The sequence below is a fragment of the Solanum dulcamara genome, chromosome 10 (assembly GCF_947179165.1).
Source record: "Solanum dulcamara chromosome 10, daSolDulc1.2, whole genome shotgun sequence".
Classification (NCBI taxonomy): domain Eukaryota; kingdom Viridiplantae; phylum Streptophyta; class Magnoliopsida; order Solanales; family Solanaceae; genus Solanum; species Solanum dulcamara.
Window position 1 is genome coordinate 20,621,251 of NC_077246.1, and position 72,089 is coordinate 20,693,339.

The 72,089-nt window shown below is 36.9% G+C and overlaps 2 protein-coding genes and 1 non-coding gene across 3 annotated transcripts; all 3 read right to left on the reverse strand.

The window, feature by feature from the left end:
• Window positions 1-1,487: 1,487 nt before the first annotated feature.
• On the reverse strand, window positions 1,488-1,594 carry LOC129871845 (small nucleolar RNA R71). The gene has a single exon (XR_008762316.1). It is a non-coding gene; the product is annotated as a small nucleolar RNA R71 (small nucleolar RNA).
• A 15,555-nt stretch (window positions 1,595-17,149) lies between these two features.
• On the reverse strand, window positions 17,150-17,503 carry LOC129869707 (uncharacterized). The gene has a single exon (XM_055944347.1). The coding sequence runs from the start codon at window positions 17,501-17,503 to the stop codon at window positions 17,150-17,152; it is 354 nt and encodes a 117-aa protein (XP_055800322.1).
• Window positions 17,504-32,733: 15,230 nt separating this feature from the next.
• On the reverse strand, window positions 32,734-55,868 carry LOC129870192 (DNA gyrase subunit B, chloroplastic/mitochondrial). The gene is made up of 21 exons (XM_055944851.1): window positions 55,632-55,868; window positions 55,015-55,159; window positions 52,263-52,343; window positions 52,033-52,146; window positions 51,569-51,625; window positions 46,890-46,991; window positions 45,659-45,809; window positions 45,344-45,420; window positions 44,895-45,005; window positions 43,303-43,373; window positions 42,958-43,099; window positions 41,531-41,629; window positions 41,277-41,405; window positions 41,039-41,153; window positions 36,154-36,221; window positions 35,739-35,852; window positions 35,543-35,659; window positions 35,345-35,398; window positions 35,156-35,261; window positions 33,475-33,605; window positions 32,734-33,299 (listed from the first exon to the last, which is right to left on the reverse strand). Exons 1-21 carry the CDS (start codon window positions 55,766-55,768, stop codon window positions 33,231-33,233), a joined length of 2,190 nt encoding a protein of 729 aa, XP_055800826.1. The 5' UTR covers window positions 55,769-55,868; the 3' UTR covers window positions 32,734-33,230.
• Between the last annotated feature and the right edge of the window lie 16,221 nt (window positions 55,869-72,089).

Consider the following 72,089-nt stretch of genomic DNA (forward strand, 5'->3'; position numbering starts at 1 on the left):
TTGGTGTATTGATGAATGTGTTGGGATTTTGATTGTCGTTCTTATGATTGAACTTGTTATGGGAGTTTGAATTAAATTCCAACCTTGTTCATTATTTTATTTATTCCAAGGAGAAATATCTTAGTGAATATTGTTTCATAGTTTTGTGAATTGAATCAATATATCTCTTCTAAGTAGTTAAAAGAGCTTGTTGACAGTTATTGATTGAATCCCAAGAAAAATAGTTGAAAGACATTACTTCCTCAAGAATAATCCATAACATGTTTTTGCTTACTTGGATCACTAGGTTATAATTAGTCTATTATTTACTTGAGATTTACTCGGAAGAGAAATTTGAATCTTAATGATACTCTAATCAACTATCAAAATCGAGAGAATCGAGAGAATTTTAGAGGTGATCAATGAACATGGTCAAATCTCAACTATAATTATGCACTTGTTTCGTCTAGAACCCTATCTTTGATTATTGATATTAACCTTGATAGTTATCAATTATTTTTAAATCATCATTAATTATACTACAAACGTGGTTCATAACCACAACTAACTCTCTTCTTTTGATCACCTGAAGAATAGTTAGCAATATTAGATTATTTGTGCTACAACCTGTGGAGACGATCTTTATACTATACTATCTTTGACTAGCGAAGCACTAAACTTATATTGTGTTTGTGCTCATTAAATTTTAACGCCGTTGCTAGGGATTGACAACAAGTAGCTTTCAATAGAATTTTGTGCATTAATTCAGTTTTTTCTTTTATTTTTTTTAGTTAACATCTCAGGTTCCTATTATCGCAGGCAACAGGTTTTAACCACAATTTTGGTGTATGAAACAATCTTTCTCAAAAGAAATCATCGAATACAATCTAGAGTTGGAAAGATCTTTACAATTTCTTAAACGAGAACTTGCAGAGAGGATGTCAAGGCCATCTCAAAGTCATAATACAATGGCTAATAATGTTGGTAATGTGTCCTTAAATGACCTAATCAACCCCATTAACCTAAATCAGCCACCTGAGGTCGATGATAATGTTAAACATATGGGGGTTGTTAATTGAGGAAATCATTGCCCTCATATTGAAGTAGAAGATCAAATGGATCAAAATAATGATAGGGCAGGGAGATTGCTAGGAGAATAGGCTAAGTCAAATTATAATGGGATGCAGTTTAGTGTGAGATGTCCTCCTGTTGTGGCGAACAATTTTGAGATTAATCACAATGTTCTCCAAGCAATACAAAATAATTGTATATTCACATGAAAGCATAATGAGGATCCAACTAGTCATTTGATGGATTTTGATGAAATCATAAACATTTTTCATTACAATGGGGCATCAGACGATGCAATATATCTGAGAGAATTCTCATTTTCTCTGAAACATGATGAAAAAATATCGTTGAGAAGCTTACCATCAGGATCGATCAGAACTTGGAAAGAGATGACAATAAATTTCCTGGATAAGTTCTTTTCACTGGCTAAGACAACAAGGATGCGGAAGGAAATTAGTAATTTCACACAGTTAGATGTGGAGACAGTATTTGAAGCATGGGAAAGGTTCAAAGAATTGTTGAGAAAATGTTCACATAATGGAATATAGCCATGATTGCAATTGACTAACTTCTGCAATGGATTGACACCAACATCACAAAGAATATTGAATAATGCAGTTGGGGGTCCAATTATAAAAAAACCTTGAAGAGGCTAGTGAAATTCTGAATTAGTTGGCGGAGGATGCAAATCAGTGGGCTGTAGTCACTTCAGAAAGAAGAAAGATTGTCGGGGTACATCAAGTTGATTCTTACATTATATTGCAGGCTCAAATCACAATTATTGCTAAATATGTGGGACAATTGACCATATCACAAGCTTAATAACACCACCAACTATATGTAACTTTTGTGGACATCCAACTCATGAATGTCAGCTAGGGACAATTGTAAAAGAAGAAGTAAATGCAATTGATAATTATAACAGTGAAAACTATCAAGGAGTCAACAACTTTAATTTTATGGGTCAAAAACATCCTAGATTTTTATGGAGTTCATCAAATGGTAGTTTGAATACATGGCAGCAAAATAACTCTAGATGTCAAGGTAAAATACCTCAGGGGTTCCAGAATCAACAAAAACAACAAAGGAACCAATCAAGTGTGAATGATCTCATGAAGATATTCATCACAAAGATTGAAGAGAGGTTTGAAATTCAAGGTCCGAAATTTAGAAAAACAGGTTGGACAAATTGCTAATCAAATATCTGAGAGACCATCAGGAAATCTTTCAAGTGACATAATGAGTAACCCTTAGGAGCTAAAGGTTGTAACATTACGTACAGGGACGATGTTGAATGATAATTGCAAAAGTCCAAAAGATAAAGCACAAAGAGCCAATATGAGTTATAAGTAAGTCAAAAAATTGTAGGGGAGTCCAGCAAAATTCAAAAAGGAAAGGAGAATTCAGAACTTGAAGTTGATTCTAAATACATGTCTGCATTGCATTTTCCTCAAAGATGAACCGAGAGAATCTTGACAAGTGTTTTGGTAAGTTCTTAGAGATATTGAAGCAACTTCATGTGAATATTCCTTTCACCAAGGTAATCATTCAAATGCCCGCGTATGCTAAATTTTTGAAAGAAATTTTGTCCAGCAAAAAAAATTAGAGAAAACATCGGTGGTCAATCTAATGCTCATTGCAGTGCTATTCTTCAAAATAAACTACCTCAAAAATGTGATGATCCGAGTAGTTTCACTATTCCATATGCAATAGGGACGGTTAGACTTGAGAAATTTTTGTGTGACTCAAAAGCTTCTATAAATCTCATGTCGTTGTCAATTTTTAAACAATTAGAGAGAGATCTTAGAATTATTAAGTCTATTCATGTGTCTTTATAGGTGGCAGACCAATCCATCATTATTCTTGAAGGGATAGTTGAAGATTTTCTAGTCAGGGTGGACACGTTTGTGTTTCCAGTAGATTTTATTGTGGTGGACATGAAAGAAAATAATTAGGTTCCATTAATTCTTTGGAGACCATTTCTAGCTACTGGCAGAGCAATACTCGATGTGTATGAAGAAAAACTGATGCTCAGAGTTGGAGAGGATAAGGTACTCTTCAATATGAATAAGATGGATGAGCTAAAAATTTAAGACAGCCAAGTCGAATAGAAAGATCACGGTATGATTGCGTGCCCTTGGCCAAGCCTGCACAATGGACCCAGGCGCTGTTTCCAACACCAACTAAAGAGTGTCAGGGAATTTTCCTTTACCTTTGTATTTTATTTATGCCACAAAGACATGTCATAGCTTAAGTGTGGGGATGTAGGAATTGTAAATATAATCCTTAAAAAAAGTTTTCTTTTAGTGTTTTTTTCTTTCCTAGGGTAACTTCTTTGTTATAATTCTATGGGTTTCTTGTCTAATTCTTTTACCATTATCGTATTACTTTTGAATCAGACATTTCTAGGATACTAGTCATATCATAATTATTGAATAAGTGCTAGAGGTAGAAATTGACTGATTTCTATCTAGAGGGTGTGTTGCTCACTTATTTTAAATATCCACATTTATTGGCATTTGAAGTTGAGGCATTATCAAACCTTGAACATTGTGTGGTGAGAATATCTTGATGTGTACTAATGTTTGAAAGAATCTAGAACTTGGCATGGTAGTTTTTTGAGGCAAAATTTTAGGACTTTTTGAGGAAGGTCATGATTTTGGGCTCTTTTGATTACTCCTTTTTGGCATAAATTCAATGACCCATGATTATAAGTATCCCTAGTCAGCCATTTTGAGTCTTATCATGATCCATTTTCTTTGATTAACCAATACAACCCTCAAGTCTAACCCCTGTGAGTTACTCTCTGAATTGAAATTATATACAAAAAGGGCTACTGACTTGTCTTTAGAAAATAATGAAAGTTGTCGGATGTGAGCTAGAAAAAAAGAAGAAGAAAGTTGATATAAGAATGTTGAAAAGGTTCTTTGGCAAAGGATGCAAATAATAATAATAAAAAGTAAACAAAATGGGGGAGGGGGGGGCGGATGTGATTAATTATTTTAGTTTCTACCAACACCCTTACCATAATATTCACCTGTGCAAGTCCTACATGATCCTAACTTCAGAAGGCCTACATTAGTGGAGAATTACTCGATTGCCAAGCTTATGGTATTCTAAAAAAATATGACTTATTTCTTTGTGAGAGTGAGTGAAATGAGAGTATTATGTCTGTGATTCATGATAATAAGTTTTTTTGAGATAAAATTGCATCTTCTTTATGGTAAGACAGTTCATGAATTGATTTTTGCTTAAATTTCATTGTCAAGAAGTAGTCATTTAACGATGAATATTGCATGTGCCTATAGAGATGATTGAAGTTGATTACTGTTTTTGGTGACTTGAGCTTCAAAGTCTAAAGGGGATCAATTTTGTCTAATGTGCTCGGGACGAGCAAAGACTCAAGTGTGGAGGGTATTTTATGGACAATGAAATGAGATAATTTTGTACAAGTTTTAAATGTTAATTTTGCAACTAATGTTTACTTTTTATATGTATAGGGATGCAAAATCAAGTGTTGAACATGATTAGTAAAAAAGGCCAACCAAGATGCTTTAAAAAAAGAATTAAAAAAATGATATTTTCATGCTTTTGTGTATTTTTACTATTTTACCCTTTCCTATAGCTTCTTTATAGCTCGCATGTGATGTTGAGATGGGTGGCATGCTCTCTGAGGTGGTTGGATGAACTTGGTGAGTTTTTCCCTTTTTTGAGGTTTAAAATAAAAAGAGTTGACCTTAGTCAACATCCATAGATTTGATCGTCGTATGGGAATTCCGACGGTTCCATCAGCTCCGGAAGGTCCTTTCTGATTGAAGTAAGGTTGGTTTGAGTTTTGAAGTCTTCATTTTGAGTTTCTATGGTTGTATCGTTTTAATTTATGTTTTGGCCAAGATTGACTTCAGTCAATATTTTGAGAAAATGCACTCAAATAAAAATTATGTCAGTGGAGTTAGCTCCGAAACGTCGAGTTTGGTCCAGCATGATCTTTGGTTTGGTTCTCGAGGTGCTTGGATTGAATTTTTTGCGGTTAGAGTGTTTTATGATTTTCCTTTGAAAGTATTGATTTTGGTCAACATTTCAATGAGACGGCCTCTGTTAGTCATTTTACCGATTCCATTGAGAGCAAAATATCATTTCTGGTAAGGTAGCATAGTCCATTTTCATTCATGGGGTTCCGAATGAATTCCAGACCCCCAATGGAGAAATCACATTCCTTTAAAATTCAGCACCAGCTGAACTGCTTGTGCTCGATCGTGGGGATGAGTGACGCGATCGTGAAGGGTAATTTGATCATTGTCTACGATCTCGGACCAGGGTCCCTCGATTGTGAAGAGAAATTTTGTTATTTTTAGTGATATTTAAGACCCATTTTTGGCCATCTGTTTCTCATTTCCAACATATCAAAATTCATTTTTTTAGAGCAATTCTTGGTCATTTTCATTAATTCTTATTGCATTGTGTTGGAAATTTTTGCGGGAACATTGCAGACCTTTTCTTATCCTAGAAACCTTGTAAGTTCCACATATTTTGTTAAATTATTTCATTTTTGACCCTCTTAGGGCTTGAAATTTATAGGGGGGGTGAGCCCTTTTAGTGCTCGAAATGTGCCTATTTTTGGGGCACAAATTCCATGAGCTATTTGGTACCTTGTAAGGAAGTTGGTTTTTCAATTTCATGCGCGGGTTCTAATGTCAAATTTTGACCCAATTTTAGTTCCGCTTTTAATTATAGTAATATGGGTATCGGAGGCGGCCCGAAAAGGAAAAGCTCCAATTTAGCATATCGTGTGCGGTTTCGGCCTTTAGGTACTATGTTTTCTTCTTGTTAGACTTTGTTTGGTTAGAATTGATATATTATGAGTAGTATTGTATGACTAGGTTGGTTCGAGGTGTTGGTAACCCTTTTGAGAAAATTAGGAGGTGATGACAATCGTTGGTAGCTAGTTTGGATTTTAGTCATTGGACCCTTAGATTAGGTGTTTTCTTGTCTTTTTTGCATCTCTTAGAATCCTTAGAACTTGCTTCCTGGTGAATTGAACTTAAGATGTTGCTTGTTTGATTTGTTTGGTTTCAGTTACCCATTTTGTTGTGATTTCATCTTTTGGTTATGATAATGAAATGTTGGGCCCGAGGTCGTGCTCTTGGTACACTGGAGTCTCAGGTTAGTGAGTTAGTACCTTTGGCGGGGTTTTACTCGAATTTGAGTGATATATGATTTTGACATGCTACTTACCTTGATTTGCTCGCCGATGTTTAAAAATCATGTTAATGGGAGAATAAATGATGGAACTAAGATTTTAGTTAATGGGTAAGTTTAATGAATTGAAGAAAATACTGGTGATATCTAGCTTATGGTATTTTATGATTTGATGAACTCGAGGTATGATTCAGGGTAGCCCTTTTATTGGATTTGGGCTACATTATTATATCCATTAGTGATAAGCTCAAGGTGTGAATTTCAGGTGGCCCATTGATACATATTCTCGATTATTCCTTCGATATTGATGAGCTCGAGGGTTATCAGGGTGCTCTATAATAATTTTGGGGTTATTGTTATAGTTGTGCCTTGTTATATATATACATGCTCTTCCAGTATTCTGTGAGTTGAGGCTTTTGTTATGGTTACCTATTGTAGTTGGGTTTACATGGCCTTGTATGTCCTCCCCATACCCCGACGCACTTGTAGTTGTAGTTTGTGGTTCACTTGTATATTTATTAGTATCATCGTGCTGCTTATATACATATTTATTTTTTCTGAGCTCGGTCGGCCTATGATGCCTACTGGTACCCCGTGTTTTGGTACTCATACTGCACTTCAACATCTTTTTTATGCAGCTCCCAGTTTGAGCCACCCCAGTGCGCTTCTGATTATCCGTAGCTTGTCCAGATTTGGATTTTGGTGAGCTCCCAACGCTCAGAGACTTGCTACCTTCCTTCCATGTAGTCACTTCTATTTTGTATTTTGGACAGTCAATTATGTATTTGTATATATATATAGGAGCCTTGGAGTAACTGGTAAAGTTATTGTCATGTGAACAGGAGGTCACGGGTTCAAGCTTTGGAAACAGCCTCTAGCAGAAATGCAAGGTAAGGCTGCGTATAATAAACCCTTATGGTCGGGCCCTTCCCCGAACCCTGTGCATAGCGAGAGATATAGTACACAAGGCTGCCCTTTATATATATTAATATATATATATATATATATAAAGCGAGAGAGAGAGAACTTTTGTACTTAGTGGCTCCTATATAGGTGACACCAAGTCCGGGGTGTGGTCTAGCGTTAGTTCATCATTTTTGGTCACCTTTGGGCCATTTTTATAGTTTGTATCGTATTTACATATATGTACCTTATCCCGACCTTTCTTTTGTTATATTCTTCTTGCTTCTGTCTTCTTATGTTATTATTTATTTATTTAAATTTAAGGTTTGACTTTCGCTTGAGTTAGATTTGGCTTGCCTACTTGGGGTTATAGTAGGCGCCATCATGGCTCAAATTTGGGTCGTGATAGAGTGTTATCAGAGCTTAGGTTCACTGGTCTCACCAGTATAGGAGCAAGTTTCTAGTAGAGTCCTGCGTATCGGTACGATGACGTCTATATCTAATCTTTGGGAAGCTATAGGGTATTATTAGGAATTAAGTTACTATTCCTATTTCTGATCATGAGCTAATAATGATGAATACCTATAAATCCTATTTGTTTCACTCTTTCTCAGATGGCGAGGATGAGAATTACTCAGGACGGACGAGGACCTCCTGCGTCAGTAGATAGATCCCCAACTTGGGGTAGAGGTAGAGGTCGAACAGAGGCTGGGGTAGAGCCCAGGATGCAATACTAGTGTCGGATCCAGACATAGAGGTCGAGCAATTTGAGCATCAGCCGGTAGATATGGATCCAGCACAACCCCCAGACGGATTTATAGACACACTAGTGTTAATAGATACTCTAGTGCGGATCCTCAGCTTCATGGAGGGTATGTCTCAAGCAGGGACACTGCCTAGCACTTCAGTTGGACCTCAGGTCTGAGAGGAGGCTTAGACTTCAGAATAGGCAGCAACACATTATAATCAGACCCCAGTCCTATAGCCTACTACTACAGCTCCCCATCCGGTGATTCATCCTATTTCTATAGTTGTTCAGCACATGATAGCTAGGTCGGTTATGAGTGCGGAGGAGCAGATGATATTGGGGAGGTTTATCAGATATGCCCCTCCCAAGTTCTCAAGTGTCGCGGGCGAGGATGTCCATGAGTTTTTGGTTAGTTTCCAAGAGAGGTTGCATAACCTTGGGTTGGTAGATTCCCAAGGAGTTTATTAAAGTGCTTTTCAGCTGGATGGACTAGAGAAGCAGTGGTGGAGATCTTATCTTAGTTGTAGACCCGTGGGATTTTTGCTGATGTCATGGACTCAATTCTTTGAGGCTTTTTTGGAGAAGTATGTATCTCACAGTTTAAGGGAGAGGTTGAGGTATTAGTTCATAACTCTGGTATAGATGATGGTCACAGAGTATGAGTATCAATTCTATGAGCTCTCCAGGCATGCTACCATGATTAAGTTGATAGAGGAGGAGTGGGTACGCAGGTTTGTCAAAGAATTATCTGTTGCTTGGAGGTTGGCTAAAGAGTAGATGGTTACATTGGGTTGTTCATTCTTGTAGATAGTAAATTATGCCCGTACTATTAAGACTATATGTCATGAGGCCTACGAAGGTAGAGACAAGAGGTCTCACCGTTAGGGCATCTTCAGCAGACGCAGTCACATAGTAAGGGTTCTTTCGGTAGAGGTTATCCATAGCAGTAACCACCTAGTAGACCCATTCAGGCAGCCTTATAGCTTACTAATGGTGGATCAACGGGTGTCGATGGTAAGAACGGCTAGACTTAGGGCCAGTGAGTATGGTGTGATAGGTCACTTCGCTAGGGAGTGTCTTACTATTAGCCATCGCAGACTCCAGAGTCAGCAGAGTCTACAGGGTTAGTAGGTTCAGGCCCCCAAGGCCCTAGTTCAGCCGCCCAGAGAGGGTGAACAGGGTAGCAGAGGTGTTTCTCAGGGTACTAGGGGTGGTCCCCAGGCAGGTCGGAAAGGTGGTAGAGGTGGACGCAGCCACATGTATGCTTTCCTAGGTAGGCCCAAGGCAGAGGCATCAGATGTCGTCATCATAGGTACAATCTCCTTTTCTCATTAGCCTGCCTTTACTTTATTTGATTCGGAGTCTACTTACTCATACGTTTCTGCTCGTTATGCTAATTGATGGGATGTTTTATGTGAGCCATTATTTGTGCCTATGCGTGTAGCTACCCCGTAGGTGATTCTTTAGTAGTGGATTGAGTGTGGTGATCCTATGTGGTGACCATTTTGGGGTATGATACTAGAAAGGACTTTATTGTGCTAGATATGGTAGACTTTGACTTGATTCTAGGCATGGATTGGTTGTCTACTCATTATGCAGTTTTGGATTGCTTCTCCATGACTATTACCTTGTGTATGCCCGGTATTTCTTCAATCGCGTAGGCAGGTGCAGCTAGTCATGTGTCGTGAGGTGTGATCTCCTTCCTCGGGGCTCAACGGTTAGTAGGAAAGGGGTTTCTAGACAATCTTACTTGTATTCATTGATGACATCCTATTCTACTTCGGGAGCAGAGAGCAGCATCTGAGGATAGTACTTCAAACCTTGCGAGATTAACAATTGTGTGCCAAATTCAATAAGTGTGAGATTTGCCTTGAGTCTGTGGAATTCTTGGGACACGTGGTGTCCAAGGAAGAGATTATGGTAGATTTAGGAAGATAGCAACAGTTTGCGATTGGGCTAGGCCCACTTCTCCTACCGAGGTTCGTAGTTTTATCGAATTGGCATGATATTACAAGTGGTTTGTGAAGGGGTTCTCTTCTATTATGGTTCCATTGACCAAATTGATATATAAGAATGTTCCTTTTCATTGGCCTGACGAGTGTGAGGTGAGGTTCTTAAAGCTTAAGGCCTTGTTGACTTCAACTCTGATTCTTACTCTTCCCGTTAAGGTCTAGAGATTTATAGTGTATTTTGATGCTTTAGGTGTTGTCTTGGGTTGCTTTCTAATGTAGTGATAATGTTCAATTATACTTCTCAAAATAAATATAGACAATTATTAGTAGTATATTTTACCCAACTAAGAGTTGGGGTCGATCCTACAAGAAATAGGTTGAAACGGATCTATTAGTATGCACTTTTCAGTTGTAGTTTCAACTTCCCAAAAACAAATATGCATAAAGTAAAATGAGGGGTTTTGCTATTTAATTAGTAACACTTAACGATTTTTTAGAAAAGCAGTTAACAATTAAGTTGTGAACAATATGAGAATTTAGCTAGGAATGTGTTCCATATGACCTTTAACTCAGTAGACTAATCGTGTTAGTGGTAACTTTTTAATGCATTGCATATAAAATCTACCGAGTTATATAATATATAATTTTCCTCCCGATCCTTCTTAGATGCAGATCATTCATCTCATCCTGGTCTTAGAATGTTTGTTTTACTAACTCTCGCTCTGGATCTCAGAGTACTATCCCCTCCCGTGCTCAAGTAACTTAGATGAATTTTTGTTCCTCTGAATTACTATTGTGATAATCTTTTCCTAATAACTATCTCCTTCTCGGGCAAGCAATAAATATGGGCAAGTTCTAAATGCGTGCACTCATCAAGAAAGACTTATAATCAAAGAAAATCACAATACATGCAAGATAAATCACGATAATCACTTTACACGTTTACCTGCTTAGTTATTTTATCTTGGTTCCCACAACCCTAGTTATGGACTTAGCTACTCATAATTGTAAGTAAGAGCGCAAGAATTTGTGTAGAATTCATGAATTAATACCTACGTGAATGAAGAAGTAAACCTTGAATCCCACACTCGAACCATAAATTAAGAGTCAAAACCGAAATTGTATTTCAAGAATCAATCTCAAAAAGTATTAGAATGTATCTTCAATGTGTTCACAATAATAACCAACAATATAATAATTGCATAACCCTAAAAATAAAATAAATTTGGGTATTTATAAAAATACAAAACCTAATACTAAACCAACTAGGAAAACTTAAGTCAGCGCAATTCACACTCACTCACCACCGTACTGAACTTCACGGTCCGTGGTCCTCCTCCGTGGTATCTAACTTGGCTCTATGATATGTGGTCTTCATATCTTCAAGGGCAATCATCATGCCTCATGGTGCTGAATACGATACGTATTAGATTTTGTGGTGATAGCCTTTATCAATTCTCTAATTTATTCCATCAGCTACGATCAGTCACTATAGTCTGTAGTGGGCTCCACAGCCCATGACGGGTTCCGTACAGTTACACTTGGCCAAAATTTCAGCATCAGCCTCTTCCCAAGGTCAGTATTACAGCAGCCACCACGGCCCGTGCAAGGTAATACGGTCTGTGGTGGGTTCCGTAGAGCTATACTTCAAAGTTTCAGCATCAACTTCCTTCTCTCATCAGCACTATGCCTACCACCACGGCCAGCGCAAGGCAGTATGGTCCGTAGTGAGGTTCGTGGTCCTCAGTCCTCAGCAAAACAATAACTCAGACCCAAAAATTCATCCAAACTCATACGCGACTTAGTTTTCCTGCAAAATAGACAAAACACACATCATATCTACAGAAACATGCTTGCAACACACACTAATTCACCATTTTGAGCATTGAAAGTGTCGTAAGTATGCAACACATCAACACCCTCAACTTAGAACCATTGTTTGTCCACAAGCAATGACATAAAGCAAAACAATATGATGCACAAACACAAACGGCTATAAAGAGATATAGAGGATCCTAACACATCAACCATGACCATTTTATTCAATTTACTCGACTATGCAATACACTGGCAGTCCAACTAACTCACAAGGATTGATTTATGACATCACACTACTCACAGTCAACCAAACAAATGCAAATGATATTGTACTAGTCAATATAGCAACTCAAAAATATAATTATAATGCCCCCACAACAAAGAAGTCTCTGGCACAGTATGCAAAAATAGAATAGAGACTGAGATGAACTCACTCACACTCACAAAAAGAGTTTAATCAATGCACATGTACAGACCATAGGCTTGCCTTTATTTTCTACAATGCGCTTTTGAATAGCTCTTTTAGGATCACATTAGGACTTCTTTTGCTTGTAACATAGGCTCGGGCTTGGGTAGAATATATTTAGGATAAAAGTGACTACTTTGCCCCTCCGGACGCTACTTTGACTTAGCTACTTGTTTTCCAATCCCCAACTATTTCATCCCCTTGTTTATTTCTCTATTCTCGCCTGGATGTAGTTTCTGCCTTTGTTCCTTTCTTCTTATTCTTTTTTCTAAGTGTGTTTTCTTATTGAAATTTTGAATTTCATGATGCATCACACTTGTTCTTTTATTTCATCAAAGGCCACATCCCCATGCTTATTATTTTTTCTCTCATCACATAACTCTTTTCATACCCCACTATTTTCACTATCTCTTTATAGCAGCCAAGTGCACATTATCCTATGAGGTACCAGGGCCAAGATAAAGGTCTATAATTAGACAGGAAAGGTGATTTGTGTTATGCCAAAGAAAAGGTCTTTTTCAGGCTCAAACTATTGGTTCAAAGGTATGCTTTCATTTGGTCGGTTATTTTTAGGCTAAGTGACTCATTTTCAACAATAGCCTATGATCCTATCCTAATCAAGTTTATTCAATCATTTTAGTGAGACAAATTAGGCAAGTTCTAGCTTAAAGATGCATTGATCGAACTAAGTAATTAAGCTCACACACACATGGAATAAATGTTATACTATTCATCACTAATCAAGCCATTCATGTCCTAGCTAGCAATTGATCGACAAGTCAATATGTACAATGTCCTATAAAGATCATAGCAAGTCAATTTTCACAAGCCAGACCAATCACATAGTATTTCAAAAAAAATCAGTTGGGAGTCATTTTTGTTCACTTCAACTCTTATTTTCAGAATCTACTATATACTTTTATAGACTCTTGTATTTACACAGAAACAATCTAAATATGCCATTTCTACTAGATATACACTTGAGAGCAAAAAACATGGAAACAAAAACTTCAAGCGTCAGGATGCCGCACCCCTATCAAAAAAATAGTGCATTGTCCTCAATTGCACACCAAAAAGCTCAAAGATAAACACAAAGGAAGTGATCATAACTGTGATGCCCTAGGCATCAGTCGATGGTGGTATAGTGACACCAGCGTTAGTTGGTGCACTCAATGATATAGGCTCCCTTGAAAGGTCATCGCATGTAGCAGGAGTAAGCATATTGTAAGGCACCTCACTCATAATCACAGCTGGAGTCGGGAGTGCGACAGTCTCATAAGGAGCGACTCCACTAGTCGATGCTCCAACTCTCACAGCATCAAGTCGATGCCTCTCGAGATCCTCTCTCTCCTGGGCTTCCTTTTAGGAAGCGTGCTTAGCTTTTACTAATTCTTTCTTCTTAGCTCTTTTTTTCCTTTCGGCCTTATTTAAGGAATCATCTCTTTGTCGTCACTTCTTACCTTTTCCCTTGTTATTAGTCTTAGGTGTTGACATGGAGACCCACACTCCATATACCTCACTGAGCTGCACAAGTGCGGGCGGTGCCGACATCAACTGTAGCAAGGTATTTATAGCACTAGCAAGAACAGTAGAGGATGAATTTTCTTCTAATTTACCAACGGCCTCTTATAAGGCGGACAGCTCTGTCCGTAATGAAGTGGTCTCCTCATCACCTAGAAGAACACTATGAGTAGTAATATAGACCTCAAGGACATCAATGCGGCCCTATATCAAAGTAACCTCCTTCCTGAGCTTGGTGCAAATATGAGTTACCCCCTGTTGTATTTGCGTTTAGACCATCCTAGGTAGCTGCTCAATCACCTGATCCACCAATGTTCATGTCTGCCACTAATGTTGCACTAATTTCTCAAGTACTGCATAAGGGACAGTGATGATCATACCTGAAATTATGCGTGTGGAAGGGGTAGGCCTAGTGTCTCTCTTAGGCTATTTTGCGCTTCCTCCGTCAGAGAGCATGAAGTCTCACCCTCCAAAGCTAGAGTAGGAGGGGGTGGTTCTGTAGGCATAGTGACTGGCCCAATAGGTCAGCCTAGTCTTATACAGTAGGTTATCCCAATCTTTTATTATTGCCATATTTGTGGACTTTGTCGCTGTGAAATGATTGTCAAAGTAGAAATTTATCAGGGTACCCGCGAACTCACATAACCTCCTGATCAAATATGGGAATGGAAGGCCAGCCCGCTCATTAAATGCTCATTCTTGAATTTCAGCCATAATCAGCCAACTATTGTATAGTCTAAAATGAGCCATAATACAGGCTACAAGTGCACATGTATAGGGTAGAGGGTGTTTTCATTTATTGTCAGTCAAAGATGGGCATGGATAATAGCCCACCAAAACTTAGCCTAGAAATTGAAGGAAGCCTTAGTAATCGACTGACCGGGATTAGTGACCCATGGCGCATTTACACCCTCAATAACAATATGTTTGGCAATCCAACCTATGATCTATTTTTGTACCTCAGGATCGCTCATCGGCGCCTCATCACTAACCTCGTGGTGCCGGTGATCATAGAGACATGTTGAACATTGGTCTGGAATTCTAGATCATATAAGAACCTATTGATTATAGTATCTAAGATATCCACTACCTTTCTACGAAACATGACTTCATCCAATGGTGGTTTCTTTAATGTTAAGGATCTTTTCTTCTTTTTTAAGGTCTCTTTGGGCATGACATTCATCACCGCAGCGGCATAGGTATAATAAAACTCTTGAACTAGATTTTCACTGTATTACCCTAGGTTATTCATCATCCACTCAAAATAATGCTTGTAGAAGAGATCTTTGAGCTCAGGAAGGGCGTAGAGGTTATTAGTGACCACCCGGACCTCTGGCACAATGGCTCGTTTACCCAAGCCTTTGGACCCTTTAGCTAGGCCTTTTGCAAAGATATCATGCTGACCAAGAACAAGCCATCTATTTCCTAGAAAATCAATAACTTTGCGGCGTGCAATTGGGTCATTTTCTTTTTCATAAGAAAACCTCTCAATAGCATCCAGTCTGTCATCCTCATCATAGATACAATAGCTTCACTACCTTCCTCACCGAATTATACTGAGTCCCCTCTTGCCTCATTGGCCGAGCCAACTGCCTCCTCTTCAGACTGGGAGGTAGTAGCATCGACCTCAGTAGCATCCTTGGACCTTGTAATGGGCAATACGTGAGGAGAGATAGTGGTGGCAACTTGAACCTCCGATCCACTGGATGAGTTACTTCCTGACTCCTTCTCTGACTTATGTTCATACTCTAATTCCTCTAATGTGGAGTTATGGAGTTGGTATTTGGAAGAATTCTTGGTGTGCGGTTGTTCCATGGTACCTGTAGAAGCGAAAAATGGTTAGTAACTTAACAAGATATTGCGATGAATTTAAATAGATGCTCGTATTTCCCCGTAATTCATACAAGCATGAAAATAACCCTCAATAAATGACATCTCTCAATCTATCATAGGGAGATCGCAAGCGGAAATTGGAATAAAAATTACTTTTGGATTTTTTAGTGTGTCAGCAATTTTTCAAAGTCATTTACTATGGTGGACCTTCACTGGCCGTGAAGGTCTTCACGGACCATGAAGATCTTTGTGGTGCCTTCCAGAAACTAGGCCTCCGGTGGTACCCAAAAACTTTTCTAAGTATTGGACCACGGAACAACACCATGACCAGTTATGAAGTTCACGGTCTGTTATGCTTTCCGTGATCCTACACTTGGAAACTTTTCAGAAGTGGAGACATCGGGCCTCCACCACGGTTCATAAAGTCTAATATAGTCCGTAGTAAAGGACATCGTCCCCAACTTCTCAATCCTGCCATTTTCGAAATTTCTCACTTTCCACAACTCAATCTTCACATCATTTCAAGAACATTCAGTACATTGACCAACACAAATCAACAATTAGGAATTTATGGTTAAGCAAATACAAGTATGCATCAACTCCACATTCAAACTACTAATGTCCGAATTTAAATCACCCTATCACCACGTAATATGCAATATCAAATACACACTAATTTTGAATGGAAACCAATAATTATGCATAAATATTCTAGCACTACGGCACAACTCCCATATTGCATCGTCCCAAGGGATTGAAAAGAGGACTTACTTGATTCTTTCAATGTATGCTTGATACCAACGGATTTTCACAATTTTGGGGACTAAGACACTTGAACTACACACACAAATGCTATTCGTAACTTGAATCGGTGGGGAGTGGAATGGTTTTCATGACAAGGTAATCAGAGGAGTGTTCTTTGCTTTGGTCCGTAGTGGGAGAGAATGAGAATGGCCTAAATTTTGGTGATAAACTAGTAATAAACCAAAAACACTAAATATTTTGTATCTGAGTCGAAAATGAGTCTACTAAATATGACTTAGCTAACTAGGCTTCACGACTTATAGTGGATGCTCGTGAAAAGCACCATGGGTCGTAATCCCCTTCATGACATGGGAGTTGGACAAAAAGGAGGTGGTCTTACCTGGGCTTAATGGAGGGCAAAAAGGTTAGTGAAATTCATCACGGGCCGTAATTCCTACCATAGGGATAGACTTGAAAAAGGTAAGGGGCCTTACCTCAGATTCATGGAAGGCAAAATAATCCGTGAAGTTCATCATAGGCCATAATCCCTCCCGTAATCCTAGAGTTCCTTAAGATTGTGCTCATAATGCCACTCTACCATGGGGAGTGATGCCCTATATGGTCCGTATAGGTGCCCATGGTGGGTACTTTTGCCAATTTTCAATTTTTTTCTCCTCCTTTGAGACCCGCACTTACAAAACACATTGTGACTTTATAAAAACCAAAAATATAAAAATTTAACCTATCTACTTAAAGATACAATCCTTGGGTTGGCTCCCAAGTAGTGCTTGATTTAATGTCGCGGCACGACGTGGGTCAGTCTACTACTAAGACTTTGTGAAGATTTTCCCCATGGTTTGCCTCCCATACAGCTCCTAATTTAACATCGCAGCACGACGCAGGTTCCTTGACTACTCAAAATTCATCAAGATGGAGCTCTTCGACAATTTTCACTTCTTTAGGAGATCCCAAATACAGTTTCACCTGCTGCCCATTCACTTTGAACCTATGAACATATTGAGCTTCAAGATCGATTTCACCATGAGAGAATACATGTGTAATGGTGAAAGGTCCAGACCACTTTGACTGTAGCTTGCCTGGAAATAACCCCCGCTTGGAATTAAATAGCAACACTTTATCCCCAATGTTAAATTTGCGTTGCTCAATATGCCTATCATGATACAATTTCATCTGCTCTTTGTAAAGAGAAGCACTCTTATACGCATTCAAGCAAAACTTATCCATCTCATTCATTTGATCTAGCCTCATATGCGCAGCTTTACTCCAATTCAAGTTTAACTTTTTCAGGGCCACAACGCCTTATGTTCCAGCTCCGCAGACAAATGGCATGCCTTTCCAAACACTAACTAGTATGGGAAATACCAATGGGTGTTTTGAAACCTATTTGATATTCCCATAGAGCATCATTTAGCTTCCTCGCCCAATTAGTCCTGTTAGCATTCACATACTTGGCTAGAATCTTTTTGATTTTGTGATTTGATACCTCAACCTGCCCACTAGACTAGGGATGATATAGAGTAGTTACCTTTTGTTGCCGCACACCTTATTTCACCAAAAGAATCTGAAAGATATTATTGCAAAAATAGGAACCTCCATCACTCATAATAACCCTAGGAGCCCCAAACCTGGAAAAGATATTTCTCCTTATAAAACTGATGACACTCTTGCTCTCATTATCTGGTAGGGAGACTGCTTCCACCCACTTTGAGACATGGTCAACTTCCACAAAAATGTATTTTATCCCATATGAGCTAACGAACGGCCCCATGAAATTAATGCCCCATACATCAAGCAACTCCACCTTCAAGATAGGTGTCATAAACAACTCTTGGTGTCTAGATATGTTTCCTTACCTTTGGCACTGGTCGCAACTTTTCGCCAAATCATGAGCATCTTTGTAGATAGTAAGCCAGTAGTAACCACATTGCAATATCTTTTACACAGTATAACTTCCACCATGGTGTCCACCTACCTGAGATAAGTGGCACGCCTCCAAAATACTAAGCATTTCTGCTTTTGGAATACACCTCCTGATGACATTGTCAACACACATCCTGAATAAATATGGATCATCCCAAATATACCTGGCAACATTATGTAAAAACGTCTTCCTCTACGGGAAAGTAAGGTCTTCAGGCATAATATCACTAAGTGGATAGGTAGTATAATCAGAAACCAAGGAATAAGATCAAGAGTGGCAGCCAAGACCTATTCATCTAGGAAGGAATCGCCGATTTCAAGCTCGTCCTTACCTCTATTCTCATCTTCCATCCTGGAAAGGTGGTCAGCTACCTGATTTCACTACCCTTACGATTCTTTACCTCAAAATCAAATTCCTGAAGCAACTATACCCATCTGATTAACCTTGGCTTAGCATCCATCTTGGTCATCAAATATCACAAGGCTGCATGGTCAGTGTGCACTATTACCTTGGTACCCAAAAGGTATGCTCTGAATTTTTCAAAAGAATACACTACTGCCAATAATTACTGCTCAGTCACGGTATAATTCTTCTAGGCTATATTTAGCGCTTTTCTAGCATAGTTTATGGGATGAAAGATCTTTTTGCACTTTTTCCCTAGCACAACCCCTAATGTAACACCGCTAGCATCACATATTATCTCAAATGGGGCAGATAAATCCAGAGGAACAATCACCGGTGTTGAGATCAACTTCTCTTTCAGACACTCAAATGCTTTCATGCTCATCTTATCAAAGTAGAATGTTATCTCCTTCTCCAATAACTTGTACAAAGGGTGTGCAATTTTAGAGAAATTCTTGATAAAACGCCTAAAAACACCTGCATGAACCAGGAAGCTGCGGACACCCTTTATAGAGATTGAAGGAAGAAGTTTCTCAATCACCTCTATCTTTGCCTTGTTGACCTCCAAACGTTTTCCTGAAATCTTATGGCCCAACACAATACCCTCTTTGACCATGAAGTGACATTTTTCTCAGCTTAGGACTAGGTTAGCCTCTTCATATCTTTGCAAAGCCCTATTAAGATTCAACAAATAGTTATTGAAGGTATCACCTACTACAGAAAAATCATCCATAAATACCTCAAGAGTATCCTCTACCATGTCAGAAAATATAGAAATCATATAGCATTGGAATGTAGCAGGTAAACTACATAGTCCAAATGGCATGCGTTTGAACACAAAGGTACCATAAGGACATGTAAAGGCCATCTTTTCTTGGTCTTCTGGTGCTATGAAGATCTAATTGTAGCCAGAGTACCCATCCAAAAAATAGTACCAGACTCTACCTGCCAACCTATCTAGCATTTGGTCCATGAAGGGCATTGAAAATGATCCGTCAAAGTCCATTTATTCAGCTTCTGGTAGTCTATGCATACTCGTCATCCAGTGACTAGCCTAAGTGGGACCAGCTCATTCTTATCATTTGTGACGATTGTCATACCTCCCTTCTTAGGGAAACATTGCACAAGGCTAACCTAGTTGCTATCTTATATGAGATATACCATGCTTGCATCTAGCGACTTAATAATTTCCTTCTTTACCACCTCTTGCATAAGCGGGTTTAGTCTCTTCTGGTGTTCAATACTAGGAATGCAATCCTCCTCCAACTGAATTTTGTAGTGCAAATACCAGGAGGAATACCTATAATATCAGTAATAGTCCAATCAATAGCTTTTTTGTACCTTAGCAATACCTTAACCAACTTTGTAACCTATCTTTCACTCAAATTTGCAGCAATAATCAATAACAAAGTGTTATGCTCATCAAGAAATATGTACCTCTAATGGATTGGCAATTATTTGAGCTTAAGTACAGACGTCTCCTTTATGGATGGTTTAGTAGGTGGAGTCGCCCTGTTCTTCAAGTCAAGATCAAGCTTCTTGGGAGCATAAGTGTGTGAACCTATACCCTACAAAGCATTCACGGACTCATCAAATCCCTCAATACCAACACCTAAGAAATTCATGATTACAATTGCTAAAGGCTCAATAACGAGCCTTTCCTGAATGGGCACATCAACGACACTCTCTATCTCGACATCAAATACTGACATCACTGTTATATATTTAGGTTGCTTCATAGAGGCACATACATTGAAATTGACATGTTCATTGTTTAGCCTGAATGTAAGCTCTCCACGTTCTACATCCAATAATGCTCTGCTAGTTGTCAAAAATGGTCTCCCCAAGATGATAGGGATCTCAAAATCAACCTAACAATCTAGTATGACAAAATCAGCTGGGAAGATGAACCAGCCAACTCGTACTAATACATCACACAAAATTCCTACTGGTCATTTCACAAATCTTATGCTATTAGTAGCTGCATAAAAGTCAGTTTAGGGGCTCCTAGGCCCAACTGCCTGTAGATGGCTAATGGAACGAGGTTATACTGGCCCCCAAATCATATAGGGCCCTTGCAAAATTAAAAGCCTTAATAGTACAAGGTATGGTAAATGCACCCGGATCTTCCTTCTTTTCAACCAAGGAACTTGTAGCATTGACACTGAAGTGATGTAGATTGTCGGCTGGCTCAAAAGACATTGTTCTCTTCTTTGTAACCAAATCCTTCCTAAACTTGGCATAACCTGATATTTGCTCTAATGCCTCCACCAATGGAATGTTGACTAATATCTCCTTGAGCATAGAAATAAACTTCAGAAACTTTCCATCCTCAGCCTATTTCTTCAATTTATGGGAAAATGGAGGTAGTGGCTTGCCAACAGGTCGCAAGGGCTGACGTACCTCAGCCTCAACTTTCTTGGTACCATTTTTTTGATAGTTTGTTTCTTATCCAATACTAGATCCTCGACCTCATCATCTTCATCATATATAACTGCCCTATTTACCTGATGCCTTTCATGCCCATCAATTTCAGGAGCTGCATCATTTATCTGCTCAGTGCTTGCAATAATAGTGTCAGAAAGTACCTTACCACTCCTTGTTATCACTGCCATGCATTACCCATCTTTCCCTGGTTTTTGCACTGTGTTTCTAGGTAAAGTACCAGTCTTTCTCTAATTTAAAGTTGCTGACAACTGTCCCATCTGATGCTCTAACTACTTGATAGAGGTAGAGTGAGATTCCACCAATTGGCTGATATTGGTCATGTCCCCTCGCATATCTCTGACCCCAGACTTAGTCGCCTCAACTTTCTGTAGTACCTTTGTCATTATGTCTTCTAGCTTAGAGTTATCATTATTGTTTCCAGCCCGATCTCTATTCATAAGTGGCACATAAACCCCACTTCTTTTATTCTTGAAGTTGTCCTTGTTCTGCCAATTTCCTTGATCACGATTTCTTTTTCGGTCATAGTAGTTATCCCTTTGAAAATTTTGACCTTGATTTTTAGAGTTGTATGTCCGAACCCCCCCCCCCTTCGGCTATTCAGAAACTTATCCTCCACCTCATAATCAAACTCTGGTTCATCATATAGGCTTTTAGCATCCACAACTTTTACCTTTTCTAGTCCGCCACCTAATAAATGCTTGGTCAACTGATCCATCTGCGTCCTCATGTGGGTCAAATCCTAATCACGCTCCTCTTCCTTTCACCTTTACTTCACTAAAATCTCAAATGGAAAGCCAAAACCTCCTATATCAGTGTCTCTAGTGTACCAGGATCTGTTATTCTTTGTGAGCTGATCCAAAATTATTCTGGCTTCTTGAAATGTCTTGGCCATGAATGAACCACCATAAGCTGTATCTATGAATGGCTTGGTCACAAAATTGCAAGACATGCAGAATACCTCCTTCAAGTTCTCATCAGTTAGGTTGTGATTTGGAGACTGCTTTATTTTCTTCTTGAATCTCTCCCAAGTCACATGCATTGCTTCAATAAGTAGCTATTTGTGAGAACCAATCTCATCTTTGATTTGCAGCTTCTTGAATGGTAGGAAAAACCTCTCCAAAAATGCTTCCCTCAAATCTCTCTAGTTGGTGATAAAGTCATATGGAAGCTCATTCAACCACTTCAATGCTTTCCCAGATAGAGACAACGGAAATGGACATAGTCGTACGGTCGATTGGCTAACCCAGGGACTTTAGATGACTTGCAGGTGGCGATAAATTCATCATGGGTTGGTTAGCATCGTCACTTGCTACTCTGCTAAATATTCCTTTTAGGTTCAACATTTACAGTATGGTACTAGTGATAGTGAACTTCAGGCCCTGAGGTAGTGATGGGAGTACTATAGCTCCAGTAGGTCCAGCACTATCCGTATCAGCATCATCATCAACCAGGGCAAAGTTCACAAGTCTCTGATCTCTACCCCGTAATGCTCCATTGAGTTCATCCCTATTGTCCACATCATCCCTAACTTTATTTTCAGCCAACTCTCTCAGCCATAGCGCCTCATGATCTTGTACATTCATCTTCGAATAGACCTTTGAAGTTCAGGATCATAGGAAAGTAGTGATTCACTCTTACTTTGGGTGTTTGGCATGTACTATCTATTCCTTTCAAAAACACAAACAAGAAACAAAAAGTAAAATTAGAAAATAGAACTACAAATTGAATGAGCAACTAATAGAATATTTCAAATCTGTATTCCCCGACAACGGTGCCATTTTTGAAAACATTCAATTGTACTTCTCAAAATAAATATAGATGATCGTTAGTAGTATATTTTACCCAACTAAGAGTCAGGGTCGATCCCACAGGGAATAGTTTGAAACATGTCCATTAGCAAGCACTTTTCAGTTGTAGTTTTTACTTCCCAAAAACAAATGTGCATAAAGTAAAATGGGGTTTTGCTATTTAATTTAGTAACACTTAATGATGCTTAAGCAAAGTAACTGACAATTAAGTTGTGAACAATGTGATAATTTATCTAGGATTGTGTTCCCCATGATGTTTTGCTCAGCAAACTAATCGTGTTAGTGGTAGCATTTTAATGCATTGCATGTAAAATCTAGCAAGTTATGTAACATCTAATTCACCTATCAGTCCTTTTTAGATGCAGTTCATTCATCTCCTCCCAGTCTTAGAATATATGCTTTAATAACCCTTGCTCTGGATCTCAGAGTACTATCCTCTCCCGGGCTCAAGTAACTTAGATGAAGTTTTACTCCTTCGAACTATTGTTATGATAATCTTTTCCTAATCACTATCTCCCTCCCAGGCAAGCAATGAATAAGGGAAAGTTCCCAATTCCTGCACTCATCAAGAAAGACTTATAAACGAATATAATCACAATACATGCAAGACAAATCATGATAATCACTTTACACATTTACCTACTTTGTTATTTTATCATGGTTCTCACAACCCTAGTTGTGGGATTAGCTACTCATAATTGTAAGTAAAAGAGCAAGAATTTGTGAAGAATTCATGAATCAATACCTATTCGAATGAAGAAGTAAACCTTAAATCCCATACTCGAACCATAAATTAGGAGTGAAAACCAAAATTATATTTCAAAAATCAATCTCAAAAAATAGTAGAACGTATCTTCAATGTGTTCACAATAATAATAAAAAATATAATAACTGCGTAACCCTAATATAAATTCAGGTATTTATATAAATACAAAACCTAATCCTAAACCAACTAGGAAAACTTAAGTCAGCATAGTTCATGCTCACTCACCATAGATCGTACTAAATTTCACGGTCTTTGGTCCTTATATCTTCACAGACAATCATCACACTTCGTGGTGCTGAATACGATCTGTACTGGAGTCCGTGGTAGCCTTGCTAGTTATCCAATTTCTTCCATCAACCTTAACGATCAATCATTACTGTCTGTAGAGGGCTCCACAGCCCATGAAGGGTTCTGTGGAGTTACACTTGGCCAAAATTTCTGTATCAGCTTCTTCACAAGGTCAACATTACAGCTCCACTTGGCCCGTGTAAGGTAATATGGTCTGTGGTAGGTTTCATGGAGTTATACTTCAAAGTTTTAGCATCAGTTTCCTTCTCTCATCAGTACTACGCCAACCATAATGGTCCGCACAAGGTACTATAGTTCGTGGTGAGGCTCGTAGTCCTTAGTCCTTAGGAAAATAGCAACCCATATTCAACAACTCATCCAAACTCGTGTGCAACTTAGTTTTCCTGCAAAATAGACAAACCACACATCATATCTACAGAAACATGCTTGTGACGCACACTAATTCACCAGTTTTAAGTGTCGAAAGTATCATAAATACGCAACACATCATGCAGCAAGGTAGAGTTATTACATATGCTTCCAGGCAGCTGAAGGTGCATTAGCAGAACTACCCTACACATGACTTGGATTTGGTGGAGGTAGTCTTTGCATTGAAGATTTGGAGGCATTACTTATATGGTGCCCATTGTGAGATCTACACTGACCACCATAGTCTTCAGTACATCTTCAGCCAGAAAGACCTTAATTTAAGACAGCGCAGGAGGTTGGAGTTACTAAAGGACTATGATGTCACTATTCTCTATAACCCGAGCAAGGAAAATGTAGTTGCAGATGCTTCGAGCCGGAAGGAGGTGAGTATGTGGAGTTTGGCATTCTTATCAGAGGAGGAGCGACCTTTAGCTTCAGACATTCGTCCTTATCTAACCAGATAGTTCGTCTTGATATTTCTAAGTCGGGTAGGGTACTTATTTGTGTAGAGGCTAGGTCTTGCTTGATGGAGCAGATTCAAGCACATCAGTTTGATGACCCCATCTAAGGGTAATTTGTGATAGGGTGCTTAGTGGGGAGGCTAGGGAGGTGACCTTGGATCCAGAGGGCATTTTGAGGATCAAGGGTCGTATTTGTGTTCCCAGGGTTAGAGATTTGGTCGGGCTGATTTTTAAAAGGCCCAATTTTCCACATATGTCATTCATCTTGGTGCAGCAAAGATGTATCATGACCTACGGCAGCATTACTGGTGGTGTGGGATGAAGCGGGACATTGAAGCTTTTGTGGCTAGGTGCTTGAACTATCAACAGATTAAGTTCAAGCATCAGAGGTCAGGTGCTTTGACCCAACGTCTAACCATTCTAGAGTGTAAGTAGGAGCAAATAGATATGGACTTCATAGTGGTTTTACCACATACCTCTCGAGGTTTTGATTTCATTTGGGTCATCGTAGATCGATTGACCAAGTCTGCTCACTTTTTACTGATCCAAACTACCTACACTTCAGAGAGGTTGGCTTAGATTTACATTTGAGAGGTAGTTCGATTGCATGGGGTTCCACTATATATTATTTCAGACCGTGGTACTCAATTCACTTCGTATTTTTGGAGGTCTATATAGAGAGAGTTAGGTAACTGAGTCAAGCTCAGCACAGCTTTGCACCCCCATACCAATGGTTAGTTTGAGAGGACTATTCAGGTCCTAGAGGACATGCTACGGGCCTGTGTTATTGATTTTGGGGATAGTCGGATCAACCCTTGGCTTTGGTAGAGTTCCCAAATAATAAAAGCTATCATTCGAGCATCGATATGGCCCCTTTTGAGGCATTGTATGGTATGATATATCATTTTCTAGTGGGCTGGGTTGATGCTTTTGAGGTTAGACCTTGAGGCACCGATTTACTACATGATTTGATAGATAGAGTTCGTATGATCCAGGAGAGTTTTCGTATTGCCCAAAGTAAGTAGAAGAGTTATGCTGATAGGAGAGTTCAGCCTTTAGAGTTTATGATTGGAGACCGGGTATTCTTGGGGGTGTCGCCCATGAAAGGCGTGATGAGATTTGGGAGGAGGGGTAGGCTTAACCCCAGGTTCATCGGCTTTTTTGAGATCCTAAGGCGGGTAGGAGAGGTAGATTATGAATTGGTCTTACCCCTAGCACTTTTAGGTGTTCATCCTGTATTCCATATTTCTATGCTGTGGTGGTATATTCCAGATGAGTCTCACATACTTCAGTGGGATTCAGCTCAGCTCGATGAGTCCTTATCCTTTGAGGAGGAGCCTGTGGCTATTTTGGATAGTCAAGTTAAGAAGTTAAGGTCTAAGGAGATCCCATCGGTGAAGGTCTAGTAGAGGCATCATCCGATCGAGGAGGCTACTTGGGAGACCGAGAAGGACATGCGGACCCTATATCCTTATCTTTTTGAGCCACCAGGTATCTTTTCTTTCTTGAATTTTGAGGATGAAAGTCCTTTTAGTAGTGGATGTTGTAATGACCTCGCAGGGTCATTTTTGTACTTTTACATTTTTTTAAAATTTTATCCCTTCCCGTAACTTCTTTATAGCTCTTATATGATACTGGGATGGGTGACACGCTCTTTGAGGTAGTTGGATGAACTTGGTGTGATTTTTTCCCTTTTTAAAGGTTTAAAGTGAAAAGAGTTAACCTTAGTCTACATTCGGAGATTTGGTCATTGAATGGGAATTCTGATGGTTCCATCGGCTCCGCAAGGTCCTTTTTGGTCTATAAGGAAGGTTAGTTTGGGTTTTGGATCTTTATTTTGAGTTTGTGTAGTTGTGCTGTTTTAAATTTAAGTTTTAGCCAAGATTGACTTCAGTCAACATTTTGAATAAATGTGCTCAGAGAAAAATTCTATTAGCCCAGTCAGCTCCAGAACACCGATTTTGGTCTAGGATGACCTTTGGCTCGGTTCTCGAGGTACTCAGATTGAGTTTTTGGCTGTTTGAGCATTTTATGTGTTATCCTTATAAAGTATTGACTTTGGTCAACATTTCAATGAGACGACCTCTTTTGGTCATTTTGTCAATTCCATTGAGTTCAAAATATCATTTCTGATAGGGTAGCATAGTCTATTTGTGTTCACAAGATTCCGAATGAATTCTGGACCCCCGTCGGAGAAATACCATTCCTTTAAAATTCAGCACCAGCTAAATTATTGGTGCAGGGCCTCTTGTTCTTTACATTCGCGAGCCAAGGGCCGTGATCGCGAAAAATAGGCTCTCTGGTCATTGCTATCATGGGGATGAGTGTCGTGATCATAAAGGATAATTTGATCATTGTATGCGATCCCATACTTGGGTCCCACGATCGCGAAGAGCAATTTTGCTATTTCCAGTGATCTTTAAGACCCATTTTTGGACATCTCTTTCTCGTCTCCAACATATCAAAACTTAATTTGTGAGAGCAATTCTTAGCCAGTTTCGCTAATTCTTATTGCATTGTGTTGGAAACTTTTGCGGGAATGTTCCAGAACCTTTATTCATCCTAGAAACCTTGTAAGTCCTACATATTTTGTTGAATTATTCATTTTTAACCTTCTTAAGGCTTGAAATTTGTGGGTTGTTTTGAGCCCTTACGGTGCTCGGAACGTACCCATTTTTGGGACACAAGTTTATTGAGCTATTTGGGACCTTGTGATGCAGTTGATTTTTTAATTTCATGTGCGGGTTCCAATGTCCAATTTTGACCCGATTTTGATTCTATTTTTTAATTATAGTAATATGGATATCATTGGCTTTTTTTGATGTGTTCTTCGATAATTTGATAGAGTGACATCGTTCGAAGGTGGTTCGAAAATGAAAAGCTCCGTCTTAGCAGTTTGTGTGCAGTTTCGGCCTTGAGGTAGGCTATGGTTTCTTTTTGTTAGACTTGGTTCGGTTAGAATTGATATATTATGAGTAGTATTGTATGAATAGGTTGGTTTGAGATGTTGGTAACCTTTTCGAGAAAATTAGGAGGCGATGGCGATCGTTGATTGCTAGTTTGGATTTTAGTCATTGGAACCTTAGATTAGGTGCTTTCATTACTTGTTTGCATCGCTTAGATTCCATAGAACTTGCTTCCTGGTGACTTGAACTTAAGGCGTTGCTTGTTTGATTTGTTTGGTTTTGGTTGCCCATTTTGTCATGATTTCATCTTATGCTTTGTCCTTTTTGCCTATGACTTTGAAATGTTGGGCTCGAGGTCATGCTCTTGGTACACCGGAGTCTCAGGTTAGTAAGTTGGTGCCTTTGGCGGGCTTTACTCGGCTTTGAGTGATATATGATTTTGACATGCTACTTACCTTGATTTCTTCGCCAATATTTAAAAATCATGTTAATGGGAGAATAAATGATGAGACTAAGATTTTAGTTAATGGATAAGTATAATGAATTGAAGAAAATACTGGATGAACAAAATTGGGCGTCCCTTTTATTGACTTTGGGCTACACTATTATATCCACCGCTGATAAAATTGAGGTGTAAATTTTGGACGGTCCCTTGATACATATTTTGGATTATTATTTCGATATTGATGAGCTCGATGGTTATTCCGGACGCTCCGCAATACTTTTGGGGTTATTGTTACAGTTTTGTTGTGTTATATATATACGTGCTCCTCCAGTATTCTGTGAGTTGAGGATTTTGTTGTTTTTACCTGGTAGTTGGGTTTACTTGGCCTTGTATGTCCCCCCCATACCCTGATGCACCCGTAGTTGTAGTTTATGGTTCACTTGTGTATTTATTAGTATCATTGTGCTGCTTATATGCATATTTATTCTTTATGAGCTTCATTAACCTATGATGCATGTTGGGTACTCTGTGTTTTGATATTCATACTGCACTTCTGCATAATTTTGATGAGCTCCCAGTTGAAGCCACCCCCAACCCACGCCGGATAATTTGTAGTTGTGCTAGATCGGGATTGTGGTGAGCTCCCAACGCTCAGAGAGTTTCTACCTTTCTTTCTTTGTACTGGCTTCTATTTTGTATTTTAGATAGTTCTAATATATATATATATATATATCATATATATATATATATATATTATCAGCTTTTGTACTTAGTGGCTCCTATATAGGTGACACCATGTCCGGGGTTTGGTCTAGCGTCAGTTCATCATTTTTTATCACTTTTGGGCCTTTTTGTATAGTTTGTATCGTATTTACATGTTTGTACCTTGGCCCGATCTTTCTTTTGTTATATTCTTCTTGCTTCCATCTTTTTATGTTATTATTTATTTATTTAAATTTAAGGTTTGACTTTCGCTTAAATTGGATTTGGCTTACCTACTCAGGGGTTATAATAGGTGTCATCATGAACCGGATTCGAATCGTGATAGTGGTCGTCCGCGCGCTGGTCATGCGCTCAAGCGCCCAGTGACGCCCCCGCACAGCGTGGAACCGTAAAAGCAATTAAAAGAATGGTATTATTGGAATTTTGCAGGGAACCCTATGTTATATGATGTTGGAACTTGCCCAGAGTCAGGGTATAGAAGAAAAGAGCAAGAAAAAGGCTAGGTTACGAAAAAGAGATGGAAAAACGCGGTACACTACTCGAATCAAAAACAAAGTTGGGATTCAGAGTTTGGTTGGTATGTCTTCTCTTTCATCTTTGTTCTTAGTAAATTTATTCTCCTCCATGGAGTAGTTTTTTAGAGGGTATTTGATAAACATGGTGTATTGATGAATATGTTAGAATTTTGATTGTTGTTCTTATGCTTGAACTTGTTATGGGAATTTGAATTAAATTGCAACCTTGTTCATTGTTTTATTTATTCGAAAGAGAAATATCTTAGTGAATATTGTTGCGTAGTTTTGTGAATTGAATCAATATATCTCCTCTAAGTAATTGAAAGAGCTTGTTGACGGTTATTGATTGAATCCCAGGAAAAATAGTCGAAAGACATTTCTTCCTTAAGAATAGTCCATGACATATTCTTTCTTACTTGGATCACTAGGTTATAATTAGTTTATTCTTTAACTTGAGATTTACTCGGAAGAGAAATCTGAATCGTAATGATACTCTAATCAACTAACGAAATTGAGAGAATCGATAGAACTTTAGTAGTGATCAATGAACATGGTCAAATCTCAACTATCATTATGCACTTGTTTCGTTTTGTACCCTATCTTTTATTATTGATATTAAACTTGGTAGTTATATATTGTTTTTAAATTATCATTTAGTCTACAAACGTGGTTCATAACCACAATTAACTCTCTTCTTTTGATCACTTGAATAATAGTTAGCAAGATTAGATTGAATTGTTATTTGTACTAATTTCTGTGGAGAAGATCTTTATACTATACTATCTTTGACTAGAGAAGCGCTAAACTTATATTATGTTTGTGCTCGTCAATAATCTTGACGTGATATATATTGATTTTTTTTGATAACTTGTTCAACACATTCCAAAAATCGGAATGGACATAAAGGAATATTGCATGAGAGAGAAACTATTGCTGCAGAATTCAAAAAATAATAAAATGTTCAAATCCTAGGCGATCTTTTCATTCGAATTGAATGAGAAATGGAAGATTTGTGAGTGGGTTAAGAATTTGAGGATGCTTGAAGGATATGCTTCAGATTTAAGTAAGTTTCTTTTTCATAATTGATTTATTCTGCTTTTTCATCTTAATTAATTATTTATGATTTGATATGTTTGTTGTCTTTTTTGCATGTTCTATCTTGGAAAAGAGAGCGTAAATATGCTCAAGGAGAGTATTAGAACGCTTTATGATCGGCCTTATGCATATGGGGTGAAATACAAAATAGGACACGACATGTCATGTTTAATCAGTTTAAAATATGCAATTTAATTATTATTTATTTTTTTGTATTAACTTTTCATAATATATCATCTAACATTAGTCACTTGATTTGCACACATTGTGTACTTGAGTTCCACAGTACAACAAGATAATATCTACGACCTACGAGAATAATGTTAGTTTCAGGATGTCCAACTAGCTTAGGAATGCTTGAAAAAAGAAGTTTGATTGACTTTTATCTAAACTATACGAGGGTCTCCAGGCATATTGGAGAACCCTTAAATTTTTGGCTAAGTCTTAGTAGGCAAAGAAAGTTAGGGGGTCTAAAAAAGGTGGCTCATTGCATAGGGGGGTGCAAAGAGCGACTTAGTAAGTAATATTATTAACCTTTTAATTTATATGTTTATATAAAGCTGAGGCAAAAGTGAGTAGCCTAATTGGAAGTGATGTGCATATTGTGCTCCATTCTCCTCGACCTCAGTTGATGAAGAGAGTTCTACTGATGATGAACAGTGTGTGGAATGTACCACTTAGGTTAGGATTCTTATTGTTGAACAATGAATTCTTTTTGATACTTTGTATATATTTGAAGTTTAGAACTTTGATACACTTTGCAAATCCTTTTGATGGATCTTTGCTTTTGAAGTTGATGTTTTTAATTAATAATTAATATGTTATTGATGTTTTAGTTCATTTAGAATTGATTTCGTAGCAATTAGTATTGGTCTATCAAAAGAGGTAACGTAGCAACGAGTGTTTGTCATGGTTCCCACAATCCCAATTGTAGACTGTTGAAGAAATTTCTGATTCTATGTATCAAATAGACTTCACAATACACTTACAATTTAGAAGAGATATCCTTCACGTGAAAAGTTTTAAAAAATTAATAAAAAGAATTTTAGTTCTCCCATAGAATAGTTGTGATGTAATTTGGAGTATAATATACGAAGATAACGGTAGGGGTGGACAATTTGCCTATTTATGGGCGAAGTGTCCATTTTGGTCTGTGTTTTTAGGAAGGTCTCTTTTGATATGTAGTGTCCAAAAGTGTCATTTTTTTGGAACCGGACGCTCCAATAGTGAACCGTTAAGTTGCATGTTCTAGTTTAACCAGATGAGGTGAGCAATCCACCGATCTGTAGAAGCACCACTCGGCCAGGTTTTATTTTACCTGGGCCAAAGACTTTCCCCTCTACTCTATCGACTCTCTGAGTTGTGTTTCATAGCGGGTTGTACTTGGATTCATAGATTGCTCCTTGACTTATATATTTGAGATATTGGGGTTCCCTGCATTTTATATTACGAGGACACTCTACCTGTACATTTAATAGCATGTTTTCTGCAAATTAGTAGCATTCAATCTAGCCAGTTTCCCTACGTGGGTACAAGTTCTTTGGGTGCCAATCACAGTTTTAAGTACCAGATTTAAGTGGTGACACCTTCATTAACACAGGCAGGCTTATAAAGAAGCACCATCTCTCCACCATAATCAACAGATCTAGCCTTGAAACCACGTTGAAAAGTCCATTAACAAGGCCAAATTCCACACTCAATGGCTCCATATTGCATTAATCTGTGGACAAGCAAATGGTATCATGGAAAGAATTTGTTGCTGTATGAATTAGAACTACAACAAAACAGTAATGTGAAACGGAAGAGAGAACACATTGGTGAGGTAAACGGGGAGAGATGAGGTGAGTAGAGAGCTAAGGGACTCTTTAAATAGTGCAAACTAGATAATAAACACAGAATTAGGCTATGTATTGTTTTGTTATTAATATGATTGTCAATAACTAACAGCTAATCACAATTTTAATACACAGAAGTGTTCTTATGCAACAATAATATTAGTTCAATATCAAACTATAAAAGAAAAAAAAATATTAGCTTACAAGATAAAAGACAAGGCTTTATGAAACTGCTCTACGTTCCATTCAAATAGCATAGCTTGATACTCAATTAGAAAAGCTTAGTGCTTAAACGACAATGTCATACTGAGATTAAAAATGGTACTACCTTGGCGTCGACAAACATGGAATTAAAATAATGAGACTTACATTTTCCAGATTTTAATTTTATCAAATATCCCTTTGCTCCTCGCAGTGTTAATGTAGAACATCAGAATTGGATACTTTTGACAGCCTTAGAGAGGACATTCATTCATTCTATGTGGCCATCAATATAAATGGAGTGACCACCTTAATATTGTATATCTTTCCTTGTTCTCTCTTTCATTCTCATCGGTAGAACCCACTAATCATACAACTACTCATTAACAAAGGAACAATTCCTACCTCATTACTTACATCAATATTTATGCCACATTGCTAACTAAAAATGTTAAATTACATAGGATAAGAGTGCAAATTACAGGAAACAAAAGTAAAATAAGGGAGGACAAGAACCTATGATGTATGTCAATGTACTTAATACTTATAATCCACGTCCTTTTCTGCTTATTCTGCACGTTCCACGGAGAACTGGATAAGGAAGTGCCTCAAAAGCCCCATCATTTGGTTATCAAAATTATACTGTGTTCCCCCGTTGTGCAATACAGGATACAAGACATTTGGTCTCTCCCAGATGTAACGATTTGTGTTCTTGCAGGGTTTACTACACATTCATATATCCAGTTGCTCGAGGTTGATCATGCTTGCTGAATGTTGTATAAGTTGCTTCCTAACGTCCACCTGTAATTGGCATAATGGAGACGAGCAATAAAACCAAGTCAATAGCAAAAGAGTGGAAAGGATGGACAGACACCAGCCCACCATAGTTATAAAAAGAAATGCATTAAGTCTGTCTCAACAAGTAGAAGTCCTAAAAGTCCCAACCTAACACTACATTTAAAATAGAAAGACATACCTTGGAACCCATTAGTGAAGAGAAGACAACATTTGCTTCAGCTGCATCCTCCACTACTAATTGCTTTAACAGCCTAGTCTCTGGGTTCATAGTTGTTTCCCATAATTGTGCTGGCATCATCTCTCCCAATCCTGAAAAGTTTTCCATAGACATCACATGATTTATATAAGGGAGGTTTAAAGAACTCACACATCTATGTATAAGAGATGCATAAGCTATGATCTGACATAACCCCCCACTAAAACCTACTCCCTCCATCCCACTATATGTGACACCGTTTGATTTGACACAATTTAAGAAAGAAAGGAAAACTTCTAAAATTTGTGGTCTAAAATAAACCTTAGATACTTGTGCGGCTATAAAATCACTTCTTTAAGGATAAAAGGAAAATTTTAAAGTTAAGTTGTTTCTAATGATAGAAAGGTGACATTCTTATTGGACATACTAAAAAGGAAAGGGTGCCACATAAATTGGGATAGAGGGAGTACAACTTTCATTAATTGATAGAAAAGCAGACACTCAATAGACGATTTCTATAGTTGGCAAAATGGTGCTGCACTCATAACTTATGAGAAGGATATAGGACCCGAAATATCAGCGTATACAGTTCAGTTTTTTGGACGGCGAAAGGCGACAAAGGTCTGCCTCGCCACAAGGCGAGGCGAGCAGCGAGGCGCTCGCCTCTTTGAAGTGCGGCGCCTATTAATACCAAAAAATTAAAATATTTAATTACATATATAAATAATCAAAATCTAAATAGCAACAACATATTAGCAAATATTTCAATTCAAAAACTGTAAATAGATAGTAGATACTAAAAGTCTAAAACTTGAATGAGAAAAAAAAAAGAAAAAAAGTCAAAATAGAGAGGAAAAAACAGAGGTAGAAGTAACTCTGAAGTCTGAAGAAGAAGGAAAAAGAAACTGAGGAAGAAGAAATTTGAAGAAGAAACGAAGACATATGTATTGGTTGGACTTTGGAGTCGCCAGAAAAGTCTGGCTGGTCGCCGGAGAAATCTGGTCGCCGGAGAAGTCTGGTCGAGTCAACTAGTTGGAGTCACAGTCTAAAAGTGCAACTGTGCAAATTTGGAAAGAAAACCCTAAAATTACCTTTTAATTTTTAAACCCTAAATTGATGGCCTATTTTAAGAAAATGCAAAAGGCGATGCCTTTGTATCCCTAACATCGCCTTTTGAAGATCGCAACACCACAAAGCTAATAGGCAATGAAGGATCACATCGCCTCTCGCCATTGGCGACGAGGTAATCGCCTTTCACAACACTGGTACAGTTATTGGGACCAATTAAATGTAGTCTATTTTCATTTTATTTTTTCAAATATATGGTTTAGTCGAACCATAAACCAAGGAATTTTGGCAGTTGAACTCTTTAAATTCTGAAATTATTTTGAGGTGATGTCAAGTAGTTGAGACTTGTAATACTCATCCAGCATTTCCCAGCTCATGTCCCTTTGTTAGAGATGTTCATGCAGCAAGGGTTTCTCTATCCACAAAGCACCCTAAGGTACATCTAAACTGGCTTTGTCAATTGTCCCTCATTTAGCTGGTAATAAGTTTAGCAAACAGTTCCCTAACAAGAAATGTGTTCCAAACTGAATGCTGCATGTGAAATATGCAGTCTTCAAATCCAAAAAATGAAAACACATCATACTTCCTATCTCACCTTTGAACCTCTGTATGTTATATGACGCATTTGACGGAAAGGAACGTTGGACCTTTTTAAGTTCTACATCATCGTAGCAGTAGTATGCTTGTTTTCCCCTCTCAACCTGAATAATTCAAAATAGAACATTAAAACCTGGAGAACAGTAAATATAGAAGTTGTTGAAACAATACTTAAAAGAAAATAAACCTTATAGAGAGGTGGAACACCAACATAAATGCAACCTTCCTCAAAAAGAGCTCTCTGCAACAAGTTAAGAATGTCTCAACCAGGTTCTCCAAACAGTCAACTAGCCATCTTGGTTATTTCCTTACACAATTTAACTGTTAATTTCCAGCGGAAAACGTGTGTTCCATTGGATCATGAAGAACAATGAAAGGGACGCACCTGATATCTAAAGAAAAATGTCAACAACAATGTTCGAATATGAGCACCATCAACATCGGCATCTGTTAAAATTATGATCTTATGATAACGGAGAGCTTCCTTTTTAAAATCTTCCCCCTGAGATGCAGATGATTAGATGAGAATAACATTTTGAACAAAGAACATATTGCACAAACCTCAAAGATGAACATAGTACCTTAACTCCAAGTCCTAAACCAAGAATAAGATTTTGAATCTCTTCATTTTTATACATAGCTGCTTCGTCCTTTCTTTCAATATTCAAAATTTTGCCTCTTAAAGGAAGAATAGCCTGCAAAACATGAATAACTAACACATCTCAATATGTCATAAACTTAGTAATAGTAAGAAATTAGTCATCAATCGCCACTTCTTCAGCACAATCCTTCTCTAAATAAATTTGATCTATCTTTTACCAATGTAAACATGCAGTGTTTGCTTTAGTTGAACAATTCTTCTTTTCTTTTTTTGGTCACAAGGAGAAGGTCGGGTGGAGAATCAGCTTGCAGAACTTCCATCAGCAGTTTCATAAGCTACTGCATAGTCTGAAAGGAGGGGTAACTGTTTACAGCACACCACTGAGGTTTAATTACCTGAAAGCGCCGATCACGACCTTGTTTTGCACTTCCACCAGCTGAATCGCCCTCAACAATGAAAATTTCTGAAAGAATTCAAAAGAGAAGGATTTTTTAAAAAACAAAAGGCAGTCAACTTACATGATATTACTACATTATATGCCTGGCTAAATTGAAAGAAACATTACATAAAAGATCCTGGCATCTGTGCTAATATTGGGTGTTACATTTAAAATTTTACTCCCTCGTTTCCATTTTACATGACATTCTTCTATATAACACACAATGTTTGACACATTAACATATAATAATACTTTAATTATCTTGAGAAGTTAAACAACACAAATCGATTTTCAACCATGACATGTCCTCTTTACCAAATACTCCGTCTGTCTCTTTTTATGACACTATCGGTACTTGAGAAGTAAAACAATTTGTTCTCTGATTAATTTGACTATGTTTTTTTATAAGGTAATGTAAATTACTTTAACTATGTTTAATTAAAAAAAAATTGAAAAGGTAAAGTAATTTTAGAAATTAGAACAGCACAAGGATGTGCTATTGGAACTGTACAATGTAGCAAAGAACAAATAACAAAAGTGTGCCTGTCAGGATTCTAATGTGTAGAACTGTTTCAGCCTCATTTACATGTTCCATCCTACACCATGAGCAAAACAAAAATTTATAATTAGACTTTATCTTGGTGGTAAAGCTTGCAGAATCTTCAAAATCTTCTATATCGTTCAGTCTAGACAGTCTACCAAATACATGCAGATATAGTATTGCATCACAGTAGCTTCTCTTAGGCCTTTTCAGTGCCAGCACCTCAGTAAATCATTTGTTGATCATGGCATGACCCAGTGCGACTCAATCATACTTAAGAAAAGATGTCACAATCGCATAGTAACTTGGCAGTGCAAAAACAAGTAGCATGTGCTATCTGAATGTCTCCCACATAAAAGCACTTGCTACCATACGTCAAAACCTTTTTTGGGGGGTTCTAATGAGTGAGACAAGCTTATTTACACACAATCCAAGTAAAACAAGCTACCTTGAATGGATCTTCAGATCTTTTCCATGGCAAAGGACTTACTAAGCTCTCCTCTTCTGATAAAAATTTGAAAACAACCTCTCTATCTTCATGAGGTAGTAGTAAGGTCTGCGTACATCCTACCCTCCCCAAACCCCACTTGTGGGATTCCACTGGGTATGTTATTGTTGTTGTTGTTGATCTCACAGTGAACAAACCTTTGTTGCTAGTGATCCATGAAGCTGATCTCACTGTGAACAAAGTCCTTTAACTGTCCACTGGCATTGGAAGCTGATCTAGAAGACTAAACTCCCCAAAAAAAATCAAATGCTTAATTGGGACAGCTCTTCTAAATGCCACTCTCACTCAAGCAATCTCAAGAAGGGTTTTCAGATAGTGAACAAATGCTTCATGTGGCATCTCAAGGAGAAGACAGTGAACCACTTATTTTTACACTACCCTGTAGCAGAAGACAAATGGTCCATGTATTTTGCAGTTTTTGGCATCAGCTGTTCAACACCAGCTTCCCTAAAAGATGCAGTTGAAAGTTGGAGCTCATGGAAAGTGGATAAATCCATCAAGAAAATCTAGCAAATGGTATCAGTATGTATATTTTGGTGTATGTGGATGGAGAGAAACAACAGATGTTTTGATGGGACTTCAACTCCTAACTGCTATTTGAAATCTAAAAGTCTGATGAATCTTTTTATTTGGAACAACCTTTCCCCTATAAATGATGTAGTTTCCCTTTAAGATTTCATTAGCTCCCTCTCAATGGCCTAATAGCCTTGAGTTTTTGCTATAGGTTTTTACTCCCAGATCTAACTTGTTTTTTTGTATTAACTAGAGTTATCACCTACTTACTTTGCATCTTCTGGATGCCTATTAATACAATCACTTACTTCATCAAAAAACAAGTGACCCATGTTATATTGTCTTCTGTATTAGTTAGCTGCTGATACATGTTTAACAAACTGAAAAATCAACAGCCCTGTTCATCTCCAAATCATTGAAATTTCTTCTGAAATTGATGCTCCAAACCCCATTTACTCTATTCGCAGCCTATATAGATGCAGCGCTTGAAGTCAACATGAATAAATTTTGAAACAAAACCTTCAAAGGTCAGTGTCCTATCCAATTGTCCATCCAGAAAGAAACTTCTCTCCCGCTGCCCAGCCTGATCCAGTATTAGCCTTAAATAGAGGCTACAGAGATCTAATATCCTTTCATACTGACACGGCCATAGGATGTTCCGACTTCTCTAGTATACTATTGCCCATCATTACCATAGTTGTTCCTGACAACATCAACTCAGACCACCTCAGTAAAATCTCCATAATCACTTCATCAACAGGCTTTCATTTTGTTGTATGATACTTTTCATCCCCCAAAGCTCCATTTTTTTTTCTTTAACAAAAGACTTCTAGTTCACCAAATTAAACGACTTCCTTTCCTTGTTACCTTGTCATAAGAAGTTCCTCCTAAGTTTGTCAATTCTTTTCTCAATTTTGGTAGGCATTGGAAATATAAGCATCACATACGCGGTAAGTTAATCCAACATGCTATTAATTAGAACTGATCTCCCACCCAGAGAAATCTATTGTTTCTTTTACCTGGCTAACTTTTTTTCAAATTTCTCCGTCACTACTTCCCAGATGCTGTCAACTTTGTGCTTGACCCGCAATGGCAATCCAAGATAAGTAGTTTGGTTAGGTATCATCTTGGCAGCCTAGGATAGCAGTCAGAATGCAGCAATCAGTGACTTTATTAACTGGATATAAGTAACTTTTTCTCCAATTAATAGGAAGCTAAGACAGGTTCAAAGACCACAAGAATCAACCCTCAGATGTTTAAGTTGATCGACCTCAGCATCACACATCACCATAATATCATTCGCATACAGCAGGTGAGAGATCTCTAAAGTATTATGGATGTTGTTATGAATTTTGAAACTTATTATCCAGCCAGTCCCATATGCTACTGACAACATACAAGTGAAGTATTTTATCACCATCATAAACAGGAACAGAGAAATAGGGTGTCCTTGTCGTAGACCCCTTTGAGCGGCAAAGAAGCTCTCTAGTGTTCCATCGACTAGGAAAGAATGCTTTCAAATTGTATCCATTTCCTACCGAATCCAATATTTCTTGGCATGTTGATTAAGAATTTCCAACTAACATTATAGTAAGCTTTCTCGATGTTGAGTTACATAATTCTCCTGGAGCATTACTGTTCTATCTAGTATCTAAGCAGTCATAGGCAATGACAGTTACATCCATGATTTCCCTACCTCTACTAAAAGTCATTCGAGCATTGTCCACCAGCTTGTGAATCACCCTTGTAGGTCTCTCTATGAGAGACTATAAAATGATCTTATAAAAGCTATCAATTAGACTTATAGGTCTAGAATCTGTCAATTCAACTGCAGCACTCTTCTTTGGAATTAATGTTATCTAAGTGGCATTAAAACAATTTTCAAATTTCTCCAGGGAATGGATGGACTCTTATGATATCTGCTTTGACTGTTGCCAACATATCTCGTGGAAATCCATAGAAAAACCATCTCTCCTGGAGCTTTATCACTTGCACATTGTTTGATGATACCAAAAACCTCTTCTTTAAATGTCTTTTGAAGCCATAACTCCTCCTCTCTATTAATTTTTGAGTGATGCCCCCTGTTGAGCGTAGGTCTTCATTTTGAAATACAACCTCTTACAAAATTCCAATATTTCATTATATTTCAGTCTTGACCTCTCTTGGTTCCTCTTTCATGACTCCATTGACTTCCAATTTCCCAATATGATTGTGTCTTTTGCGAGCGTTGGCCATTTTATGGAAGAATTTAGTATTTTTGTCACCTTATCTAAATCATAAACTTTTTGATCTGTCTTCAAGAGATCTATTCATATTTGGTTAACTGTGCTTGTACCTCATTCTTTGTAAACTAGCCCTGACTAGCAAGTCTTCTTCTTAAATTGTGTTGTTTTCCAGTGCCATGTCCAGTTCTGCTAACTGTGCTAGCACCTCATTCTTTCGGTGTTCCAGATTGCCAAAGTTGAAATTGTTCCACTCCCTCAGCTTAACTGTCAATAACTGTAATTATTTGTATAGAGCATAATCTCATCTCCCTACAACCACCCCAAAACAGGAAAGGCTTCAAAAAAATTCTATCTACATACACCTCTTGAAAGAAAATACTCACAAAATAAGGCTCCTATAAAGACATTCCAATAAACACTATTCACATGAAAAATGCTTCACGGTATCTACGGTTGTTAAACTCCGAAGATGAGTATTCAAAACTCAACTATTACGAGAATTACATGTCTCCATAATAGTGAAAAAAACACCACCAACATAGAACAAACTCTATTGCATTAACATGGAAATAAAATCGATTCTCTCGAGAGGTCACAATTGCCGCGAGCAAAGATATTAACGACGAGGAAGGCTAACCTGCTATAATAATTCCATAAACACCTAGCGAAGATATGGCAAACACATAAAGTAGCCCAATGTTCGGATCTGACAATACCATACCATAATCAAAAGGTACAACTGCTGAGCAACCAAACTTAACATAAATGTAGCAACTGGAGCCATTCTAAAAAGTGAGAAATTAGCACTACTTGGTGAAATAGGTTCTTTTACTTTCCATTATTAACAATGGATGACAATACATTCTTCTATAAGATTGTTTGCACTCAAAATACATAAGCTACACTCGAGAGCATGCCCGACATTCAGCCTTTTTTTATAGAGAAAGGTCCAATATATTTCATGCCATTAAAATTAAAATATTAACCCAAATACCCAAAAAAAAAATTGTTATATGGGTTGTCAGTTGTGAAATCCATATTAAGGTAAAATTACCAGCTTCTTCAGGATTTGTGGCTGAACAATCAGCAAGCTTCCCTGGAAGAGAGGATGATCTTAAGACACTTTTCTGTCTCACCAACTCCCGAGCCCTCTTTGCTGCAAGAGCTGCCTACATATGGCACAATAGATATGACTGGTAAACATTTTTTACAACACCACTCGTTCTTGAGCAGACAACTTAGTCAGCTTAATCATACAAAGATCAATCTTTTGTATCTAACAACTTAGGTACCTTTAGAGCATTTAGTGACTTGGAAAGAATCAAATCTAGCACATCCGGATGTAATTCCAGATACTCAGTCAGATATTCTTGAATTGACTGATCGACCACCTTTCTTACCTCAGGATTTCCCAGCCTAGTCTACAATGGATATAAATAGTATAAGTAAACAATATCAGCAATAAGACAATTGAAATCTTAAGGCGTTATAGAACTTTTATACCATAAAACTAAAAAACATTTCAACCATGAAAGGAGAGAGATACCTTAGTTTGTCCTTCAAATTCTGGATTCGGAACTTTAACAGAAAGAACACAAGTTAATCCCTCTCTTACATGCTCGCCGCTTAAGTTTATTTCCTTCTCCTGAATAATACAAATGAACAAATCTTGAGAGTAACCAAAATATCCCTACTTATAAGTTATAGGAACATTAAACAAAGACAAATCAAGCTAACACAGAAGATTTAGGGTAATTCACTAGTTTGATTGCACCCAATCAGTGTGTCAGAGGGAAATTGAATAGAAAATTCGGAAGAGCAGAATTGGAGATTTCAACTGAGTTTTAATTTGTCTTTCCCTCTTTGATTAAAATAGATTTCTTTTTTCTTTGATTTAATAGATTTATTTTAAAGACAAAAACACCCCCTCTTACCAATCCTTATGGTCATTGATACTACTAATATGAATGAAAACTAACAGTCATACAAAGACCCATGACGAAGATTTCGCGATGGTCCAGAAAGCACTGTTTCTGTGCTTCTATATGATGTCCGCATATAAGCAGTTCAAAGCTGAGGAATTTAGTTAAATGGTGAAGTCAGCACTACCATAGTTCATTGACTTAGCTCACTTGTGTTCAACTAATAATATACTCCACATTCTCATCAAACACTCTTTTGCTCCTTTTATTTCCACTTTTCCTAAATCAAAAGATTCGTATCTGAAAGAAAAAAAAAACTAATACCACTCAGTGTTATAGTGATGTTAGTGTGGCAAGAACTAGACCATTATTTACACATCTCAACTTCTATCTTAAATAGATTCCAATTAACTCTAATGTATAGACTATTTGAAAATTTAAATTTTAGTGATGTTAGTGTGGCAAGAACTAGACCATTATTTACACATCTCAACTTCTATCTTAAATAGATTCTAATTAACTCTAATGTATAGACTATTTGAAAATTTAAATTTTCTTGTCTTAATATGTCGTCACATAAAGGATATCTATTATGAAGGAGTTGATTTTTTAGTTATTGAAACAGAAATTATTTATTATACAAATTTAACTGATTTCCATATACATAACAACAAACTATTTAGGTTGTAAGATGGTGATCTAGATAAAGACCCATACAACTTTAGAATAATCCTTTAACTCTTGCAAACATCAAACAATGAAAATATAAGGTGGTTACTGGTGATAAAGTCAGTATTTTTAAGGCACTAAGGCTCCAAGGTGTGGACTGTTTTTTTCCGAATGAAACCAGCAAAGGAATTACAAGGGGTAGCATGCACATCCCAGCAAAACGATCAAAAGGACAGAAGTGCAAGAGAAAACCCAGAAGACGTCCAATATATTCAGTGTTGTATTAGCAGGACTGGAAAGGCTAGAGAGTTACAAAAACAACCAAAGATTTTTGTTGGAGCAAACAGAAAGAAAAGAACCAATGAGCCTATATTCAGCAAACCTTGATTGTCTTTGACTTCTTCCCCAAATTGTTGAGGGTTCTTGTTAGGGCGGCTTTCACACCATCTATGTGAGTGCCACCATCAATCGTCCGTATGCTGTTTGCATAACCTAGCATCGTGTCTGAATAAGCATCTGAGCACCTGCAATAGAGAAAAGAAAAAACGTAAATCTAACAACTCTAGACATATTCATATTGCACAACAATTGGTGGGAGAAAAGTAAACCACTGCATGACAATATGGTGCAGCATAGAATTGTGTGCTGCTATAATTCCAACCATCCTTGACGATGAAAAGAGTAAGGAGAGGAAGATAAAGTAGGATAAATAGATGATATATCTTACCATTGAAGAGCCACATCAATCGTGATTCCATCAGCTTCTTTTCTGAATCCCAGCACATCATGAAGTGGTTTCTAGAGCAAGAAGAAGTCAAGCACTACTTACTAGACTTCATATAACAAAAGCATCACCGGAAAATACAGTTCATCTTATTTAAATAACACGTGGTGTCTGGGCGCTTGCGTGCACCTCGACTAATTCCACGAGGTACTTGATACCTCCTACCAGCACAGGTATAATGGATAGAGGAGAGAAATCACCTAGTGTTTTGTCTCCTGTTGGATTTGAACCTTTCTCAAAGACAACCTTTTTTTCTTTTGTTATCCTCAAATTTTCCAAGAGCCAGCGGTGCACAATTCGAAACTAGGTAGATGATTGCCCATCCCTTTACCCTCATCCACTTAAATACTAAACATATTGTGCTCTTACACTAGACCAAAGCCTAGGGACAAAGATAGTCATTCTTAAATATACATGCCTGACATTATCTGCCCATACAAATATTAAACAACTCAAATTTCAAGTCTTAATAATAGTCCCAAATCAAACTGGGGAGAACAATTTCGAAACAAGGGAGCGTAAAATATAATTTGTTTGCTCCAGTCAATATTTTAGAAGTGATGGCACTGATGAACCTAGTGACAAGCAGTGTTTTCAAAGGCGTTCTCGGGGCGAGTCCCAGGATGGGGTGTACCAAATTGTTCGGGGGTAAATGAAAGGCGTAGATACATAGGGCATACGCCCCATAATTTGGGGTGTAAGCTCAAGGTGTAAAAGCGTAAGTCTCAGGCGTTAAATTTGATTTTTATTATTAAAAGTATTTTAGCTATAAATCATATTTTTATATTGGGGTGATGATATTTATACGTTATGTTATCATGTTTCCATGTTGTAGCGATTTTTCCTAAAATATATAAATAAATAAATAGAGCAACTCTCATATAAATTGACATTGCCATAAGTAGTAATTAGATAATCATGCCTGAAATTTATAGGATAGAGATTCCATAGCACTATGTTCCCGAGGTAACTTTATTCATTTTTATCATTGCTCTTACACTCTTTATCCTTCTCCTTCTTTGAAATATATAAACAATAATCAATGCAAATATTAGTTGAGGGTGGAAAGGACTAGTAGATGTGGAGATCGATGATGAAATGGATGATGATTTTATTTTTAAGATTATCTTAGCTATTATCATTTTTTGTGTTGTTACCTTTCTCAATTAATAAATATAGTATTTTTTTTCCTAAATTATTAGTGATTTATTTGAATTTATTGGCAGATCTATTGAAAATTGTACTTTTGCTTATTTTCACAATAATAAAATTATAAAACTGAAGACACATGAGAGATACGCCCCATAGATCCATGGGACTTACACCCATGTTTCGGGGCTTACGCCTCGCCTCGCACCCCTGCCTTTTAAAAGACTGGTGTCAAGGATGCTATGTTACATGACATGTAAGTATGAGAGATCAGTAAATACATAGGTCAAGATTAACCATGAATCTTTACCGCCAGTTCTAATTTATTTTAATAACAAGCATTTTATTCAATAAATTCGAAAGAGAAAGGGAAAAGACAAGCATACTTTGTCTGCATTCAGCCATTTCACGTATTCAACCAATCCTCCAGCATAAAAGTACTCAGTGTGTTGGATCTTCTCCGGATCTATGTCGTCCTTCTTGAGAACAATTGTGAGCTGAAATAAAATATATGCTCAATTGTTTGAACTAGAATGAATCTAGCATATGAAGGTAGCTATCATGAATAAGAAGCTTTGATTTCTTCGAAGAAGTTAATATATGTATATGCACAAAATGCAACAGGCATAAGTGAGGAATGTCAGTTTGCATTGAAATGAACTTCAACATGCAGTCAGCAAATGGCATAAGCATTTTCAATTAAACCATAGATTGAAGAAGGAAGACATTGAAACACCAATAAAGTTGCTTCCACAAGCAAAACCTCTTAATGGAGTCATTTGACAGCATCATTCAAAAAATGTAGCATGATTCTAACAAATACTACAAAAAACACCTCGGGGTTGAGGAAAGCAAGCTCCCTTATTCTCCCAGCTATGGTGTTATAGTCAAATTCTATTTCAGTTGTGAACACTGCAAAGGAAGATGCCATCAGAATTTTGAATGTTAATTAAAAGAAAATTGGAAACATGAAAAGAAGGAAAACAGCAGCAAATATTGGAGTTTAAAGACAATATAACATATGTTGCTCGGACTCTGCAAAAATACTATCACACTCGTGTCAGATCCTCCAAAATGCACTACTTGTGGAGGATCCGACATGCACCCGTCAACATTTTTGAAGAGTCCGAGCAACATAGAATACAACTACCTTCTTTATCAGGCCAAAACCGAATGGCAGTCCCTTGCCGATCTTTCATTTCCACTGGGAGATCCTGACATATCAAAGTTGTTACTGGCTTCCCCCGTGAATATTTCTGTCGGTATTCTTTACCATCACGCCATATGGTAACTTCTAGGGCCTATCAGAAAATATGATATAGATCACTAGGTCAGGAAAGCTGAAAGACTATTCACACCACGAGTTAGTAAAAGAGGGCCCTTTTGGTGTTTTGCTCACTGTAGAGAAATTCCAGCACTAACTTTGTGCTGTTTATAAATACAAATATTACCTTTTCAAAAAAAAATGATCATGCATGTAACCATTTAAACGAACAATTTCAGCCACGCTCAGAAAACTAATGAGAACTACACTATATACAAAAGCAATAAATCAAGCACAATCCATGTCAGTCTTTATGACCAATTTCTTCCATTCATCAGGATTACTGCAGTACAAAGTGATTACAACTTACATGTATTAGGTGAAACATTACTTCTCTGATACTATTGGCATCCAATTAAGGAGGCGGTCACATTTTCTACAAGGAGTATATCTGATGAAAAAGAGAGATATCTGACCTAGAGAGCAAAAGCAATTATCAGGTTACTTTATTTCCCTTTATCTACTTCTATTTTTAGACATCCATTGGACATAGCACTATTTGGAGATCAAAAGGTCACTGAATAAAGAGTTGAACTGTTCGACAATTGATTTGTGTCCGTGCACAAGATCATTTTCACAATGTAGTCTTTCTCTGATTATAGCCTAAGTGATATCTGCTTTCCTTAAAATAAGATAAATGGCACCCCACCCCCCACCCCCAAGGCAAGGATGGAGAACAATAAACTTTTGAAATGAAAATCCAGAACTAGTCTAAGTTATAATTCAACATTTTGAAAAATCCTGAACTGTATATTTAGTCACAGAAAAAAGAATCGGAGAATATTTAAACAATTTAGTAAACATGCAGGAAGTTAATAACAGTTGTAGTCATTCTACCACGAAAGACTACTTATCAGGTAAAGCAAAGGCAGCGACAAATTTGATTAAAGTACTGCTACACAGTCAAAAAGAGAACATAAAGCTAAGATGAATAACTAGTTACAACTGGCGAAAAAAGAAAAGGGACAATAGAACAAATTTCAAAATAACAAATTCTGTATTCTTTATCAGTGTATAGGAAAATGCTAGTAGATATATACAAGTATGAGATTGATACCTCTGACAATGCATTAACAACTGACAGGCCCACTCCATGTAATCCACCAGACACACTATAGCCACTACTTGAGCCTCCAAATTTACCACCTGCATGCAAAACCTGCACGTTTTTCTACCACATCACCAAGATATCTTGCCTCATTCTCTATTTTAAAACCATTGTTTTCATATAGACTGAAATTCATAAAACATTGATTTACATGATTCAATACTATCTGCAATAGTGTAACCAACATCAGTAAATAGCATAAGACTCAATTCAGAAGAATATCACAAATTTTAAGAGCTGGAAGCTACAATCCCATTGGTCTGTATAGTATATAACTAGGAGCTTAGAAACAACAAACTTTTCAAGATACCGACACATAACAGTTGAAACACATTGGATAACGTGACTGCATGTCTGACTTTCTGCTTTATCTATTATTATTATAAAAGCATTAGCATCCATGGTAAAATATTGAAAGAAAAAAATGACCTTATAAAGTTGGAGGACTTTTATACCCTTCTAGAAACAGAATTACCCACTCAACATTAGTCAACAAAAATGTAAGAACATTACAGATATAATGTATTTTATGTCTCTCCCTTTACTTACCATTATTGTACCCAAAATACAATTATGTAATCTTAATAAGAGAGTGATGAAGAGACTTGTTTAAATTGCATTAGTACTTGTGCAATTAAAGTTATTTCGGTGGATGCATGTAAAGTGTATACGTTTACGAGTTAACTTCTCATTTGCTAAAGCTTTGTTGTTTATACTCCTAGATGATTGTGACTTGTAGTTGATAAATACATGTCTTCACAATTTGAAAACATTTTGATTATGAAAAGACATCTTTTGATATGGTGATTGTAGATTAGAAATGTACATGGAACTGGTGAATGGTCATAGAGTTTTTCAATATATGTATCCAAGCAAAATTTTAAAGATGAAACTGCCATTTGTCTAACATTGTTACCTGGATTGGCATACTATTGTAGCAGTTTTCTTGGGTAGAAGACATTTTATTTGTGTCTTTCCTTTAGATGGACTAATTTGTGGTGAGCTTAACTTTGGTAGCTTGAATGTGTGAACTTTGCAGTATGGTCATAGAGATTAAACTCATGACGTTGTTTCTGTTCTTCTCTTAATCATTCTTCTTTGTAATTTTCATCATCCCAATTTTGAGTTTTTTGTTACATTTTTTTATAATTGAGTAAATTTAAAAGAAAATTGATTCATAGAGATTGAATGATAACAATCTAAAAAATTTATTGAATTAAAATTTGAATGGAAGAGATTTGAGAGCTGCGAAGGGAATAAAGCATGGTCTGTGATTAAACAATAGATGACTTCTTGTTGATTCATTGATTAAAGATTTCCAAGATTAATTATAGGAGTAGATTGATTCTAGAATATTGTAATTGATGGTATATAATTATTTAACTGGTAAAGTTGTTGCCATGTGACCAGGAGGTCACGGGTTCAAGCCTTGGAAACAGCCTCTGGCAGAAATGCAAGGTAAGGCTGCGTACAATAGACCCTTGTGGTCAGGCCCTTCCCCGGACCCTGCACATAGCGGGAGCCTTAGTGCACCGGGCTGCCCTTTTTTATGGTATATAATTATTAATGTTCCCTTATTTAGTATTAGGACTCATCGTATATAAGTATCCATTCTCATGGGATGTAAATTCATCAAGAAATGACTTCTTGAAAACTTCATGGTATTAGAGCCACTGTTGCCTTTTTGAGGTGAGTTATCTCCCTCGGCACCCCTAGGATTCTGTTCATATCAAAGAGGTAGAGTCTCCCTCCTAGTTGTTGTCCGCCACTCACACCCTTTCTGGTAAGTTTTCTGAAAAAACAAACCCACCACAGCTTTCCTCTACCTTCAGCAACAAAACCATAGTTAGTAGCTCCGTCGAAGACCTCGTCACGTGCCACCAGAAGTTCCAACTCTAACGACGCATTGGTCTCACGTATTGGTGAGCGGATGTAAGATCCCAAAAGTTTGAACCTTAAAATAATCGGACAAAGGTCGAAAGTGTGGGGACCACCCAAGGATTTTAAAGTAAAAAGGTAATTAAATGGACTAGGACAAGTGGGAAGTACATTGGGCAAAAGGATGAAGTCTCGAAATGATTCAAGACTTTTAGGCCTAACAACGACAATTAGAAATAATGTTGTCTACCTTACATACAAGTATAATGTCATATGTACTCACGTTCCTTTTTGTTATGTCAAGGGTGCTGCACTCACACTGCAAGTATAGACAGATGCAGCGGTAGACCACTTCGCTAGTCGTTTCTTTGCACTTCAGCCATTGTTGGTGAGCTCCATTTCTGTCTGGAGCCAAGTCTAGTACTCTTTTGATGAATATAGAGATATTAAGGGTAGGTCAGGGCACTGTCCTGGCAATATGTCAGTATTGCAATTTACAGGCATTCTTAGAGGCTTCATAGACCTGCAGTATGTTGTCATATGTATATAGATGTTATATTAGCATCTATATGTCAATTGTGGTTATGGTCAGTTAGTAGCCCCTTTATGTATATATAGTTGCTTCAGTTGAAATTATGATATGTTTCCTTTCATTTCCGGGATATAAATGGTTATATGATCTATCATACGTTAGATTCATGTGTCCAGATAGTGTCGTCCACCTCACCAAGGGTTGGGGGTATGACCCACTTTCCAGGATATTTTTTGCTTTCTTCGTCTCCAGCCAAAACCAAGCCTACCCATCTTGGTTTCGTCATCTTTGAGCACCGGAAGCGATATTCTAGCGTGACAGACACTATTCCGGTGAGATCTACAGCTTTTCGACGACTTTTTTTGAAAAAATGTTTTTACCTTAGGTTTGCCAGCCAATCTAAGCCTACTCATCTCTGTTTCATCCTTTATGACCACCAATAGTAGGATTCTGATGTCCAGTCACCATATCTTGCTGATCTCAGGTCACTGTTAGGTTTCCAGAATTATTTTAGGCGACAATGTTGACCACCAGCATCAGTTTGTGAGGTATTACTTCTTGAAACACTTGTTGATTTTAGAACTTTGTATTTTCAAATGACGGGGGATACGAAGGGAGCAAATAATAATTCTCTTTCACAAATCAGTGTTGTGAAATTAGATGGGTGCTGGTACATATCTTGCTTTGCCAAGGTCTTGCTTGCTTTATATTAAATCTAGAAAATCGCTGGAGAAAAGAAAGCACCTACTATGGCATTCCCTAACTATGGTCAACTGGGTTCTGATAATTCCCTTGTTATGACATGGCTTCTGAACACTATATGCCCCCGAATATCTGAGCCATATTTATTGCTAGATATTGCTGAAAAGATCTGGAATTCAACTAGGCGCACTTTCTAACGCAAGGGAAATAATTTCCAGATCTTTGAGATTTGAAATAAAATCCATGTCACTAAGCAAGGTGAGTTGACTATCACCAACTATTATTCCGAGCTAAGTCGGTTATGCCAAGAATTGACAACTATTAGGATCTCCAAGCAAAGTGTACCGATGATGCAACCTCCTTTCAATAACTAGTTGAAAATGAAAGGGTCTATGATTTTCTAGCTGGTTTGAACCAAGAAAATGATCAGAAGGGTTCAAGTTCTCAGTAAAATTCTTTTTCCTTCTCTTGAGAATAAATATTCCTATGTTCAACAAGAAGAGAGTCGACGAGGGATCATGCTTTATTTCACACCAACCGAGAAGTCCAAATACTATAAGCAAGTGTGAATTTGTTCTTCATGTAGGCTTTAAAGTCTAATTAAGTTTGAGCAGTAGATCTGCTCTATAAGTACCTTTTCTGGATTACACTTCGAAAAATAAATCTAAAAATGTGATTGTGCACGAAGTGGAAGTGGAACCTTGCACCTTACTCCAAGCAATAATGCTTTACTGTTGTAGTGTTTTACAAATGGCTAATAACGCTTCTTGTAAGGCACATAAACTTTGGGTCGCTGATACCACTGCTCTGAGTTTCTTTGGTCACGTTCTGTTTAACCAATGATGGTAAATAGAAGATTATGCTGTGCTGGTTGATATTTAGTTCATAATCCCCATAGGTATGGGTACGATAAGAAGTAAAACATAGGAAAAGTAAAACTAAGCTCCACTAACTCTTCTATAAAAGTTCAATGAGAGATTATTGACTGTTGAATTTTTTAAAAAATATTTATTAACCGAGAAATTCCCAAGGAATAGTGGTGCAAAATTCAAAACACAGCGAATAATGGACCTTTACCCTTCTCCATTTAAATACCAGGCTTTTGTCCGGAGCATGGTTAGGACCTGTGATTTACGTTAACCCACACACCACGCACTGGATCAAAACTCTTGGAGCAACTATACCTATTGAATCTTGAAGCAACTATACCTTCAGTCTTTCAATATGGAGAACCATCTTTAGGAGTACCAAAAAAACTTGCTTTCATAACTCCTACTTCCTAATGATTTTACAGTCCGCTTTAAGGACTTCTAAAAGAATAAAATATCTCAAGCACCAGTAGGTTAAATGATTCTCATAACTTTAAACACACTTCTATAACCCTGGTAATTAGTTGAGAAGTTGACATTGAGCCCCACACATTGAGTAGGATAAAACATAAACACACACACGCACATATATATATATATATATATATATATATGCATCTAAGAATGGATATCCCATACAAACATACCGTCAAGACCGTCTCAAGAGAAGATTTCTTTGTCACTGGATGCAACTCTGTTGGAATCTGAAAAATTCCCAACAAAATGTAAAATTTAAAGAGAAAAACATCTTTTTAATCAACAAGCATAAGGATTTGATCAGGATAGAAATTTCAAGGGGCTTTTGACAACTATAGACAAGCAAATCAATTTCTTATTAGCACACTTCCTGAAACCATTCCTATCAAATGCAGCACTCCAGGACCTCTCCTTGAAAGGGAGGACGGAAAATGGAAATATGCAAGGGAAAACAGGAGATAATCACAAACATCATCTTATGTGCTAATACGACATAATATTCAAAAGACGGTTGAGTCAATCCTTTATTAGATTAGACAACAGGCAAACCACTTGCAATATTTACATAAGCTAGTGTGCACAATCCTCCGTGACATTAGTTCCACTTCTGTACAAGAGAAGAAACAGCTCATACCCCACGGCCGTTGTCAGTGATGCCAACGGAGTTATCAGCATGGAGGACCACATCTATCTTTGTTGCAAATCCTGCTTGTGCCTCATCAACGGCATTATCCAAAATTTCATAAACCTAGAAGAAATATGATTAATAACTGGGGCAATAAAAGTTCAGTCAAGAATAAACAGAAGCATAATTAGCACCACCAAATACATTAAAAGAAAGGAATCGGAAAAGGCCAGAGATACCAAATGGTGGAGACCACGAGGTCCTGTGCTTCCTATGTACATTCCTGGTCTTTTTCTGACTGGATCCAAACCTTCCAATACCTAATGAAGCGGCAAAATTTGCATAATTAGTTTTACTGGTAAATGATCAACATATTATTCACATCATTAATTCTTTTCAACAGTAAATAGAAACAATTTAAGAAAATTACTGCTGAGAAACAAATAAATAGAAGATGTCCTACATAACTATAAATATCTGCTTTGCTTTAAGCAGCAAGATGTTAATGAAGGTTAAGTTTGAAGGTTACTGTCTTTTACATTTTTATCCAAGTAAATTGAATCTCAAAAGCTGACCGTGCCTTGCAGAGTTTCATAATAGGTAATGCACAATACAATAGTGCTTTTTCACTCTACAATCAATGAGTGACTAAACACTATGTATCCACTGCATGTACTTGTGAATATATACACTCAAAACAAAATAGCGCTAGTTTCAAATATATACAATAAAGTAATTAGTTTACAACAAATATAGCCATGCTTTTATTTACATAAAAAATAATCAAAAGTCATAGAAAGTATACACTAACTATACACTATGATACACAAAAGTTGAATACATCTTATCTATACATGAGCTATACACTGACTATACATTATGATACACTCAAAAAGCTGAATATAGCTTAACTATACATGACGTACACTAACTATTCAATTCCGACCAACTCAAAATCACCTTTAAACAGTCCCAAATTTTAGATATGAAATCCTCACGATGTTTTGCGTCTTTTGATATATAATTTTCTCAAAACGATTTACATTTGTGGTATGTCGAATTTTAAAGAAGATGAAGAAGGATGAAGCAACAGCAGGAGAAGATGTCGGAGACAGAAAAAGATGAAGAAGAAGGACGAAGAAGCAGCAAAAGAAGAAATAAACGAAGAAGAAGGAAGAAGAAGACGCAGAAGAAGAGGAAGGACGAAGAAGACGCAGAGCTGCGTGGCCAATTTTTCCGGGAAAAAATATGGCCGAATGGCCATTTTAGGTAATTTTTATAAATTTGGCTAAAAAGATGGTAAGTAAAACTTATGGGCTGAAATTTTGCATAATTTTCCCAATAAAATATTTGACAGTGTGTTGCATCACCTGTGAAAGAAGTTTTTTTTAATCCAACCATTTTCCTAATCACCCTAAACTACATGTTTATTTTGAAGTCAAACTAATTATAAGTAATCAACAACTCCAAACCTACAGAACAAATTGATAGAGCCGATTAATGAGCAAACTATGCATGTATATCTTTGATCAAATAAAGGACAGAAAGGTAAAGAAGAAACGAGACAACCAAAGAAAATTCAACTTCTTTCCCCGGAGCAGCAACTGAAAGAGAAAATACTGTTGCATCATATTTGCAACAGCTGCAAGGTCGAGAAGAGGCAAAGGGTCTCAGGACAAAGTAAAGTGAAAGGACAAAAAGATAAAGGGAAAGTAACAAAACAGAAAACAAAGAATTGCTTTCAATTCATTATTTACATGTAGAACACCAGATCACTTATATATGGATGATTATTTTCAAAACTCATAACAAGATCGGGAGTGTTTGGTATGAAGAATATGTTTTTTCTGAAAAATTATCCAATGTCTAGTAACACTGTATTGTGGAAAATATTTTCTCAAAGGAAATCATTTTCCACCAAAGGGAGGAATACGACTTCCGTCACTAATGTGAAATTATTTTCAATTACAAGTACCTCAACTCTCACTTGAATTCACTTGACTCAGGCGCACTACAATGCTAGAACAGAGACAGAAAGAGGAGCAAGACAACATAGTGGTGGAATACAATCCCAGCATCCATATGGTGGACTATTGAAACAAAAGAAGGAAGATAAAGTTAATTCAAACTGTGTACTTCTATTTTGTTTTTGGTCAAAGGAGGAATCTGTAAATGAACCAAGAATCGATACTTGGCCTCTTAGAATCCCCATACATTGGAAAGGGATTCGTCTTTTGCTTTTTGCTCACCTGTTAATATTGCAAACTTCCTTAGTGTTGCTCTTACAATACAATTACCTTTCTCTAAAAAACAAAATCACTAGCTTCAGACCTTAATTATTTCATCAACTTTTATTATTTTTTTACCCCACAAAATGTTGGAAAATGATACGACAAATGATCTCCCAAGGTAAAACACTTCCACACACTTCCCACAGAAAACATTTTCCATCTTAAATACACTACCATTTTACTCTAATCTTTCAATCTATGTTCTAATAGTGAGAATATCTTCAAATACATAACACAGAATTCAGACATTTCTATTTTATCTAGCAGAGATTAATTAATTGTCTAGAAGTTAAATATTCAGACATTTCTATTTTATCTAGCAGAGATTAATTAATTGTCTAGAAGATAAATTCTTAGTGTTCTGAGCAAAGACAAATAGCAAAGTCCACATGCTGTCTAAAGAATACTGTCCCTGTTTTATATTTCAGATGCTTGTCATTGCATCACTTTTGATCTTCGAAAGTGCTTTCACTTTAGAAACGAATCATCCACCAACCTAAAATCCAGCATCAAGCTGATATCCCATCTTTGTAAACATTACTCCAGAATGAGATTTTAGCATTTGAAAGACATTACTCTTTCAGGTTTCATGAAAGGACCTACACTTTCATGCAGGATCAAGAGTTGTTCACTTTCACCCAATCTTACATTAGAATAAAACGTCATATACGATAAATAATGGAAGTAGCTTTTCTTTCACCTGAATTTGCTCAGAACCATAAGCTTTTGACTTGGTATTTTCTTGAAAAGCCTCAGTAGCAATGCTTGATGACATAAAAGCTCTTGGAGACACCACGTTTCTAATAAAAATCCCATCTGACACCCTTCTCAGCCTATTAATCACCCTGCGACAAATCCAAAAGTTTTTTTAGCAGATAATCAATAAGCAAATTATCAAAAACTCAAATAGTTACAAACAAAGAAAAGGGTTGCATTGCTTATCAATAAATAAATTCTTTTGAAATAAGACCAAAAACAAAATGGCTAAACAGAGAGAAAGGTGTCATCTTCGCCCTCTTTAAATTCAAAGCCAAATAATAAAACATTAAAATGGTAAGCATAAAAAAGAGTCTTGAGTAGTCAAAATTAGCCCCAACCCAAAACATTATATTAATGGTCGCAACAGAAAATGGTAGAGCTTGTAAAATCCATATACTTGAAAAAGAAGAAATACACTTTGTATAGAATGTCCATTTGAACAAAAATTCAGGTGACCTAATATTCTTCTCTTACAAAATTTAACTTTTTGCATCCATAGAAAAAAAATTCTCTAAAACATAAACACATAAAGAAACAGATATATATAACAGTCGGAACCTGGTGTTAAGGAAAATAGAGGGACGAGAAAGAGAGGTTGAAGAAAAGGGAAGATTATGAGAGTGACAATGAAGAAGATAGCGAAAAGCCATGCGACGAAGAGAGTATTGAAAAGGAAAAGGTTTTAGCAAAGCCATTCAGACATTTACTCAAAACACAGAGCCTACACTACTGCTTTCTGTGAATTCTAGTTCTAGTTCTAGTTCTAGTTCTAGGAAGAAGAAGATAAGGGTACTAAACAGTACTATTTTCTTTTTATTTTATTTAAAATGGTATAGTTTCCTTACTTTATCCCCCTCTAAACCCTATTATTCAATTTTTTCGGCCAAGGCGCGAAACTAATGTTTGGGCTGATTTTAATCCTAACATCAGCCCATTAACAATGGATTAAGAAATAGAAATTTTTCATATATGGCAAATCTTTTAAACATAATTATTTTATATGGGTATATTTTAGGGAAACTTATATAAATATACAATATTAAAAAAATATTTACCATTTATAGCAATAAAAAAATAATTTCACTGAACACTTATAATACATTTATAATACAGTTTTAATACATATTGCAGAGAACTATTTATAAAACATATATAATACAAGTTTTATAAATGGATAATACATTTATCACATATTTTAATAGACTTATAATACATTATGTTAGTTTCTTACTAAACAAACATAATATATATTTTAAAACACTTATAATACATTTATATTGTATGCACAATTCACTTTTAATACAAGTGTAGATTTATCATAATATTGCTATATATTGCTATAAATGGTAATAAATAAAAAAATATCTCTAAAATCAATAATTAATTTTTAAAAAGCACTCAATCAAGTAATTTTTCCTATATTTTATTTAATTATACTAGAAAATATAAATTTTGCCAATATACAAATATTGTAGTAAATTATACAAAAGTTGTAACGAATTATACAAATGTTATACCCATGAATTATTTTTATATTGAAATATACAAACAATGGTATACATATGTAATTGTATATCTGGCAAGCGAAATTCAGAAAGAGAAGGAGAGAGGCGAGTGAGATCGAGATATGGAGGAGAAAGGCGAGCAAGAGGTGAATTGTATATGTATATTTGTCAAAAAATTATATATATGCAACTAGTATAAATATGTATTTGTATATCTAGCAAGCGTGATTGAGAGAGAGGAGTAGAGAGGCGAGCGAGATCGAGAAAGAGAGGAGAGAGGCGATCCAGATCGAGAGAAGGAGGGGAGAGGCGAATTGTATATGTATATGTGTCGAATTGTATATGTATATTTGTCAGAAAAATTATATAATGATAACTGATATATAAATATATTGTATATCTAGCAGCGAGATTTACCACACCGAGTAAATATGTTTGTTGCAGTTGTAATTATTTTAAACTATACTCAACAACAACAACCCAGTGAAATCCCATAATGTGGGGTTTGGGAGGGTAAAGTGTACGCATACCTTACTTCTACCAAAGTAGGACGGTTGTTTTTGAAAGACCCTCGGCTCAATAAAAGCATAAAAAGGGTCAGATAAGGCTAAGAAGTTCAAAGCAATATGGAAAAATAAATAACGAAAGCGACACAAATAAAATAGGGTAATCAAAGTATAGAAAGTAATAGATAATTACAGAAATCAGAGCACAAGAAATCATAGTGTGCTAATGCGCCTACTAATAAGGAAGAATAACGAGGCTATGTACTACCCTTCTACCCTAATGCAGGTCCTCCACACCTTCCTATCTAAGGTCATGTCCTCGGTAAGCTGTAACTGCGCCTTGTCCTATCTAATCACCTCTCCCCAATATTTTTTCGGCCTACCCCTACCTCTTCTGAAACCATCCATGGCCAACCTCTCACACCTCCGCACTGGGGCATCTGTGTCTCTCCTCTTCACATGATCAAACAATCTTAGTCGCATTTCCCGCATCTTGTCTTCCTTCGAGGTCACTCCTACCCTGTCCCGAATAGCCTTATTTCTAATCTTGTCGCTCCTGGTATGCCCACGCATCCATCTCAACATTCTCATTTTGGCAACTTTCATCTTTTGAATATAAGAGACCTTAACTGGTCAACACTCCGACCCATATAACATAGCCGGTCTAACCACCACTTTGTAGAATTTGCCTTTAAGTTGTGGCGGCACCTTCTTGTCACATAGCACATAGGAAGAGAGCCTCTATTTCATCCACCCTACCCCAATATGGTGTGTGACATTATCATCAATCTCCCCACTACCTTGCATGATAGACCCCAAGTACTTGAAACTACTTTTCTTTTGGATGGCCTGGTCACCAAGCCTAACTTCCGCGCCAACCTCCTGAGGTGTCTCACTGAACTTGCACTCTAAGTACTCATTGAAATCCCCTCCCACGAAAAGCTTCTAGTAGTCGGTATGCCTCCCACTAACTCATCCAAATCCTCCCAAAATCACCTCTTGTCCTCCTTGTCTAAGCCCACTTGCGGCGCATAAGCACTAATAATGTTCAACGTGATCCCTTCAATGACTACCTTAATCGACATCATCCTATTAGTGACTTTCCTAACCTCCACCACCTGGTCCCTTAAATCACTATCTACTAAAATGCCTACCCCATTCCTATACTTCGATCTACCAGAGAACCAAAGCTTATACCCGGTTACCTCCTTAGCTTTAGAACCTACCCATTTGGTCTCTTGGACACAAGCTTTATTAATCTTCCTCTTCTTTAGAATCTTAACTAGCTCTATGAATTTTCCCGTTAACTTCCCAATGTTTCAAGAACCTACTCTCAGTCTAAACACTCCTTTAACCCATTTACCCCTCCTTACCCTCGGCCTTATCCCCATCCTTGTCCCTGAGCGAGAACATGACCCTAGTCTACCATCACTACCCAAAGCCACGAAAACGCGTATGAACTAATAAATTATTCAAAGATCTAAAGTCAGCAAAATGTAACTACAAGTGTATGAATAAAGAATAGATATGGAAAGATATGAAAATCGGAGGTACCAACTCCAGTTGAAATGAACCTGGTTGCGGCCGAAAAACACTGTTCACATCGAAGTACTATTTACGTCGGAGTACTGTTCACGTCGTTGTTGGTGGTTCGCCCCGATTGGAGATGGAGTTCATTGATTCGCTGTTGAAGATATCGCCTCTTAGCCTTGCTCTTCAGTTCTAACTCAAACAACGCCAGCTATCAAAAGCAATAGCTCTAGATCTGTATGAGCAATAGAAGAAGAAGAGATGTTGCTACTGCTAGTGCTTGTTCCCTTCCTTAACTTTCTTATTACTCGTTTTCAGCTCTGAGGTGTCGTGCTGCCATAAATGAGTTTCTCCGTGTGTACAGATCTGACCATCCGTCCAGACAAGGAGTAGCGAACAGAATCCGACAACAGCCCGTAGCGAGCAGAATCCGACGATGAGTTTCTCTATAATTACCTGTTTTTTATCCACGTACTTCTCCAAAGCCTTTTTAGATTCTTGAAACTATGCCTCCAAAATCAGCGAGAAAGACACCTACAGGTTCTGGATCCAAAAGAGGTGGCTGTACAACTTGTGGGACGCCAGCGAGTGGATGTTCGATCAAAAAAGTGAGAAATGACTACGAGTAAGATTTGTTATACCGCGTAATTTTCCCTTCAGAAATACACACTTTTCTCACAATTTATTAAGGGAAAAATTACATAAAATAGATCCAATTGTGAAATTATTTATTTAAATTGGATCCAATTCAAATTATTTATCTTTAATGGACTAATAGCCCAAACTATTTGCCCACTTCCACCTTTTTTGTTTGGAATTTTTACATAAATGAATTCTTTTAGATTAATAATACTTTTTTTAGGATATTGTTTGAATTACGGTCTATAACATATTTATCTAATTAAAATTACTTCATTACCCTTGTCTCTCTCTTTCTCGCTGACTCTCTTCTTCTCTTTTTTTGTCCATTTCTTCTCTCTTTCTCTTTCTCTTTCTTTTAAAAATAATAATTAATTATCTTGGTTTAAAACTAATTTAAATAGTACCAAAATGCTTGAAATTCACAAATAATACATATAATACATTTGTACTAAAAATACTTTAATTATATATTTACACATTTTAATTATAATATATTGAATTCAAAATCTATTATAATTATTTTATTTTATTTTTTTCTCTTATTACGAAATATATTATTTAGTTATATATTCAGCACGTGCATACATGCCTATAATATATATAATATATTGAATTAAAAATGTATTACAATTCGAATTCAATATTATACATTGTTATGAATTTGATTGTTGTTATTTCAGCAAATATAATATATTTCTAACAACATAAATTAATTTGAGTAGTACTAAAATATTTGAAATTACACATAATACTTATAATAAAATTGTATTTAATATGTTTTAGTTTTATATTCACCATGTGCATTGAAAAATACATATAATATGTATAATATATTGAATTAAAAAATTATTATAATTATTTTTAATTTTTTCTCTTATTAACGGTGTTAAAATATATTATTGTATTAAAAATATTTTAGTTATATATTCACCACGTGCATTGAAACATGCCTATAATATAATATATTGAATTCAAAATCTATTATTATTTTTTTTATTTTTTTTCTTATTAACAAAATATATTATTGTATTAAAAATATTTTAGTGATATATTTACCAAGTGCATTGAAATATGTCTATAATATGTATAATATATTAAATTCAAAATGTATTATAATTATTGTTTATATTTATTTTCTTTATTGTGTTAGAAATATATGATATATGTATTTACATAAAAAATTTATCTAATTTAAAAATTAGTAAAATCATCATTTCTGTAATATCTGATCCAAAATTAATTTTAAATTAAGATAATTAATTTTTATTTTTAAAAGAGAGAAAAAGAGAAAGAGAGAGAGAAAACGAACAAAAAAGAGAAAACTACAAAGAGAGATAGAGGGGAAGAAAGAGAAAGAGAAAGAGCAAGAGAAAAAAAGGAAAAAACGGACAAAAGAAGAAAAAAAGGAGAGAGAAAGGGCAAAAAAGGAGAGTGAAAGGGCAAAAAAGAGAGATATGCTTTTTTTTTTTTTTACTATTTTGAGTAAAAAAAAGTACTGTCATTTTTTGGTAAAGCTAAAATATGTACGAAAACTCGTAATTAATGTTATATACTATGTTATTTAAGTAAGTGACCCTTCTTATTTCGCGCATGACCTTAACATGACCTCAGCATCACTGCTATGAATTACTCCTCTGTGATACTCCATCGGTATACTAATACAATATTGGTATCATATAGAACTGAGCTTAAGTCTTTGTGGTACTCTGTCGGTATATTGAAACCTTATCGGTATCGTATAAGATTAGGCTCTTTCTTAAGAAATAAAAATAAAACAATTAAGAAGAAATTATTAAAGTTACAATCTTATTTATTAAACTCTAAATTAGTAGAAAATATATTCTTTGTGATACTCCGTCGGTATATTGATATCATATCGGTGTCATAAAGGATTAAGCTTAATCATTTGTGATACTTTGTCAGTATATTAATACCCTATCGGTATCATATAGGATGTGCATTGACGTCAGCATGATGTTAGCGTGCGAGTTTTAAAATAAATTTATGTCATTTTAAAATTAAATGGGGGTATGAAAGTAATGAGGCATTTAAGGGTAAATATTTCCCCCTTTTGGAGTATAAGTGTTCTTTTTCCTTTATTAAATTAAGTTTGAGCAACTTTCAAAAATAGCTTGTCTCAATTTATATGATTTTTTTAATGACATATTTCTATATTTAGTAACAATTTAGTTTTAAAATGTTCATTTTTACCCTTAGGGGCTGTTTGGTTACTTGTTAGAGTTATGCATGTATTATTTATATAGGGTTTAGTTATGCAAGTATTAGTTATGCAGGGTTTAGTTATGTAGATATTAGTTATACAGGGTTTAGTTATGTAGAGTTTAAAAAAAATTAGTGAGTAAATTCTTATTCTTAATTTCAAAATGTTTAGTGAGCTAATATTTATTATACTCATTAAAACAAATAACTATCTAAATAACACATTAAAATTTAAATAAATACCAATAGATAAAATAATAAAGTAAATAACAAATAACTAAAAGTAATTAAGTAATTTGTATTGAATAGGATTAAGCAATCTAGACAAAAAATCCAAAGAAAAAATTTATTATACATTTTTTACATGTATTAATTATTTAATTTGTTGTAAATTAATATATTACTTAATTTCTCAAATAATTAAAACACCGTTATAACGGCCATCTCAAATAGTTACAGCACCATTACAACTATTTTTTAAGTACTCAAAAGTATAACACCAGCAAATTATTTTTGGTCTTGATTCATTTTTATTACTTAAAGTAAGAAGTGAAAAAAATAAGAAACTGTAAAAGTTTAGTTTTTCTTAAATATATATCAGGCCATTGTAAAAGGGGTAAATGTGTAATTTATTATTTTAATACATGCATAGCTAATACCACATAACTTATTCCATCTTCTATCCTCCCAATAACTTATACATAGATTCCTCCATAAGTTATGTAAGTATTAGTTATGTAGGATTACAAAAAACGCAACCAAACATTGTATAACAGTAATATGTGAATAACTTTTATCCTATTTGCAAACCAAACATAGTATAAAATTAATACTCGAATAATCAAAGTTATTCATGTATTAGCTTTCTGTTTATCCCATAACCAAACGGCCCCTTAATGTATGACTTATTTTAAACCATAAGTTTTAAAAGACTTTCTTCTTTATTAAATTCTGTGTCAAGTCAAATTATATCACATAAGTTGGGACGCATAGGGTACAATATAAGTGAAATTAGGCCTCTTTAGCTGCAGTTTTAATAATTATGATTTCTAGCTACATTTCTACCTTGCTAGCCGATGTATCAATTGTATTTGTCCATGAAATATTGATACAAAAATACATATACTACTAACTAGGCGCCAAATGTGTGATTGCATCTTTTGAAAATGGTAAATCTCCCGAAGTAACGCTTCAGTAAAAAATAATCTTCCCCGATGAAATAGGATTCTCAAAATTGCTCAATTCTTCTTCATCATCGCAGATACACGTATTTTTAAGTTGAACGATACCTCAATTTGACGATTTTAATGATTTAAATTTCAATGAATTACATTTGCATTTATCAATTTCAATGATACATCGATTTGAATATGTGATTTGATTGAATATTTATTTATTGTCGATGATTAAAATAAATATTGCTTTTGCTTTGTTTTTCATGTGGATTTTTGTTATTGTATAGCATCATTGTATCTCATTTGTACAATTTTAATGTTGATTTTGCTATTGTTTAGCATCACTTTATCTCTTTTGTGCGACATTGATAATGATGTTTTGTTTATCATATGCAACAATTGTTACAATATTTGATTGTTATAGTATTTGAATTTTGAAAGAGTATGAAATAATGACAAGAATAATTGTTCTGATTTGATTTTCAGGGAGATAGGATGAAGAAAATCAATATATTGATTACACTATAGAAGGAATTGGCTTAAAGGAACATGTCTCATACAATGAATTGATTGATCTAATTGCTAAGCATATTGACTTGAGTTTGAAATCTGTCAAACTGAATACATAGTGGAAGTTAGCCATAAATCTATGAAAATATATAATGACATGGGTGTTGTAATGACCTCCAGGGTCATTTTCGTACTTTTGCGTGTTTTAATCATTTTACCCCTTTCTGTAACTTCTTTATAGATCTTATGTGATGCTAGGATGGGTGGCATGCTCCTCCAGGTGGTTGGGGAGCTTGGTGGGAGTTTTTCCTTTTTTAGAGGTTTAAAGTGAAAAGAGTTAACTTTAGTCAACATCCGGAGATTCGGTCGTCGTATGGGAATTCCGACGGTTCCATCAGCTCCAAAAGGTCTATTTTGTTATAGAAGGAAGGTTGGTTCGATTTTGGAGTCTTCATTTTGAGTTTGTGTGGTTTTGCAGTTTTAACTTTAAATGTTGGCAAAGTTTGACTTCGGTCAACATTTTGAGTTGCCCACTAGAGTTGAGGGAGGCCAAGGTACAAGAATTCATCAACTTTAAGCAAGGTGGTATGAGTGTGAAAGAGTATACCCTCAAGTTAGCTCAATTATCAAAATATGATCCATTCATGGTTGCTGACTCAAGAGCTCGTATGAGCAAGTTTATATTGGGTGTGTCAGATATGGTTACAACAAAATGCAAAATGGCGATATTGATTCGGGAGATGGATATATCCAGACTCATGACCTATGCGGAGCAAGTAGAAAGTGAGAAGCTAAAGGTGAAGAATAGGGAGTCTAAGAGGCCCAGAACCGATGATAGTGAATTCTCTCATGCTAAGTCCGAAAGTGGTGGATTTCTTCATTTTCGCAAAAAATACTCCGACCAAGGGTCTTCTAATGTCACTACTCCAAGGTTTGACAAAGATAGGGTGACCAACCCTAAACCTCAAGGGGGTTCTCCTATAGGATAAGTTACTCCCGCATGCAAGAAGTGTGGTAGGAACCACAAGGGTGAATGTCTAGCCGGGTTGACTGTGTGATACCAGTGTGGTAAGCCTGGTCATCATGCTAAGGAATGTAGGGTCAAGGATGCTCGTCCTCAAGGTTAAGTTGCTCAAGGTAGCCAAGTGCAACCAAAAGATAGTCAACAAAACAATAGGTTTTATGCTCTCCATGGTAGGCAAGAGGTGAAGGAGACTTCCAATGTTGTCACCGATATATGGTATGTCTTTCACTATGATGTTTATGCTTTGCTAGATCCAGGTGCAAATTTATCTTTTGTTTCCCCTTTTGTGGCCATGAGATTTGATATTAGTCCAGAGACATTATCAGAGCCTTTCTCTGTTTATACTCCCATAGGTGAGTCGGTTATGGCTAAATGAGTCTATAGAAGTTGTCCTGTTATGGTCTTCCATAAAGTTACCCTATGTGACCTAGTTGAGCTTGAGATGACCGATTTTAATGTTATCCTTGGTATGAATTGGCTATATTCATATTATGATTTTGTTTATTGTAGAACTCGAGTGGTTAAGTTCCAATTCCCGAATAAGCCAGTCCTAGAATGGAAGGGTAGTAACTCCGTGTTTAAAGGTCAATTTATTTCGTGCCTTAAAGCTCGAAAGATGATTTCCAAGGGTTGTATATACCATCTTGTGAGAATTTGGGATGAGAATTCGATTCCTATTATAAACAAGTTTCCTGATGTCTTTCCCGATGATTTAATTGGTGTCCCTCCCGAAAGGGAGATTGATTTTGGTATAGACCTTCTTCCGTATCCTCAACCTATTTCTATTCCTCCTTACCGGGTGGCTCCAGCGGAGTTAAAGGAGTTGAAGGATCAATTGAAGGACTTGTTAGATAAGAGTTTTATTAGGCTAAGTATTTCCCCATAGGGTGCTCCTGTATTATTTGTTAGAAAGAAGGATGGTTCCCTACGTATATGCATTGATTATCGACAATTGAATAAGGTAACCATCAAGAATAAGTATCCAATTACGAGGATAGATGACTTATTTGATCAATTGCAAGGGGCAAGTTATTTCTCCAAAATAGACCATCATTCCAATTATCACCAATTGAAGGTGAGGGAGTGTGACATTTCCAAAACGACATTTCGGATAAGGTATGACCATTATGAGTTTCTAGTTATGTCATTTGGTTTGACCAATGCTCCTGCGGATTTTATGGATTTAATGAATAGGGTGTTCAAGCAATACCTAGATATGTTTGTGATTGTATTCATCGATGATATTTTGGTTTACTCTCGGAATGAGGAGGAGCATGCAAGTCATTTGAGGATTGTGTTGCAAATTCTAAGAGATAAACAACTATTTGCAAAGTTTAACAATTTGGTTAAGGAAGATGGCCTTCCTTGGTCACATTGTGTCCGGTGAAAGAATTATGGTTGATCCTAGGAAAACTGAAGCGGTTAAGAATTGGCCTAGACCAATATGTCCTTCGGATATTAGGAGTTTCTTGGGCCTAGCTAGATATTATAGAAGATTTATGGAAGGGTTTTCATCGATCTTGTCACCTTTGACCAATTTGACTCAAATGAAGGTGAAGTTTCAATGGTCGAAAGCATGTGAAAAGAGTTTTCAAGAATTGAAGGATCGTCTCACTACCGTTCCTATCTTGACTTTGTCGGAAGGGTCCGATGGTTTCGTGGTGTATTGTGATGCCTCAAGGGTTGGTCTTGGTTGTGTATTGATGCAACATGGTAAGGTAATAGCCTATGCTTCTAGGCAACTTAGGGTGCATGAACAAAATTATCTAACTCATGATCTTGAATCAGCGGCGATTGTGTTTTCCTTAAAGATTTGGAGACACTATCTTTATAGTGTCCATGTGGATGTGTTCACCGACGACAAGAGTTTACAATATGTGTTTAAACAAGAAGACTTGAACCTTCGGCAAAGAAGGTGGCTTAAATTGTTGAAGAATTATGATATGAGTGTGTTGTATTATCCGAGCAAGGAAATGTGGTTGCCGATACACTAAGTAGATTGTCCATGAGTAGCGTGGCACATGTTGATGAAGATAAAAAAGAATTGATTAAAGATGTTCATAGGTTGGCACGTTTAGGTGTGTGTCTGGTTAATTCCAATTATGGAGGTGTTCTTGTTCATAATGGTTCGGAATCGTCTCTTGTAGCGGATGTCAAGGCCAAGTAAGACCAAGATCCAATGTTGGTTGATTTAAAGAAGTCGGTTGCCGAAAAATCCATAGAGGCTTTCTCCCAAGTGGGAGATGGTGTGCTACGTTACCAAGGTCGTTTGTATGTACCTAACGTTGATGGGTTGAGAAGGTTGATATTGAATGAGGCCCATAGTTCCCAATACTTGATTTATTCGGGTTCCACCAAGATGTATCGTGACTCGGGAGAAGTGTATTGGTGGAATGGCATGAAGAAGGACATAACGGAGTTTGTAGCTATGTGTCCAAATTGCTAAAAAGTTAAAGTTGAGCATCAAAGACTGGGAGGTCTAGCCCAAGATATTGAAATTCTTATTTGGAAATGGGAAGATATAAATATGGATTTTGTAACGGGTTTACCTCGTACTAAGAAGCAACATGATTCCATTTGGGTTGTTGTATATCGGATGACCAAGTCGGCTCATTTTCTGCTAGTTAAGATGTTACACCCCGCACTCTTGAGCTCGAAACATCTTCTTAATTTCCTCAGACACTATCATGTGAGCCGGATAAGCTACGACACTATCAAACAACTCTAAGGAAAGAAGATTGTGATACCTCGCGAGAAGGGAGGTTGGAGATAGAGTCATAAGAATCCGGAAAGAGTTGAAGGCTAAGAAATGAGTCGTAGGACTCGATTTACCTACATAAGCCACTAAGTTAAGAGTCTTATACACTTAAGTTGCTTAAGGATATATCAAGCTTACGTAGTGAGGATTACATAGGCTCTTAAAGTGAGACGAGATTACGAATCTGCGAGAAAGGGAAAAAGACGACGCATGTCAGCCAATAGAGGAGCGACACGTGGCAGCACCTCAAGCAAGCAGGTGATGCACCTACTTAGGGTCAAGTAGGTGATGCAGCTGCTTGGGGGAGGTGGACCCCGCTGCCACGTGGCAGCCCCTAATTGGCAGCATGACACGGTGGCCAATCATGGCTTGACACGTGTCACCTTAAGGGAATGACACGTGTCACCTCCAAGGCTGACCTTATATACATGCTAAATGACTCATAGGTTCAGTTCCTTATCAGAAAATCTTCAGCAAAGGAAGTTAAAAACAAACCCTAAGCTAAGAGAGAAAAGGGTGACGACTTGGGAGAAAAATAAGGTAAGTCCCGATTTCGTTCCGTAAATTAATTATATAGCGTATACCACGATGATATGGAAGTATTAGTAGAGTAAAATTAGAGTTTGGTGCAGCCAAAAAACGGACAGCAAGCTGCCACGACGTTACAGCACGCTGAAAAAAAGTCTCGATTTTGGCGATTTTGGCGATTTCTAGCCAATTTCGGGAAAGGTAAGTTCTTCCCCTCTAATTTGAAGTTTATGATGTTAAATTAGGGTGTATTAAACACCTTAGGGGCTGATGGAAGTTGGGTAAAAGGTTTGAAAAGTTCGGCGTTCGAAATAAACGAATTTGGAATCGCTATAGTTAAATTATTGTCGAAATAAGGTGTTGTGCGCGTGGGGGCTGCTGCTGGTTGTGTTGTGGCGTGTTGCAGGGTCTAAAAGTTCTCTAAATGAGGTGGGGGAGTTTTTTGTTGCAGCCACATGACCCTCCGCTTTGCAATTAAAGGATTCGCGAAAGAAAGATTAAAAACTCTAGTTTTGGTATCCTAGTTTCGAGTGAATTGTTGGGGGTTTATATATTGTGTAATGTTGCCATGATTATGTATATATTAGCTGCTGGTTGTATTGTTGGTTGGATTCAGGTGTTAAGGACATGGTTGGGAATTCGGATAGGGCACATTATAGGGGAGGTGCTGCCCAATTTTCGTTAACGCCTTAACTAGTTAAGGAACTAGTCGAGAAGGCGAGCGAAGGGATGAATGTTATGAATACTCGTGGGTAGTCTAAGTTGCTGAAAAGTATAAGGTTGTTAATACTTGCATTACTTCCATGTTAAATAGGTTTCGAGGACAACGACGTGGACGTGATTAAGAGAAGTCCATACGAGGTATGTGAAGCTTTCTTTTGGCGTGTTTTGGAATAAGTATGTAGAGCTATTCTTCTTTTCTTTTGGCATGTCTTAGGTATAAGTTATGAATTCTTTGTATATGAAACATGGGGATAATTCCACTCATGAAACTCCAAATGTAATTCATAACTGTATTTACTTTGTAATGTTAAGACTCCTGTAATAGTTGAGTTATTGCCTTTCTAGGCTACTAGATCATGAATAGTAGTATATGTAAAGCCTGTCTGTTCTTCCTTTTGGAAGGTCTTAAGTATAAATGTAATAGCATATGATATGAGGTGGAGGTAGTTCTAGTTATAAGCTCCAGGTATGATTGTGACTTTTATTTACTAATTGGTATTAGAATTCTTAAAATAATTGAACTACCCTCGAGTCTTCTATCTGCTGAATAATACTTGAATGTGTCAGCTCCTATTCCTAAAGTCTCTGCGACGACAAATGTCTCTACTTCCATAAGCTGTTTAACCTTGTCTCGATACACATCTACGATTCCTGAAACTCCAGTTGATATGCTCCGTAATGATGTTTAGAAGATACTTAAGACGATTACTACTCTGATATTCAGGTGACGATTCACTTGACTGTTTCATTGAGTCTCAAATGATGACTTAGTTGCATATAGTTTCTCACTACTCTATTCGAGCACCCTGTAACCCATCTTCCTCCGAGTCCCATAAGAGGGCCGGGAATGCGGTCGTGCCTAGTTTTACTATTCGTTCACTGAGTCTCGGGCCGGCTATATATATATATGAAGTATACGAAGATGAAATGCCATATAAAATGAAGTGAAGCATACGATGATGCCGTATGTGATGATGCTCGTCACCGCATCCCGAGCCAAATATATACATAAAAAAGGGCAGCCCGATACACTAAAGCTCCCGCTATGCGCGGGGTCCAGGAAAGGGCCTGACCACAAGGGTCTATTGTACACAGCCTTGCCTTGCATTTCTGCCAGAGGCTGTTTCCAAGGCTTGAACCCGTGACCTCCTAGTCACATGGCAGCAACTTTACCAGAGCCGAATATATACATATGATGATATAATAGAAAATGTGGATTGAGCCGTATATTCTTCGGCATTGTTTTAAATTATGGATCGGTCCAAACGTTCCTTGGCATATTTTACTGTATGATGATGGTATGCTATAGACGTACACTACTCTTTCATCGAGTCCCTCACTAAAGGGCCAGATACTTTATGTAGGCATGCATATGAAAGTATAGGGATACATTTATGACCCACGAGCCCCAGAATGGACCGGATATACTGTGATGACATACGAGGTTAGCCGTATATGATGATATGATGCCGTATACGATGACATGATAAAATGATACATGATGATATGGCGACTTATGATTATGATCAAACGATTATGATACCGAGTTAACTAGAGGGCCGGGTACAGGGTATGATAAGGTATATGACTGCATGTCCTAAGCTGCAGGTACAGTAATCTGTTAACTATTATACATGTCTTCTGTATCCCCATTTCAGTTGTTGTCTCAGTTATGATATGTTATGCTTTATATACTCAGTACATATGTCGTACTAACCCCCTTTCTTCGAGGGGGGGCTACGTTTTATGCCCGCAGGTACAGATATTCATTTTGGAGATCCGTCAGCTTAGGAGTTCCTCTAGGCTATGTCGGAAGTGCTTCACTGTTCTGGAGCCTAAATTTTGATACTGGTCACTTAATGTGTTTATATTTGTGCATTCAGGGATACGGCAGGGGCCCTGTCCCGCCATATGTTGCTGTTACTATTCCTAGAGGTCTGTAGACATATGGATGTGGGCTGTTTGTGAGTTCGTTTTGATTGTGCCTATACGACACGTTGTGAATGTTTTCGTTATAGCAGCCTTGTCGGCTTGCATGTCCTTATATGTTATAACACGAATGAAAGAGGCCAAACGAACACGAAGAAGTTTTAACCCATTGGGGTTTTTGTGGGTAGTATCACCTTGTTCATAGTCCGATGTGACTACAACTGACCGGTAGGTATACGGGGTTCTAGGTCAGACCCCAGTCGTGGCCTACGTGGTTGGGTCGTGACAGAAGTGGTATCAGAACAGTTCGTCCTTAGAATGTCTACAAACTGTGTCTAGTAGAGTCTTGTCTATCGGTGTGTTGTGCACCACATCTATAGACAGGAGGCTACAGGACATTTAAGATGTTACTTTCTTTCATATCTAAGATCGTGCGATAGAGCCAAGTTATAGGAAATGAAATTCCTCATACTAACCTATGATTTTAGCAGGAAGACAACACCGATAGAGGAAAGTAACTGACAATATTGGATGTTACGAAGCATGCAGGTAAGCAAAGGCACGAAGGACCTATGTCAGGTAAGGTATTGAAATGCGATTGACATATATAATTGAAAAGTAAAAGGAAAGGTAAACAGGAAAGTGTAACAGGTGCAGCTCGAGTAGACATAACAGGTAAGTCCATTTCCATACTGTTAATTGTGGGCGCCCTGCGTGGCTGTGAGATGAGATGATATGACGATATATGTGTGCCCTATGTGGTTGAGATGTTATACAATATGAATATATATATGTGCCCTATGAGGCATTGTTGGTATTTTCTGCGTGCAGGTGTTGAGATAGTGAGAAATACAAAGGAAACTCTGCCCAAATTTTCGTAGAAATAAAAAGAGAAAGAGATATAAGGCTATAGTATATTTGGGAAGGTTGTGCTCACAACAATGATGAGATTTGACTAAGCAAGTATGGATGACCTCGAGAAATAAGTTAATTGCTGGGTTAATGGCAATAGAAACTAGGAGGTCGATATTGATATAGTAGAACGAAGTTGGAAAAGAGCTATAAGCCAAGAAAGATGACTTAGAGAAGACTGATAGATCGGGATAAAACGATATGGCGAGGCATCTCCTGAATTGATACATAGGGATAAACTATGACAAGTTATAGTTAAAGGAAGTAACAGTATGATTAAGACAAGAGTATGAGGGATAAAGCATTGTGATGGATATGAAATGTTAATAAGATAGCTTGCAAAACATTAAGGATAATACTAACTAAGAAGGGTAAGTAGCCCCTAGTAAGAATTGTGATGAAAGTCAAGCGGTGTTATACTATGGGACTGATTACGAACGGGGTACCAAGTGAATATAACAAACACCGTTATGAGAATAAGTAAAGGGTAATATGGAATTCCTTATGCCCAACCAAAAATGGAAATGAGTTGAAGGAATAATACAGAAGTTCTAATAGAGGCACTCAAGATAGATGCGATTAATTAAGTATAAGTATCGAACAAAAAGAGAAATAGACAGTTACGAATTGAAGGTTTAGTACGATGAAAAAGTATTAAGACAAGGCCACTACTACCACGAAGTTGATATGGTTTTAAGTAGAATTAGAAATGAGCCTTAAGCATACGACAAAGATGTAAGCTCAGGAGGCGTAAAGAAGTATGGTGTACACGTGACTCCACTCTAATGATTAGTGGTATCTACTGGAATAAAGTTAGTATAATGACGAAGCTCGAAACATGAGTCATTAAAGTATAAGTACACTCGAGTGGGGAATTTGCACCAATTATGAGCCCTCGCTAATTCCTGATTAGGATGAATGGAATGTGGCTTTGAATGCACTGCTACATTATGGATATTACTCGAGTATTAATTATTAGATGAGATGTTATACGATACACTGCGAATACTAAAGCACCCTACGGGTATGCTAGGGATTCCTAGAAAGGCAACCT

Coding starts and splice junctions, on each gene's coding strand:
- LOC129869707 (XM_055944347.1), bottom strand. CDS start 17,503: ATGAGGCTAGATCAAATGAATGAGATGGATAAGTTTTGCTTGAATGCG.
- LOC129870192 (XM_055944851.1), bottom strand. CDS start 55,768: ATGGCTTTGCTAAAACCTTTTCCTTTTCAATACTCTCTTCGTCGCATG. Junction 55,160..55,631: donor TCTATTTTCCTTAACACCAG/GTTCCGACTGTT, acceptor GATTTGTCGCAG/GGTGATTAATAGGCTGAGAA. Junction 52,344..55,014: donor ATGGTTCTGAGCAAATTCAG/GTGAAAGAAAAG, acceptor CCGCTTCATTAG/GTATTGGAAGGTTTGGATCC.